The sequence below is a fragment of the Rhinopithecus roxellana genome, chromosome 4, assembly GCF_007565055.1.
Source record: "Rhinopithecus roxellana isolate Shanxi Qingling chromosome 4, ASM756505v1, whole genome shotgun sequence".
Lineage (NCBI taxonomy): Eukaryota > Metazoa > Chordata > Mammalia > Primates > Cercopithecidae > Rhinopithecus > Rhinopithecus roxellana.
The window spans coordinates 29,311,969-29,369,088 of record NC_044552.1 but is presented as its reverse complement, the minus strand read 5'-3'; the positions used below and the strand labels follow the sequence as shown (position 1 = coordinate 29,369,088).

The window sequence follows — 57,120 nt, the reverse complement described above, 5'->3', positions numbered from 1 at the left end:
TCCACAGACTCCTGTTGGGACCTTTTGCAGGGGTTCCCCAGGCAGAAGGCTCACAACTTTTGTGCAGCAAAAATCTACTGTGGCACTACCGGCTGTGACGGGGGACAGACATTGTACAGGGGTGAGGGAATGGCCTGAGCTGGAAACGCCCCAGTTTAGAACGGGGCCTGGGACGGGCCCCTCATGGCTCATTCCCAAAACTGGGTTCCCTTCTTTATCAAAAGTGATGAAAGTTCCCACTTTTATCAAAAGTGACACTGACTAGCTCCGTGTTTTCCTTTTTTATGTTTTGGACATATTTCAGGATCAGCAGTTTTCTTTTTTCCCCTATCTGGCAGCCTGACTTGCTGATTTTTTCTACATTCTTTTTTAGTATGACCATGCGTCCCACAGTTAAAACAAACTCCAGGAAATGGAGTATTTCCTTTATCCACTCTCAGTCCTGCCATTGCCTGTGCCAATAAGGTAGCTTTATGCAGATTACCTCCAATACCATCACAGTCCTTGACATAATCAACTAAATGTGCTTTCCCTCTGATAGGTCACAGAGCAGCCTGGCAATCAGGATTAGCATTGTCGGAAGCTAGTAACTGCAACACTATATCCTGAGCAGCCGAATCTGCAATCATCTTTTTAAGAGACTTCTGTAACCGAGCTATAAAATCAACATATGGTTCTCTTGGTCCCTGTTTTGTAGCACTAAAGGAAGGGTATTGTTCCCCACCTGAAGTGATTTTTTCCCAAGCTCTAATGCCCACTCCTCTAAGCTGCTCTATAGCATCATCCTGCATGACCACTTGTGCATCTAAACCAGCCCAGCCACCAACCCCCCAAAAGTTGGTCTGCAGTTATATTAATTTGAAGTTGGGCCTGGGCATTGAGAGCAGCCTGAATGGAAGCTTCATCTGCCCACCAAGTTTTAAATTGTAAGAACTGAGCAGGAGTTAGACAAGCTCGAGTAAGAGCATCCCAGTCAGTAGGTATCATTTGACCGGAAACAGTAACATTCTTTAACAGTCCTGTGGAGAAAAGAGAGATCAGACTGTTAACTGTGTCTATGTAGAAAGAAGTAGACATAAGAGACTCCATTTTGTTCTGTACTAAGATAAATTATTCTGCCTTGACATACTGTTAATCTGTAACCCTACGCCCAACCCTGTCCTTGCAGAGACATGGGCTGTGTCTACTCGAGGTTTAATGGATTTGGGGTTGTGCAGGATGTGCTTTGTTAAACAAGTGCCTGAAGGCAGCATGTGCTTTGTTAAACAAGTGCCTGAAGGCAGCATGCTTGTTAAAAGTCATCACCATTCTCTAATCTCAAGTACCCAGGGACACAAACACTGCAGAAGGCCGCAGGGACCTCTGCCTAGCAAAGCCAGGTATTGTCCAAGGTTTCTCCCCATGTGATAGTCTGAAATATGGCCTTGTGGGAAGGGAAAGACGGGTGGGTCTGTGCTGAAGAGGATTAGTAAAAGAGGAAGGAAGGCTTCTTTGCAGTTGAGATAGAGGAAGGCATCTGTCTCCTGCCCATCCCTGGGCAATGGAATGTCGCGGTGTAAAACCTGATTGTATGTTCTATTTACTGAGATAGGAGAAAACCGCCTTAGGGCTGGAAGTGGGACATGCTAGCGGCAGTGCTGCTCTTTATGCCCTGAAAATGTTTATGGAGATGTTTGCATGTATGCACATCAAAGCACAGCACTTTTCCTTGAACTTATTCATGACACAGATCTTTATTCATATGTCTTCTTGCTGACCTTCTCCCTACTATGACCCTATTGTCTTGCCACTTCCCCTCTCCAAGATGGTGGAGATAATGGTCAATAAATACTGAGGGAACTCAGAGACCGGTGCCGGGCGCGGGTCCTCTGTACGCTGAGCGCTGGTTCCCTGGGCCCACTTTTCTTTCTCTATACTTTGTCTCTGTGTCTCTTTCTCAAGTCTCTCTTTCCACCTGACGAGAAATGCCTACAGGTGTGGAGGGGCAGGCCATTACAAAAGAAGAACCTGGTCCATACTGACATTGCTTGCTTTAATTCTTTGAGTAATTTAAAAGGAAAAGGTTCAAAGTAGCTGTAACATTTCCCTCTTGATCTGGGGGGTGTATTCTAACAAGGAACTGCCAAGCCTCTAAATCACCCTCTCGCCTAGCTTGCTGAATTCCTGCCTGAAAAGAACTAACAGCAGTCACTCGAGGTGCTGCTCGAACAGTCGCTGGGGCAACTGCTTTTCACCCAGTGTCCTCCGGAAAAGAAAGATCTGGGCGGTCATTTTCTTCAAAATAATAAGGGGGGTGCAGAAGGGTAGGGATGAACCTCTCCTTCCTTTGCCGCTTTACCTTCAGCTGGCAAATAAACATGCTCTGTAACCTCTTCTGTGACTTCAGTATACTCTTGTTCCTCCTCTTCATCAGTGTGAAAAAGTTCCAAGGTGGAAGGAACCAGACCCCAAACTTGCCCCACTGTTACCCTGACGCTGCCGAGCTCCCCTCCTTACCACGAGGATTGCTTTAAGAGTACTCGGGTGTCCCCCAGCTAGTGTTCCGTTCCAACCATCTCTCCGGGGACCCTTCGACCTGAATTCGAGCCCCCACGATGGACACCAATTGCTGAGACCAGCTCGGTAGGGGAGACCCTAACCCAGTGGCGCTACAGGAATTAAAGACACACACACAGAAATATAGAGGTGTGAAGTGGGGAATCAGGGGTCTCACAGCCTTTAGAGCTGAGAGTTTCAAACAGAGATTTACCCACATATTTATTAACAGCAAACCAGTCATTAGCATTGTTTCTATAGATATTAAATTAACTAAAAGTATCCCATAACCTTATGGGAAACGAAGGGATGGGCTGAATTAATTGCAGCAGGAACATGCCCTTAAGACACAGATTGCTCATGCTTTTGTCTGTGGCTTAAGAATGCCTTCAACGGGTTTTCCGCCCTGGGTGGGCCAAATGTTCCTTGCCCTCATTCCCGTAAACCCACAGCCTTCCAGCTTGGGCATTAGGGCCATTATGGACATGTTACAGTGCTGCAGATATTTTGTTTACAGCCAGTTTTGGGGCCGTTTATGGCCAGATTTTGGGGTACTTACTCCAAACACATTAATTAATTTCTAGGTTCTCTATTTGGTTTCATTGGTTTACATGTCTGTTTTTATGCCAGTACTATGCTGTTACTATGGCTTTGTAGTATATTTTGAAGTCTGGTAATGTGATACCTTCAATTTTGTTCCTTTTGCTCAGGATGGCTTTGGTTATTTGGGGTCTTTTGTGATTCTATGCAAATTTTAGTGTTTTTCTATTTCTGTGAAGAGTGTCAGTGGTATTTTGATAATAACTGCATTGAATCTGTAGATTGCTTTGGGTAGTGATATGGTTTAGCTCTGTGTCCTCGCTCAAATCTCATCTCAAATTGTAATCCCCACGTGTCGAAGGAGGGACCTGGTGGGAGGCGATTGGATCATGGGGACAGGTTCCCCCATGCTGTTCTGGTGATACTGAGTGAATTCTCATGAGATCTGATGGTTTAAAAGTGTGGCATATCCCTCCTCGCTCTCTCTCTACTGCCGCCTTGTGAAGAAGGTGCTTGCTTCTCCTTTACCTTCCGTTATGATTGTAAGTTTCCCAAGGCCTCCCTAGCCATGCAGAACTGTGACTCAATTAAACCTCTCTTCTTTATAAATTACTCAGTCTGGGCCGGGCATGGTGGCTCACACCTGTAATCCCAGCACTTTGGGAGGCCGAGAAGGGTGGATCACAAGGTCAGGAGATCAAGACCATCCTGGTCAACGTGGTGAAACCCCATCTCTACTGAAATGCAAAAAAATTAGCCAGGTGTGGTGGTACGCACCTGTGGTCCCAGCTACTCAGGAGGCTGAAGCAGGGGAATTGCTTGTACCCAGGAGGCGGAGGTTGCAGTAAGCCAAGATCGTGCCACTGCACTCCAGCCTGGTGACAGAGCAAGACTCCATCTCAAAAATAAATAAATAAATAAATAAATAATCAGTCTCAGGTAGTTCTTTATAACAGTGTGAAAATGAACTGATACAGGTAGTATGGAGCATGCCTTCTAATTCCACAAGTTACACTCCCACCTATGCCTAAGAGTCCTGTCTCTAAGCTCCTTAACTACAAAATCTCCATTCTATGACCTCTTTGTCTCCTAGACTCGTATTTGACTCCAACATCCCCCAGAATACAATTATCCAGGATGATATGAGAATGGAGAGATTCCATAGTAAGAATTAGATTCCCTTTGTCATCCTGCCTCACCCCCACTGACAGGGCTGTACCAGACACAGTGACCCACATTTCCAGCTCTTACAAACAACAAACGTTGCCAGCCATGTCCTGAGAGGATGTCACTGATGCTCAGCAGTTAGCTTTGATGGTTTCCAGTGTCAGCAGACAGGATGCATTACACAGTGCCTCCTCCCCACTTGCCAGGGATGTGGCCTGGAGTACCTTCAGCCTTGGGGAATCTTCCCCCAGATTCCACCCATGGGTCAAATTTTAGGAATCAGCTCACTCCCTTAGAGGCAGCTGTGATTCTCATGCTTGTCCTGCTGATCTGGACCTTCTGGTGCTCTCTGTAGAAACCAGGAAACATCAGGAGATTTAATCCCACCTCAGGAACTCAGTTTTCTTTCTCTCTGTCTTCATTCCCTCTTCTCACTGTATTGCATGTAACTAGGTCACTGCATCTCAAAAAACACATAAACTTTTTTTTTGTTTATTTTTGGGTTTACTTTTATTTTTATTTTTTGAGGCACAGTTTCACTCTGTCACTCAGGCTGGAGTGCAGTGGAATGATCTCAGCTCACTGCAACCTCTGGGTTCAACTGATTCTCCTGCCTCCGCCCCCCAAGTAGCTGGGACTACAGGTGCGTGCAACCACACCTGACTAATTTTTTTTGTATTATTAGTAGAGACGAGGTTCCACCATGTTGGCCAGGCTCCTGAGGTCGAACTCCCCCAAGTGATCTGCTTGCCTCAGCCTCCCAAAGTGCGGGATTACAGGCGTGAGCCACTGCACATGGCCAATACATAAACTATTTTAAGAAATCACATTTCTGTGTTTTTCTAATACTCTTTGCTCCTTGCTCATTCATTTGGCCGTCTGTTACTCATCAGCAGATAAGCCGTAGCAAGTGGGAAAATGGGAAAAAGTATCTATTCACTTAACTTTTCCTTCCACATGATGAAAAATAGGCATCACTTTTTTTTTTTTCTTTGAGTTGGAGTCTTGCTCTGTCACCCAGGCTAGAGTGTGGTGGTGTGATCTCAGCTCACTGCAACCTCTGCCTCCTGGGTTTAAGCGATTCTTCTGTCTCAGCCTCCCAAGTAGCTGGGTCTACAGGCATGCACCACCACGCCTGGCTAATTTTTGTGTTTTTAGCAGAGATGGGGTTTTGCCACGTTGGCCAGGCTGGTCTCGGACTCCTGACCTCAAGTGATCCGCCCACCTCGGCCTCCCAAAGTGCTGGGATTACAGACGTGAGCCACAACACCTAGCAAAAATAAGCATCACTTTATTTGTTTATTTGTTTGTTTGTGACAGAGTCTCGCTCTGTCTCCCCGACTGGAGTGCAGTGGCACAATGATGGCTCACCATAACCTCGACCTCCTGGCTCAATCCATCCTCCTTAGTAGCTGGGATTACAGGCATGCGCCATCATGCCCAGCTATATTCTTTTCTTTTCTTCTTTTCTTTTCTTTGGTGGAGGTGGGATTTTGCCATGTTTCCCAGGCTATTCTCAAACTCCTGAGCTCAAGCAATCTGCCTTCCTCAGCCTCCCCAACTGCTGGGATTACAGGCATGAGACACTGTCCCTGGCCATCACTTCCTTTGGACTGTAGAACTCCTTGGCCCAGCTCATGGGAAAGAGCATTCTAAGGTGGCAATTACTGAGCAGCTCAGGGGCAATAAGGTCACATGATTGTAAGTTTCCTGATGCCTCAGCCATGCTTCCCGTACAGGCTGTGGAAGTGTGAGTCAACAAACCTCTTTTCTTCATAAATTACCATCTCAGGTAGTTCTTTATAGCAGTGTGAGAACAGACTAATACAGCCACTAAACTTTGGGGGAATTTGTTTATGCAAGAAGGTAATCAATACAACAGGTGATTGTTCCAAGGGTCCAGGCACTGGGTCAGTTCTCTTCTTCCACTCAAGGATGGGAAGAAGAATACTCAATGTGACAAGTGTGAGCCTTTAATGCCTGTGACTCCTCCCCACAAGTAACTATGGCCTTCTGTATGTCCTGGAACATGGCATGGATTCCTTCCCGAGAAGCAGGAAGGGCATGGAGGGAGCTTCCCCTTCTACAACACCTGCTCCCCCTGAGCCCAAGAATAAACCAAAACCCCAGCCTGGGAGGCCCCCTTTCCTCTCCAAGTGATACCCCTGCCTGTCCTCCCAAAGCACTGGGATTACAGGTGCCCGGCCCCTGCTTTAAGTTTTAAGACACACCTGGCTACTCCAGCCCAGTTTTGCTTGAGAACCCTGTGTTGGGGTCCTACTGGAAGCCATGCATTGGGGCTGGAGTTCCCTTTGTCTCTGTCTCTCATACATCTCCTTCAGGTAATCAGTTAGAGAAGTAACTGGCAATCGGCCTGGCCAAAATCATCTACCAGCACCCTACCCCTATCACAATCCCATCAGAGGGAAACTCTGATTGGTTTCCCCTCCTGTAAAGTCCAAGTCTCCCAACCTGGAGAGCTCTTCTCTCTCCTCTCTGGAGATCCAATTCAAGCCACTCCTCTTCTCTGAAACGTTAGAATTAAATGAGAAGATGGGAAGAGATGTTTCTTTGTAAATAGAATTGCCTGAGGGTCAAAGAGGCCTGCAAGTGAGAAAACAAGCTAAACAGCTGGAAAAAAAGACAGAGGGAAAGGATGGAGTGTCAACTACTGGTTATAAAATTTCTCTTCTCCTTAGCAGGGAATGTCTCTGTGGGGATACAGATGTATCTAGCTGCTGAGCACACAGTAGGTGTCTAATTAGTCCTTGTTGACAATGTACCTGTAGTGGTTTTTAAATGTTCACAAATTCCTTGATATTCTTCCCTTTGATAGGTAGAGCCTAATTCCCTTCCTTTGAATGGGGGCTAGACTGACTTCTAAGGAACACAATGTGGCTGAAATGACAGTGCATGACTTCTGAGGTGAGGTCAGAAAAGGCATTGCAGTCTGCTCTGTTCTCTTGTGGATGGTTTACTGTAAGGCAAGCCAGTTGCTATGTCATTAAGGGAGGAGGCCACCCTTCATATTGCCTTATGCCCAGTTTCTGCCTCCAAAGAAAGAAAAAGTAAAAACTAAAAGGCAGAAATGAAATCCACAAGCAGACAGCCCAGCGCCACACCCTGGGCATGGTAGTTAAAGATCAACCCCTGACCTCATCAGTTACGTTATCTATAGATTATAGACATTGTGTAGAAATGCACTGTGAAAATCCCTGTCCTTTTCTGTTCCTATCTAATTACCAGTGCATGCAGCCCCCAGTCACGCAGCCCCTGCTCGCTCAATCGATCACGACCCTCTCACATGCACCCCCTTAGAGTTGTGAGCCCTTAAAAGGGACAGGAATTGCTCACTCGGAGAGCTTGGCTCTTGAGACGGGAGTCTTGCCGATGCCCCTGGCCGAATAAACCCCTTTCTTCTGTAACTCGGTGTCTGAGGAGTTTTGTCTGCCGCTCGTCCTGCTACATTTCTTGGTTCCCTGACTGGGAAGCGAGGTGATTGGCAGATGGTCGAGGCAGCTCCTCAGGCGGCTTAAGCCTGCTCTCTGGAACATCCCTGCGGGGGACTCCGACCAGCCTGAGTGAGGCGGATCCTGAGAGCGCTCCTGGGTAGGCATTTGCCCCAGTGGGACACCTCGCCAGAGCAGTGTGTGGCAGGCCCCCATGGAGGATCAACATGGTGGCTGAACACCAGGAAGGAATGGGCACTTGGAGTCTGGACATCTAAAACTTGGTAAGACTAGTCTTTGAAACTTGCCCACTCTGTTTGAGTGGAAGCGTGGCCTGATCACCCATGGCATGCCATTATCAGCACTTTGGTTTTGGTTTTGACTTGGTTTGGATTGCTTTGACAGGATTGGTCTTGGGAACTTGCCTACTCCATTTGAGTGGAAGCATGGCCTGATCACCCATGGTGTGCCTGTACCAGGACGTTGGTTTTTGGTTTTGACTTGACTTGGATTGCTTGATACTTTGGTTTTGGTTTTGACCTGGCTTGGATTTCTGGATACTCTGGTTTTGGTTTTGATTTTGGTTTGGTGCAAACTGCAAAAGTGTGTGTGTACCCTTTTTACCCATTCTTTGTTTTGTGGTGTGCGTGTGGTGTGAGTGTGGTGTTTTGTCTCAGAGAAGCATAGGTCAGGCACAAATAAGCCCACCCTACTAGGAACTATGTTGAAAAATTTCAAAAAAGAGTTTAAGGGAGACTATGGAGTACTATGACACCAGGAAAACTTAAAACTTTGTGTAAGATAGACTGGCCAGCATTAGAGGTAGGTTGGCCATTAGAAGGAAGCCTGGACAGGTCCCTTGTTTCAAAGGTATGGCACAAGGTAACCTGTAAGCCAGGGAACCCAGACCAGTTCCCGTACATAGACACTTGGTTACAGCTGGCTTTAGACCCCCCCACCCCCAACACACAGTGTGAGAGAACAGCAGCATAAGAGGCTGGCAAAGGCAAGGAAAGACCAGCAGAGAGAGAGAAAGGAAGAGACAGAGAGGCAGAGAGAGAAAGAGAGAGAGATATACAAGTAGTTAAGAAAAAAAAAAGTGTACCCTATTCCTTTAAAAGCCAAAGTAAATTTAAAACCTGTAATTGATAATTGAAGGTATTCTCCCTAACCCTATAACACTCCAATACCACTTTGTTATCAGTGTAAACAAGGGCGTATCCCGAAAGCACTAAGGCCTTCCTATCAAAAATTCTTAACCCAGTAACCCGCAGATGGCCCAAATGCATTCAATCTGTAGTGGCAACTGCTTTGCTAACAAAAAAAAAAAAAGTAAAAACATAACTTTTAGAGGAAACCTCATCGTGAGCACACCTCACCAGTTCAGAAGTATCCTAAGGAAAAAAAAAAAAAGGAAAAGAAAAGGGGGGGTGAAATTTATATATAAAAAGAGTATTATACGGTAGATTCTTGTCCTGAAATAAATTAACTGGTTATTTAAAGAAAGAAATGTTTGTAATAAGTCAGAAAGTTGAGGCATGTTGAAGGATTGTCTGCAAAAGTCATGAAAGAGAAAAATGTTATAAAAAAGAATTTATGCAAAAAATGTTGTGTAATTTAAAAGTAGGCCTCCTGAATGTAAAACTATTGAAAAAAAATTACTGTTTTGAAGGTTTAAGCAAGTTTTAAAATGTTAATTGTAAAGAAAATTCTGTGTGTAAACATATTAGCTAAAGTTAAAGAAGTATCATCCAGTTTTTCTGTGAACTGGACTTTAAAGTAAAAACATAACAGGTTGTTCTTAAAGCACCAACCTGCTCTTTAGCAAAAATTATAAAAGGTTAAAAAGAGTCTGTAAAATCTTACCTTATGGTCAAACATTAAAAATTAGATAAATAGGTCTACAAGGTTTTATTAAAATTAGGTTTAACATTGATAACACACTAATATAAAGATAAAATTTAGCTTATCTGGTATAAAAATCATACGAGAAGCATTGTTAAATGTAAAATCGTATTCAGCTTTCTTTGGTTTGAAAACTAATAAAAATAGGTGCTAAAGGAAATTTCTCAGTAAAAAGGCACTAAGGACTATAAAGTCCACTGCCAAGGTCCCCACATTGAAAACAAAAGGCCAGTTTCTTAAAAATTATTTACTTGGTTTATCTTCCACTTTCCTTTCTCTCAAAAACTAAAAGTCTTTTAGCACATGGACCACCCCTAGAATTTCCGGTAAACCAGCACCAGCCTGAAGATCATGTTCTCATCAAAGGGTAGAAAGAAGAAAAACTCGAGCCAGCCTGGGAAGGACCCTACCTTGTGCTGCTAACCACCAAGACTGCTGTTCGTACAGCCAAAAAGGATGGACTCATCACACCCAAGTCAAGAAAGCGCCACCCCCTCGAGTTGTGGGCCATAGTCCCAGGCGAAAACCCTACCAAACTAAAGCTAAGAAAAATTTAACTCTTTTCATCTGTTCTATTACTCTTTCTTCTTTCCTCATTGTGTTGCTGACCATCTAGTTATTAACATAACCAAGTCAATTTCGCCTCAAACTATTGCATTTAATGCCTGCCTTGTTTTACCCTGTGGGGACTTGCCAAGTCAAAGACAGCTTTCTACTTCAGAAAGTACTTCTGTCCCTCCTGACTCTCCTCAGACGGCATTAGTAAACTAAGACCATTTAACCCAGGGAGATATCGATCAAGATTCCAGTGCCAACCAGAAGTCTTGCCCCCCGATGTAGGGCTTTCATGCCATAGTTGGTCCAACGTTCTGTGAACCACTAAAGAGCAAGAATGGACTTCCCCAACTGGTTTTTGTAATTTCCTAAAATCATACATTCATTTTACTAGAGGATCATAGAAGTTAAAGACTTAAAACAAACTTTAGCAATCAAGACAGGATACCAAGATGCAAATGCCTGGTTAAAATGGATCATATATTCCATCTGCACATTAAACAAAAGCAATTGCTATGCTTGTGCACATGGCAGGCCAGAGGCCCAGATTGTCCCCTTTCCACTAAGGTGGTCCTCCAGTCGACCAGGTGTGGGCTGCATGGTAGCTCTTTTCCAGGATTCTATAGCCTGGAGTAATAAGTCGTGCCAGGCTCTCTCTGTTATATCTCAAAGTCCGGCACCCTGCAGGTCAGCCCCAGAGGGCCATCCAGCCTCCATCTCCCAATACTAAGTTCACTTCTTGTCTCTCATGACAGGGAGGAAACTTAGCGTTCCTTGGAGACCTGAAAGGATGCAGTGAGCTTAAGAATTTTCAAGGGCTTATCAATCAGTCAGCCCTTGTTCATCCCTGTGCGGATGTGGGTGGTATTGTGGTGGACCTTTACTGGGCACTCTGCCGAATAACTGGAGTGGCACTTGTGCTTTAGTCTGATTGGCTATCCCTTTCACCCTGTCATTTCATCAACCAGAAGGAAAAAAATAAGACATCATAAAACGAGAGAAGCCCGTTATGGGTCTTTCGACTCTCATGTCTACTTAGATGCAGTTGGAGTTCCACGAGGAATACCAGATCAATTTAAAGCTTGAAATCAAATAGCTGCAGGATTTGAGTCAATATTTTTGTGGGTGACAGTTAACAAAAATGTAGATTAGATAAACTACATCTATTACAACCAATAGCAATGAGCTTTTCATGAGTTAAAAGAAAAACTCTTGTTGGCTCCAGCCCTGAGGCTACCTGATCTGACAAAACTCTTTACACTCTGTGTCAGAAAGAGAAAAAATGGCAGTTGGAGTTTTAACAAAGACTGTGGGGCCCTGGCCAAGGCCAGTGGCCTATCTCTCAAAACAACTAGATAGGGTTTCCAAAGTCTGGCCCCCAGGTCTAAGGGCCCTAGCAGCAACGGCCCTGTTAGCAAAAGAAGCAGATAAACTAACCCTTAGGCAAAACCTGAATATAAAGGCCCCCCATGCTGTGGTAACTTTAATGACTACCAAAGGACATCATTGGTTGACAAATGCTAGATTAACCAAGTACCAAAGCTTGCTATGTGAAAATCTCCGCATAACCATTGAAGTTTGCAACACCCTAAACCCCACCACCTTGCTCCCGGTATCAGAGAGCCCAGTTGAACATAACTGTGTAGAAGTGTTGGACTCAGTTTATTCTAGCAGGCCCAGCCTCCGAGACCATCCTTGAACATGAGTAGACTGTAAGTGGTACATGGACGGGAGCAGCTTCGCCAACCCCTGCAAAGTGACTCTGAAGAAGATGACAAGCCCTGCTCCAGTCACACCCGGAAGCTGACTGGTCCACGCATGGCTGAAGCATGAGAAAAACTCATTGCAGGATTCATTTTCCTTAAAATTTGGACTTTTACAGTAAGGACTTCAACTGACCTTCCTCAGACTGAGGACTGTTCCCAGTGTTTACATCAAGTCACTGAGGTAGGACCAAAGGTTGCTATGGTCCTATGATTTTATGGTTATTATAAGTGTACTGAACTCTAAAAAGAACTTGTTTGTATAATGTTATTCTATACAATGTATGTAGCCCAGGAAATGACCAACCTGATGTGTGTTATGACCCATCTGAGCCTCCCATGACCACAGTTTTAAAAATAAGATTAAAGACTGAGGGCTGGTGGGGGCTTATAAACGATACGAGTAAAGCGTTAGCCAAAACAGAAGAAAAAGGGGTGCCCAAACAAGTCACCTTAAAATTTGATGCCTGTGCTGTCATTAATAGTAATAAGTTAGGAATAAGGTGTGGTTCTCTTAATTAGAAAAGAGACTATATGGCAGAAAATAAGTACATCTGTCATAAATTAGGACTGTGTGGAAATAAATGTAAATACTGGCCTTACGTCATTTAGGCCACTTGGATAAAAAAAAAAAAAAAAATGAAAAGGATCCAGTCCACCTGCAGAAAGGAAAAAATGGCCCTTCCTGTACTAAGGGACAATGTAACCCCTTAGAGCTGGTAATAACCAATCCCCTTGATCCTCGCCAGAAAAAAAGAGGAGCGTGTGACCTTAGGAATCGATGGGGCCAGACTAGATCCTCGAGTAAATATATTGGTTCAAGGAGAAGTTTACAAACGCTCTCCTGAGCCGGTGTTTCAAACTTTCTATGATGAACTAAATGTGCCAGTACCAGAAATTCCAGGAAAAACAGGAAATTTGTTTTTGCAATTAGTTGAGCGTGTAGCCCAGTGTCTCAGTGTCACTTCATGTTATGTATATGGAGGAACTGTAATAAGAGATCAATAGCCATGGGAAGCCCGAGAATTAGTACCTACAGACCCAATTCCTGATGAATTCCTGGCTCAAAAGAATCACCCCGATAATTTCTGGGTCCTACAAGCCTCAATTATTGGACAACATTCCATAGCTAGAGAAGGAAAAGAATTCACTAACCCTGTGGGATGACTTAGTTGCCTGAGACAGAAACTGTATAATGGTACCACAGAAACAGTCACTTGGTGGAGTTCAAATCACACAGAGAGAAATCCATTTAGTAAATTACCAAAGTTGCAAACCGTGTGGACCCACCTGGAGTCCCACTGGGACTGGACAGCCCCCACTGAATTATACTGGATATGTGGGCATAGAGCTTATGCCAAATTACCTGACCAGTGGGCAGGTAGTTGTGTTATTGGCACTATTAAACCATCTTTCTTCCTACTGCCCATAAAAACAGGTGAACTCCTGGGCTTCCCTGTCTATGCTTCGCACAAAAAGAGAAGCATAGGTATAGGAAATTGAAAAAAATGATAAATGGCCCCCTGAGAGAATCATACAATATTATAGGCCTGCTACTTAGGCACAAGATGGCTCGTGGGGATACTGGACCCCCATTTACATGATCAACCAAATCATACGGTTACAAGCTATCTTAAAAAAAAAAAAAAACACTAATAAAACTGGTAGAGCCTTGACTATTCTGGCCCGGCAAGAAACTCAGATGAGAAATGCTATCTATCAAAGTAGATTAGCTCTTGACTACTTGCTAGCAGCTGAAGGAGAGGTCTGTAGGAAATTTAACCTTACTAATTGCTGCCTATACATAGATAATCAAGGACAAGTAGTTGAAGACATAGTTAAATACATGACAAAACTGGCACTTGTGCCCGTGCAAGTGTGGCATGGATTTGATCCTGGGGCTATGTTTGGAAAATGGTTCCCAGCGCTAGGAGGATTTAAAACTGTTATAATAGGCTGGGCGCGGTGGCTCAAGCCTGTAATCCCAGCACTTTGGGAGGCCGAGACGGGCGGATCACGAGGTCAGGAGATCGAGACCATCCTGGCTAACACGGTGAAACCCCGTCTCTACTAAAAAAAATACAAAAAACTAGCCAGGCGAGGTGGCTGGCGCCTGTAGTCCCAGCTACTCCGGAGGCTGAGGTAGGAGAATGGTGTAAACCCGGGAGGCGGAGCTTGCAGTGAGCTGAGATCCGGCCATTGCACTCCAGCCTGGGCGACAGAGCGAGACTCCGTCTCAAAAAAAAAAAAAAGAGTTATAATAGTAATAGGAACCTGCTTACTGCCCTGTTGTTTGCTACCTGTACTTCTTCAAATGATAAAAAAGCTTGATCGCTACCTTAGTTCACCAAAATGTTTCAGCACAAGTGTACTATATGAATCACTATTGATCTGTCTTGCAAGAAGACATGAGTAGTAAAAATGAAAGTGAGAACTCCCACTATTGAGTGAGAGTCTCAAAGGTGGGGAATAAGGGAGGAGACCACTCCTCACATTGTCTTATGCCCAATGTCTGCCTCCAAAGAAAGAAAAAGTGAAAACTAAAAGGCAGAAATGAAATCACAAGTAGACAGCCCAGTGCCACACCCTGGGCCTGGTAGTTAAAAATCAACCCCTGACCTAATCAGTTACGTTATCTATAGATTACAGACATTGTATAGAAAAGCACTGTGAGGCTGGGCGCGGTGGCTCACACCTGTAATCCTAGCACTTTGGGAAGCCGAGGTGGGCAGATCACAAGGTCAGGAGATTGAGACCATCCTGGCGAACACGGTGAAACCCCATCTCTACTTAAAAAAAATACAAAAAATTAGCTGGGCGTGATGGCAGCGCCTGTAGTCCTAGCTACTCAGGAGGCTGAGGCAGGAGAATGGTGTGAACCCGGGAGGCGGTGGTTGCAGTGAGCTGAGATCGCGCCACTGCACTCCAGCCTGGGTGACAGAGTCAGACTTTGTCTCAAAAAAAAAAAAAAAAAAAAGAAAAGCACTGTGAAAATCCCTATCCTATTTTGTTCCAATCTAATTACCAGTGCAAGCAGCCACCAGTCACGTACCCCCTGCTTGCTCAATTGATCACGACCCTCTCACACAGACCCCCTTAGAGTTGTGAGCCCTTAAAAGGGACAGGAATTGCTCACTCAGGGAGCTTGGCTCTTGAGACAGGAGTCTTGCCAATGCTCCCGGCCGAATAAACCCCTTCCTTCTTTAACTCAGTGTCTAAGGAGTTTTGTCTGTGGCTCGTCCTGCTACATCATGAAGACTCTCAAACACCCCTGTGGAGATGCCCACGTGTAGGAAGACTGAGGCCTCCTGCCAACAGCTGGCACCAACTTGTCAGTCCCATAACTGTGCTATCTTGGAAGGGGATCCTCCAGCCCCAGTCAAGCCTTCAAATAACAACAGTCCTTGGCAAAAGCGTAACTGTAACCACAGCTTGACTGAGCCAGAACCACCCAGTCAAGATGCTCTCAAATTCCTGTGAGAGGTAACATATGTTTATTGATATTTAAATAACTAAGAGGAAGGGAGCTGGAGAGACATTGTGGGAGGAAGAGGTTTTTGCTTCCTGGTTCCAGTGTGCTTGATTGACAAGCTCCTGCTGTGCAAACAGCTTTCAGTGCTGTTTCTGGAGTAGCCAGCAACACCCAGAGGCTAGCAGCTTCTCCTGGCACTGCCCACCTTGGGCTGTAGTGTAAGCAGAATGCCTCCAACTTCTGCCTCACATAGCACCTGTGTGCATGTGGCTTCTCCTGCATCAGGCTCCTGTAGCACCCATAGGTTCTCCAGTGCCGGCTCCCGCAGCACATGAAGACCAACAGGACCCAGTGGGCAGCAGCTTCCCCTGCACCTCACTCAGTTAGTTCTGTAGTGGAAAGTCTCTGGTTCCACACCTCCCTGGGGAAGAGCTTTCCCTGGCATCCTAGAGGGCATATTTCTGGCGAGTTGCACTGGCATGACAGTACAGTGACTTTTCTGCCACCTAGTGAGCTGTGGGCTGTGCTCTACTCAACAAGGTCTGGATCTCAACCCTGGGTGGGGAGAGGATACCTCTTTCTTGGGTGCTGTATCTTAGCCTTGGGAGGTAGGGGCTGCTCCTCATGCCAGCTATTCATTATTCCATAGGGTTCTCATAACTCCTTACTAACCAATTCTTTGTTACTCCAATTCCCTGTTTTAATAATCACATTCAAATTTCCTGTTAAATTACTGTGAGGTTTCTCTCTTGATCAGACCCAGACTGATACACCAAGTTTTCTCATAATTTGTTACATGGCAACAGATAACTAATACACCGCTCCCATCTGATCTGCCCACTGCCAATTCCTTCCATTACCATCAGCCGATTGCTATCGTGTGCCTGCCCTGAGCAGCCTCTTCAAGGCTTTGATAAGCAGTCAGGTATGTCCTACTGCAGGCAGTCCGGGTACAGTGGCTCAAACATATAATCCCAGCACTTTGTGAGGCCGAGGCAGGCAGATCGCTTGAGGTCAGGAGTTCGAGACCAGCCTAGCCAACATGGTGAAACCTAGTCTCTACTAAAAATACAAAATTTACCCAGGCATGATGGTACACATCCATAATCCCAGCTACTTGGGAGGCTGAGGCAGGAGAATTGCTTGAACCTGGGAGGCAGAGTTTGCAGTGGGCCAAGATCGCACCACTGTACTCCAGCCTGGGCAATAGAGCAAGACTCCATCTCAACACCACCAAAAAAATAGCTGGTGGGCACCTGTAATCCTAGTTACTCAGGAGGCTGAGGCAGGAGAATCGCCTGGGGATGCAGAGGTTGCAGTGAACCAAGATCACACCACTGCATTCCAGCCTGGGCGACAGAGTAAGACTCCGTCTCAAAAACAAGCAAACAAACAAACAAAAACATATGTCCTACTCCAAAAAAGAATAAAAGTACAAGGTATATAAGATTCAAGCTTTAATTTGCCAAATGCCAAGTGAGAGGTTCAGATGAGAAGTGCTGCAGTATGCACCAAAGGCTGATATGCTTGAAAAAAGATCTTGGCTGCAGTGGGACGTCAACTTTGATGACACTAGAAGGCACAGTCCAGTGGGAAGAAGAGGGAAGGCCATTCTAGCATTCTAAGCAGCAGGAAAGTTGTATCAAAAGTAGGCCAGGTGCAGTGACTCATGCCTGTTATCCCAGCACTTTGGAGGCCGAGGCGGGCAGATCACCTGAGGTCGGGAGTTTGAGACCAGCCTGACCAACATGAAGAAATGCCGTCTCTACTAAAAATACAAAATTAGCCGGGTGTGGTGGCATATGCATGTAATCCCAGCTACTTGGGAGGCTGAGGCAGGAGAATCGCTTGAACCCGGGAGGCGGAGGTTGCAGTGAGCCGAGATTGCACCATTGCACTCCAACCTGGACAACAAGAGCAAAACTCTGTCTCAAAAAAAGAAAAAAAAAAGTTTGGAGGCATATTCTCTTTATAATAGTAATTTAAAGAAAAAAAAGAGAACAAGTTTGGAGCAAGAGTACACATGTTATGATTAGGGCAGCAATGACTAGTTTGCTCCAGTTTGGCTGGAGCAGAGATTTGGCACAGTAGGCTTGAGGCAGGCAAGAGGATCACATTGTGAAGGGCCTTGAATGCAAAGCTAATTCATTTGGTTTTGTCATGTAAAAAAGGGGTCCAGTGACCACATCTTTGAGGACAAAACTCAACCTTTTGCTGAGAATACATTTATACCTGTCAGATCACGTGACTTTGCTCTGAGGCCGAGAAAGATTTCACCATGGCAATGGGGAGCCCCTGAAGGTTTTTGAGAATCGTGCCATGTGGGATTATAAAATTAGCCTGGAGTGTGTAGGGCTGGAGAGGATGGAAACCAGGAGGAGGAAAAGTCAGGCCCAGTGTGGTGGCTCACACCTGTAATCCCAACACTTTGGGAGGCTGAGGAGGGTGGATCGCTTGAGCCCAGGAGTTTGAGACCAGCCTGGGAAACGTGCAAAACCTCATCTTTACGAAAAATACAAACGATTAGCTGGGCACGGTGGCACATTCCTGTAGTCCCAGCTACCCAAGGAGGCTGAGGTGGGAGGATCACGTGAGCCTGGGAGGTCGAGGCTGCAGTGAGCCGTGTTTGTACCTTAGCCTGGGAGACAGAGTGAGACCCTGTCTCAAGAAAAAAGAAAAAAAAAAAGAAGTAGGCAAGTCCTGATGTGGAGGACAGGGCAGTAGCAACGGAAATGGGAGAACTAGGTGGATATGGTGGGGAGAATTTGAAAGTGATGCCCAACACCTTGTTGGTGACACGGGCACACACGGAGCTGGTCGAAAGGCAATGCTGGCATTTGACAAGTTCCACTGGGGTGGCTGCAGTGTATCCAGCAGCAAGAAGGAGCAGCCTCAGGCCTGAACTCAGGAGGGAGACAAGGGGTGCTGATTCAGATCTGGTAGTGACTGCCCACTCATTCTGGGAGACAGTGACAGGGCTGGCCTCTCTATAGGCTCTGGCTCTTTCCTATCAGCCCATCCTCATCAAGAAACACCCTCCCTATTCCACCTGAGTGATATGACCTTGGGGCCAGGGATTAAGTGGAGACAGATTTCCTTAAGTACTTCAGTCCTAAACTGGCCAGAAGCATCAAGATCCTCCTCAATTTCCATAGGTTTTGGCTTAGAATCCATGATCCACTCTTACGGGGCTTGGACCAAAGCATGTGAGGGGAAAAGAAAAGCTCAGTAGTAGGAGGTTCTAATCCTATTTCTGCCCTAGACCAGTCATGTGACCTTGAGCAAGTCACTTTTCCTTTTTGGGTTTGTTTTCCATGCCAGGGTTGGTCCTGGACGAGACTGGTTTTCAAATCCTACTTCTGAAGAACACCAGGAGCCCGTGGCTGGACCAGGTTCTTTGTCCTAGATCGAGCAGACTCAGGCTAGGAATACCTCCAACATTAGGTTTCTTTCCCATAGCATTTTCTTAAACCATTAGCAATCCCTACTGTTTCCCAGCAAGGACTCACAGATAAAACAATGAATGAGGGCCGGGCACCCATCACTTTGGGAGGCCAAGGCGGGTGGATCGCAAGGTCAGGACATTGAGACCATCCTGGCCAACATGGTGAAACCCTGTCTCTACTAAAAAATACAGAAAATTAGCTGGGTGTGGTGGCATGCTCCTGTAGTCCTAGCTACTCAGGAGGCTGAGGCAGGGGAATCACTTGAACCCAGGAGGCAGAGGTTACAGTGAGCCGAGATCACACCACTGCACTCCAGCCTGGTGACAAAGCGACATTCTGTCTCAAAAAAAAAAAAAATAGGCCGGGCGCGGTGGCTCAAGCCTGTAATCCCAGCACTTTGGGAGGCCGAGATGGGCAGATCACGAGGTCAGGAGATCAAGACCATCCTGGCTAGCACGGTGAAACCCCGTCTCTACTAAAAAATACAAAAATCTAGCTGGGCAAGGTGGCGGACGCCTGTAGTCCCAGCTACTCGGGAGGCTGAGGCAGGAGAATGGCGTAAACCCGGGAGGCAGAGCTTGCAGTGAGCTGAGATCCTGCCACTGCACTCCAGCCCGGGCGACAGAGAGAGACTCCATCTCAAAAAAAAAAAAAAAAAAAACAACACAACGAATGAACAACTGGGAAATGCAAATGAATGGGAAATCAGAAAATGGGTGACCATATTTGGTTTGACAGTCTTCTTGTTTCAGGAAACTTCGTGGTTATGGTGTTATATTACTTACACTATTGTTCTGGTTTCCAAAGCTTAAGTTTCAATGACTTTTCAGGGTGCTTCATGGAGGACTCCAGGACTCCCCAGTGCCTATAACCTGAAGAGACTGGAGAAATGCTGGAGGTAACACTCTCCAAGGACCTCCCCAGGGATGATTTCTTTTTTTTTTTTTTTTTCTGGGATGGAGTTTCACTGTTGTTGCCCATGCTGGAGAGCAATGGTGCAATCTCGGCTCACTGCAACCTCTGCCTCCTGGGTTCAAGCAATTCTCCTGCCGCAGCTTCCCAAGTAGCTGGGATTACAGGCGTGTGCCACCACACCTGGCTAATTTTGTATTTTTAGTAGAGATGGGGTTTCTCCATGTTGGTCAGGCTGGTCTCGAACTCCCAACCTCAGGTGATCTGCCTGCCTCGACCTCCCAAAGTGCTGGGATTACAGGCGTGAGCCACCGTGCCCGGCTTTCTCAGTGATGATTTCATAGCTCCTCAGAGCCCATCTTTGAGGAATGCATGCAGAACACTGACTTACATTCTTTAACTTATATAATCTCCCTTTCTTTTTCCCAACAGCCTCATGAAATCAGTACTATTATTATATGCATTTGACAGATGAGGGGCCTGAAGCTCGAATAGGGTTAATGGCTTCCCTGAGGTCACACAGTTAGTAAGTGACAGAGCTGGGATTGCAAGCTAGCACTCTGATTCCAGAGCTCCCTTTCTGACCCAGTATGCCCCAGATCTCTGTCATTAATGCTGTCAGCAAGTATCATCAGTTCTTGCTTGGACACGTGGAAAGAATGATCTTCCTTACTCCCTTTGGCTAATGAGATGTGAGCAGAAGTGATGACATTTATCACTGCCATGTTCCCTGCCCTTCTGTAATAGCTGTAGAACACAATGAAGAAACCTCCCTCAGCCTGGGTCTCTGTGTGAGGATGTTGTGAAGCAGAGGCCTGCCCTTCCATCCCCACCGCTGATCTGCAATGGGCATGCAGTGTAAACAAGAATTAACTTTTGCCATGTTGAAGCCACTGAGGTGCGAGTGTTGTTACTGTGGCATAGCCTCGCCCATCCTAATTAACCCATTGCTATACTGTGTCCTGTTGATTATCTTTGGCTTCAAACCCCAAGCCTGCCTTCTTCCAACTCCCTGAAAGCAATGGCTCCACATTGATTTGAAAAGCAGCAAGAGCTAGCCTAGCCAACATGCTGAAACCCCATCTCTACTAAAAATACAAAAATTAACTGGGCGTGGTGGCGGGCGCCTGTAGTCCCAGCTACTCGGGAGGCTGAGGCAGGAGAATGGGGTGAACCCAGGAGGCGGAGGTTGCAGTGAGCCAAGATTGTGCCATTGCACTCCAGCCTGGGCAACACAGCAAGACTCCATCAAAAGAAAAAGAAAGAAGAAAGAAAGAGAGAGAGAGGGAGGGAGGGAGGAGAGGGGAGCCAGTCCCCCAAACATAGAAGTGGGGATGTGCTTTGGGAGATAAGCCTATGCTGTGCCACACTCTGAAGCAGAAGTTATGCTGAATGAAATCTCCATCCAGCCCTGGAAGGCCACCGACAGACAATCAAGCTTCAGGAAACTTCAAGTTTCTATCCCATACTCATTTATTGGCTCTCCTTAATTTTATTCCGTGTTTTTAAAGTATGAACGACTGGGCTGGCAGGAGGAGGGCCGGGATCTCAAGTCCTGGGGATACTGCAGGCTGACAATGACCTTGCATGCCTGGATCTGAACATCCTCCTCAGGGTGAATGACCAGGGCAAGCAGTCGGTCTGCCAGTCGCGACTCTTCCCCAAAGAGGGATTCATGCAGGGACTGTTCGTTGTAATGCCATTTCACTGCGCGGTAGTGGGGTGCGTTCCGGCCCTCACTCAGCCGCTCAGCAAACACCAGTACCTCATACAGGAGACTCCCTGGCTGTGTGGGCTGGAACAGGTTTAGGAAGTTGGAGTGAACCTGTGATGGGAATAGAGAAAAAATGGGAATAAACTCCTAGGCAAGTTATAAAATTCTTGTTCTTGTATACTCCTATTGCCTAAACTCCCAAACATGCCTAAATTTCAGACTCAAGTATGTAGTAATTTTTTAGTTTTTCTTTTATTACTATCCTCTAACTTAATTGCCTTGTGATAAAAAAAAATGAGTGATATGGTAATATTCATTCTGGAAAATTTGTCGAGACAAACTTTAAGGCTTAGTGTGTAACTTCTTAAATATTGTGTGTGCGCTTGAGAGGACTGTGCATTTAATCCTTGTAGACTGTTCTGGGTATGTCTGATGGCTCAAGTTTATTTGTGTTATTCACTAAGAGTATATCCTCACTAGTTTTGGTTTTTTAATCTATCAGTTGCTGCCAGAGCGGTAACAATATTCCAAATCTCCCACTGTAGAGGTATATTTGTCAATTTCTCCTTTCAATTTTTGTCATATATATTTTGAGACTATGTTATTAGGTGCATACAAGTTTAGAGTTGCCCTACTGTTCTGGTGAACTGAACCACTGATTATCACAGAGTAACTTTTTCTATCCCTAATAAGGCTCTTTACCATAGTAATTTCCCCCCAATATTAAAATACCTACATTAACTTTTGTTTTGTCTCCTGTGTCCCTAACTCTCAGAGTTCAGGAAACTCCTCAAAGGGGAATCCCGGCCAGGCACGGTGGTCCACACCTGTAATCCCAGCACTTTGGGAGGCCGAGGTGGGTGGATCATGAGGTCAGGAGATCAAGACCATCTTGGCTAACACGGTGAAACCCCTTCTCTACTAAAAATACAAAAAATTAGCCAGGCATGGTGGCGGGCGCCTGTAGTCCCAGCTACTTGGGAGGCTGAGGCAGGAGAATGGCACTGAACCAGGGAGGCAGAGCTTGCAGTGAGCTGAGATCGTGCCACTGCACTCCAGCCTGGGCAACAGAGTGAGACTCGGTCTCAAAAAAAAAAAGGGGGGGAATCCCCCTCCCAACAAAATGGTGTCTCCTACTGCAGGGAACAGAAGAAGGATGATTTTCAATGCATTTAGTGCAGAGGCAGGAAGATAACTAAAACAACTCATCAGGGTAAATCTGTCTGGAGATGCTATGATTCTTCCCTCCTCCTATATCTGAGTTGGCATTCATCAGCCCCTCTTCAATTTCTTTCTCACCTTGCAGTTGAGAATGTCGTAGAGAAGGTCATTCTTCTGTGCCAGGTAGCTCAGCAGTCGTACGGCTTGCACCTGAATAAAGGAAAGAGTAAAGCATGAGAAGGCAGGTGAGTCTGAGCCTGAGCAAGGAAGACATGAACCTCTGCTCCTCCCTCTAAGTGCTGTGCTAGGGCTGGTCGGCAAGGCAGGGCCTTGGCCATGGTCCTCAGGCACCTGTGCCAGGATGTAGTCTGACTGCAGGATCTCCATCAAGGCAGGCATCACCCGTCGCAGCTGTGGATGCACATAGTCGGGCAGCGGAAGGTTGTTGAGGAGTCTGAGGCCCGCAATGTGCAGTTCTGTGTCCCAGATGGTGGAGATCAGTTCGAGTACTTTGATGGAGTGTTCCTGGAGTGGGGGAGAACAAAAGGGCTTACTTTTACAGGTGATCACCACTATCCCAGTATCTGACTTTACTCTTCACTCTCCCCATGGATGTCCCCTGGGCCAAACCCAACAGACAATTCTCCCTAACTCTCAACATCATTTGACCCAATGACCCACTCCCACGCCTTAAAATTCTTTATTTGGCTTTTTTTTTCTTTTTTTTTTTCAGACTTCTTTCCTAGCGCTTCTGCCCAACCTCCTCTTTTCTACCTTCCTCACTCCCGTACCAGTATCATCCAGACTCACAGTGTTAAATACAGTCCACGTGCTGGTGATTCTCCCCTTTATGTCTCTAGCTCCAGCTATGTTGCCCCTCCCCTGAACTCCAGACTCATATATGCAGCTGCCAATTCCACTTTTCTCCCTGAATGTCTAACAGAGCTCTCAGAGTTAACAGGCTCCCCCATCCCCAGACCTGCTCCTTCTATAGCTTTCCCTGTCTCAGCTATGAGTTACACTTTCCTTCCAGTGGCTCAGGCCAAAAACTGTTGGCATCAACTCCTTTCTTTCTCTCACACTCCTTTTCCAATCCTTCAGAAAGTCTGGTAGGCACTACCTTCAAAATCTATCAAAATTCAAGCCACTTCTTCTCACCCCAACTTCTACCGCCCTCTTTCAAGCCACTGGCATCTCACTGGGATTTCTGCAATAGCCTCCTGTCTCCCTGCTTCCATTCTGCATCTACTTTCAGAGCAGCTGACATGTTAGACATGTCACTCCTCTGCTCAAGAGCCCCCATTTCATTCAGTGTAAAAGCTGAAGTCCTTACAGTGGCATACGGTCCGATGTGATCTGCCCTGCTCTCCCTACTATTTCCTGGACTCCATCATCTCTTCTCTCCCTCATGACCAAGGTTCCCATCACAATGGCCTCTTACACATTCTGTGAACATGCCAGGTACACACCTGTCTTAGGGTGTTTGCGTAGGCTGTGCTCTCTGCTTAGCACACGCTATCCCCAGAGACTCACAACTCACTCTCACACCTTCTTTAAGATTTCATTAAAATGTTACCTTCTCAGTAAGGCCTTCTCTAACCACCCCCATCCCAGCCTTCCTTACCACCCCCCACTGTTATTTTATTTTTCTCTATAGCATTGTCATGTGTAACACACATTTTTGTTTTTTAAATTTTGTTTATTATTATTTATTTATTTTGAGACAGTCTCACTCTGTTGCCCAGGCTGGAGTGCAGTGGTGCCATCTCGGGTCACTGCAACCTCCGCCTCCCGGGTACAAGCGATTCTCCTGCTTCAGCCTCCTGAGTTGCTGGGATTACAGGTGTACACCACCGTGCTCAACTAACTTTTGTATTTTTAGTAGAAATGGGGGTTCACCATGTTGGCCAGGCTAGTCTTGGACTCCTGACCTCAGGTAATACGCCCACCTCGGTCTCCCAAAGTGCTGGGATTACAGGCATGAGCCACTGTGCCCGGCCTTTATTTTGAAATGATTATAAATGTACAGGAAGTTGCAAAAATAGTACAGCGAGGTCCCATGTGCTCTTCCCCCAGTTCCCCTCTATGGTCATATCTTGCATTATAGTACAATTTCAAAACTAAGAAATTGGTGTTGGTGCAATATGTGTGCATAGTTCTATGTCATTTCAGCACATGCACATATTTGTGTAACCACAACTGCAGCCAACAGATTATCCCACCAGAACTGTCCCATTGCCACAAAGATCTATCTCAAGAGACCCCTTTAGAGTCACTCCCACCTGCTCCCCCAGCCCAAAGCCCAGGCAACCACTTGTGTTTTCTATCTCTATATATGACCTTTTAAGTTTGAGGATGTTATATAAATGAAATCACACTTTATGTGATCATTTGAGATCGGCTTTTTTCACTCAGCATAATGGCCTTGAGAGCCATCCAAGTTGTTGTGCATATCAATATTACGTTTTTATTTTTATTACTAAGTAGCATTCCATGGTAATGGCTATACCAGTTTGTTTAACTATTCACCTATTGACAGACATTTTTGCTTGTTTCCAGTTTGGGTCTATTCCACATAAAACTGCTATCAACAATCGTGTACTGGTTTTTGTGCAGATGTAAGTTTTCATTTCTCTAGGATAAATGCCCAAGAGTTCAACTGCTGGTTGGTAAATGTATGTTTAGTTCTGAAAGAAACTGCCAAACTATTTTCCAGAATGGCTGCTGTACCATTTTATATTCCCACCAGCAATATAGGAAAGATCCAGTTTTTCTGTATCTTTGCCAGCATTTGGTATTGTCACTAATTTTGATTTTAGATCTTCTAATAGGTGCACAGTAATATCTCAGCATGGTCTTCATTGCATTTCCCTAATGGCTGGTGATATTACACATGGTTTCATGTGCTTATTTGCCATCCATATATTCTCTTCAGTGAAATATCTGTTCATGTCGTTTGCCCATTTCCTAATTGGACTGCTTGTTTTAACATTCAGGGTTGTTTTTGTTTTCAGATGTAGTCTCATTCTGTCACCAAGGCTCGAGTGCAGTGGCATGATCTCAGTTCATTGCAACCTCCACCTCCCAGGTTCAAGTGATTCTTCTGTCTCAGTCCCCTGAGTAGCTGGGATTACAGGTGCCCACCATCACGCCTGGCTAGTTTTTGTATTTTTAGTAGAGACGGGGTTTCACCATGCTGGCCAGGCTGGTCTCAAACCCCTGACCTCATGATACACTATGCCCAGCCTAATATTCAGTTTTGAAAGCACTTGATATAATTTACCTGAGTCCTTTATCAGATATGTGATTTTCAAATATACTCCCCCAGCCAGTCACGGTGGCTCACACCTCTAATCCCAGCACTTTGGGAGGTCCAGGCGGGTGGATCATGAGGTCAAGAGACCGAGACCATCCTGGCCAACATGGTGAAACCCCGTCTCTACTAAAAATACAAAAATTAGCCAGGCATGGTGGTGCATGGCTGTAGTCCCAGCTACTCAAGAGGCTGAGGCAGGAGAATGGCAGGAACCCGGGAGGCGGAGGTTGCAGTGAGCCGAAATCACGCCACTGCACTCCAGCCTGGGTGACAGAGAAAGACTCCATCTTAAACAAACAAACAAACAAACAACAAAAAAACAAATATACTCTCCCAGTCTGCAGCTTTTTTCATCCTCTTAACAGTATCTTTCATGGAGCAAATGTTTTTAATTTTAATAAAGTCCAATGTATTGATTTTCCTTTTATGGATCATGCTTTTGGTGTCACGAACTCTTCACCAAGCCCAATATCCCAAAAGATTTTCTTTTCCTTTTTTTGTTTTTTTGAGATGGAGTCTTACTCCCATCACACACGCTGGAGTGCAGTGTCGTGATCTCAGTTCACTGCAACCTCTACCTCCTGGGTTCAAGTGATTCTCCTTCCTCAGCCTCCTGGGTAGCTGGGATTACAGGCCTCCTGGATTCAAGATTTTCTTCTTGAAAACTACATCACCCCTACCCAGCCTCCTTTATCCACCCCCCAACTTTTATTTTACTCCATGTCACTTACCACATGAAACACACTATATATTTTACTTATTTGTGTATCGCTTGCCTTGCCATGTTGGAATATAAATTCCACAAGCACAGGGATCTTCCCTGTTTTGTTTACTGCTTTCTCTCCTGTACTTAGAGAGCGTGTTGGCACAAAGTGTTCAATGTTACATTTATTGAGTGAATAAAGGGATCTTGGGTTCTAGGATGCAAGATGCGTGCAGGACGCGGTGGCTCACGCCTTTAATCCCAGCACTTTTCGAGGCTGAGGCGGGCAGATCACCTGAGCTTGGGAGTTCGGGATCAGCCTGACCAACGTGGAGAAACCCTATCTCTACTACAAATACAAAAAATTAGCCGGGTGTGGTGGCACATGCCTGTAATCCCAGCTACTTGGGAGGCTGAGGCAGGAGAATCGCTTGAATCCAGGAGGCGGAGGTTGCGGTGAGCCGAGATCGCGCCATTGCACTCCAGCCTGGGCTACAAGAGCGAAACTCCGTCTTAAAAAAAAGTAAGATGCTTGGACCTAGAGGTATTACCAAAGACAGGTAACCTCATGAGCTACACCTTTATGAGCCAAGTAAGAAGTAAGCAAGAGTCCTGGAGTGGAAGTGAGCACTCCCATCAGCATCCTGCTCTTCCCTTCCCCTACCCCTCAAAAACCGTGGAGACTTGCAGGACAGGAGGGAGTCAGCAAGTCTGGGACAGGGTTTTAGAATGAGGGAACAGCAGCAGGGGAGCATGTGAGAGCACAAAGCATGCATTGTACATTGCTGGGGTTAGGGCAAGGAGGTGCAGCCCGTCGCCAATCATGCACTTTATGCTGAGAGCCTTGAGGCAGACCCAAAGGGCGTGATGATCCAAGAGCCCCCTAGAGAGAGTAGGGCTGATTTAGGAAATGGGGTGAGCTCCATTTTGGATATGTTGGGTTAGAGAACTTGGAGGGCATCTAAGTGGATATGCCTAGTAGCAGCTGGCCATGGGGAAGGCAGGGGAGCCCACAGACTGCAGAGATCCAGAAGGGCACAGCTAGATGGAAATTTAGACCAAGGAGTAACTACTTTCACCTGAAGAGAAACCAGGGGTCAGGCCCTCAGGAAAAAGACACTGGGGCAAAGGAAGAATGGGGCTCAGGCTGCCTGCATCAGAATTTCCTGGGGGATTTGTGAAAAAGTTCTCCTGTTGAACTGAACTCTCTGGGCATCAGTCCCAAAATCTTTGAGTTTTTTTTTTGTTTTGTTTTGTTTTTTTTAAGATGGAGTCTCGTTCTGTGGCCCAGGCTAGAGTGCAATGGCGCTATCTTGGCTCACTGCAAGCCTCCGCCTCCCGGGTTCAAGTGATTCTCCTGCCTCAGTCTCCCTGGGTAGCTGGGATTACAGGCGCCCGCCATCACGCCTGGCTAATTTTTGTATTTTTAGTAGAGATAGAGTTTCACCACGTTGGCCAGGCTGGTCTCGAACTGCTGACCTCAGGTGATCTGCCCACCTCAGCCTCCCAAAGTGTGGGGATTACAGGCTTGAACCACCATGCCCAGCCAAAATCTTTGCTTTTAACAAGCTCTCCAGGTGATTATAATATGCTTGAGAATCACAACCTGACCAGGCATGGTGGCTCACACCTGCAATCCCAGCACTTTGCGAGGCTGAGGCGGGTGGATCACTTGAGCTCAGGAGTTTGAGACCAGTCTGAACAACATGGCAAAACCCCACCTCTACAAAAAGTACAAAAATTAGCCAGGTGTATTGATGCATGCCTGTAATCCCAGCTACTAGGGAGGTTGAGGTGGGAGGATCACTTGAGTCCTGGAGGTGGAGGCTGCAGTAAGCCAAGATCGTACCACTGCACTTGAGAAGGCTGAGGGATGAGGCAGCAAGCAGAGATCTCTCTAGGTATATTTTTCTGTTTGTTTCTCAATCTGTTTTTATTCTTTTGTGTGTTTGCTTTTATTGATATATCATAGTTGTGCATATTTTGAGGATACATGTAAAGAGAATTTTTTCCCCAAAAAAGTTTGATACCAAAAAGTAAAATGTGGATCACACACGGTGGCTCATGTCTATAATCCCAGCAGTTTGGGAGGCCGAGACAGGCAGATCACTTGAGGCCAGGAGTTTGAGACCAGCCCAGTCAACATGGTGAAACCCTGTCTTTACTAAAATACAAAAAATTTAGCCAGGCGTGGTAGTGTATGCCAGCTACTCTGGAAGCTGAGGCACAAGAATTGCTTGAACCTGGGAGGCAGAGGTTGTAGTGAGCCGAGATCATGCCACTGCACTCCAGCCTGGGCAACAGAGCCAGACTCTGTCTAAAAAAAAAAAGTGAAATTATCAAATGTTAGTGAGGTTATGACACAAGAGAATACTCGTGCAGGGCTGGTGGGGTGAAAATGGATACCACCCTCCTGGAAAAGTTGGGCATACCCTTTGACCAAACCATTCCACCCCTGCGGACACACCCTATAATCCTCTCTCAGGCACACAAGGGAAATGAACACAAGAATGTTCACAGCACAATGTGAGTGTGACGAGCACCTGGAAACAATGCAAATGTCTACCAACGGGCAAGTGGCAGAGTATCACGGAAGAGACCACCACAGCGTGGTGAAAGAGACCCAGGCGGGAGGATCGCTTGAGCCCAGGAGTTCAGGGCCAGCCTGAGAAACATAGTGAGACCCCGTCTCTACAAAAAACACAAAAATTAGCCAGGCATGGTGGTGCACACCTGTAATCGTAGCTACTAGTGGGGCTGAGGTGGAGGATTGCTTGAGCCCGGGAAGTCAAGGCTGCAGTGAGCCAACATCGCGCCACTGCACTCCAGCCTGGGCGACAGAATGAGACCTGCCTCAAAAAAAAAAAAAAAAAAAAAAAAAAAAAAAACAAGAAGAAGAAGGAAGCAGAGCTGCCCAACCACAGAATAGAAACCATCTACTTCCATGTACATGAAGCTTAAAAACATACCAGACTACATTTTACCTCTTTATTATCTGCTGTGCCCTGCTAGAATGTGCAAGGATACATACATATATGGTAAAACTACAAAGAAAATTCGAAACTGCTAAACAAAATGCAGGGCAATGACTGCCTCTGGTGGGGGAGGCAGCTGAGATGTGGGAGGGGGCTGTGCTCTATTGCTTGGCCTGGGCATGTCCTATTTTGTTGTTATTCCTTCGACCTTACACATATACACATTATTTGCAAGTTTTACATATTTTATTTGTTTTTAATTTGGGAGAGATAGACTATTTGCCAGGAAGAGATGTGGAGGTCAAGGAAGAGGCTTTTTTGGTTTTGCTTTGTAAGATGGGAGGGGTTGGAGCCTACTGCGTGCTGACGGGGAGCATAAGCAATCAGAGAGGCCCTTAAGGAAGGGGTGGGAGGCAGGATTGAGACTATCACTGGCCACAGACCAGGAGAAAGCCATTTTTTTCATGGCAGCAGCAGGAAAGCAGGGAGGATGGGTGTGGATACTATAAGTTTGGGGGTATAATAGCAGGGAAAGGGGGAAGTGACATGTGGTATTTTACATTTTCTCTATGGAGAAATGGAGAAGGTATCCATGGCCCTGACACCAACCTCCGATTAACACAGCCACAGGGGATGGAGTATAAAAAATACATCTGATCTTTGTCCCTAGTTCCAGGAACAGAGCTCCTGAAACCTTTGGAATTTCCTGAGTGACAGCAGTGTCCTTTGTTACTGCAAACCAACCCTTTTTGGTCACAACAGAGCTTATGCTAATGAAGTGACTCCAGGCAGGGCCCTTGGATAGCTTCTGGTTACCAGAAAGACCAAGGCATGATTAGAAGGTTGGGATTTTCAGCGTCGTTCCCAACTTCTGGGGAGGGGTGAGCAGCTGGACATGATTTAATTCATCAAGACTACATAATAAAAACCTCTAATCAATGGAGTTCAAAGAGCTTCCTGGTTTTTGAACACGTGGAGGTACTGGGAACAGCAGGGCGCTCCTGAAGTGGGCCTGTGGCAGTCCTCCATAACAACTGTTTCAGTGCTGACTGCATGGTTAAGTTAAATGTTAAAAGCCAGTGCCCTTACACAAAGGCTGGGATGTAACAAAAGCCCACCAAGAGTTTTGCTTAGGCCTTTCCTGGGCCTTAAAGCATGACAAAATAAAGAAGGAATTCTTCATGGGACCCATTCAGGATTAAACAAGTTTTACTGGGGTTCTGAGGAAGCTCCCCAGGTCTCCACAAACAAGTTTATTGGGGGTCTGAAGGAATTCCTCAAAACTCCTTGATTTAGCAGGAAACAAAATAAGGGTAATCACCTCAGCACCTGGACCCATTTAGATTCAGTAAATTTACTGAGGCTTCAGAGGAAGGTCTTCAGGACTCAGACCTTAGTTATAGATTAAAATAAGTTAATCACTTATGTCTTTAGGTGAATGCACACTTACACATAGACATATAGCTTAGAAGGTATATAAGCTCTGAAAAACTGTAATTTTGAGTTGGTCCGGCGATAATTTCCAGGCCTTCTCCCTGTAACCGGTTACAGAAATAAAAACTCTTCCTCCCCAGTTCATCTGCATCTCGTTATTGGGCCACGAGCAATAGCAGTCCGACCTTCAGTTTGGTCTGGTAATAGGCCTGGAAGCTCCGTGCCCTGATACCCTGCCCTATGTGTCTCCTCCATTTGGCTGTTCCTGAGTTGTGTCCTTTACTGAAAAACAGTAACAGTAAGTAAAGTATTTTCCTGAGTTCTGGGAGTCATTTTAGCAAATTACTAAATCTAAAAAGGGAGTTGTGGGAACCCCCGAATTCATAGCGGGCCAGTCAGAAGTCAGACCTATGACTGGTACCTGAAGTAGGGGGAAGTCTTGGAGGACTCAGCACTTAACCTGTGAGGTCTGCCCTAACTATGGATAGTGTCTGAACTGAATTGAATTGTTGAACACCCAGCCAGTGTTGGAAATTGGTTGGTGTCAGAAAAACGTGGCAGTGGCAGTAGCAGGGAGCTTGTGGGGTAGCGGGGGTCCTTCTGTTTGGGGTTGAGAGATACCACCAGTGCCTCAATTCAGTTTCATCCTGAAATTCAAAGGCCTTCATGACCCTGCTGGGAATCTGACCACCGTTTTCCCACTTATTTCTAGGTTACAAATTCACACCCAAACAAACTTCTGGAACATGCCCATTTATCCTATGGCAATTAAAGGACTTAAGGACTATAGGCATCCTGCATGCCCCATCACTCATCCCTAGGCTCACCTGGATTTTGAGCCTGAATTTTCTGATGCCAGAGAAAGCTTTAAGTGTATTCAGAGCTTGGGTTTTGACACTGTTGTCCTTGTCATCTAGCATGTAGCCCAGCAACACGATATCATCCGTAGTACAAGCAGAGGCCTGGAGTATGTGGGGAGAGATGGAAGAGGCAGGAGAAGCGGGTGTTCTGGGCCCACTGACCCCCACATCACCAAGATCCCTCAGCATACCCCTCCCACTATCAGCCAGAGAGAAGTCCCAGGATACAGTCTGGTCATTCCAGGGGCAGGGATCAGCTGTAACCCCCAGGGGGCGGGCCGGCTAGGGGGGACCTCCTGCTTCCCTTCCCTCACCTCAGCCTCCAGCAAGTACACACAGCGAGTGATACTGTGCAGGATCATGCTCTTGGCGTACTCATCCTGTTTGCACTCCAAAGAGTTGAGGAGCCTCCGGAGCTCACCTGAGTCCCGACCGTGCCGCTCTCGTTCGACTGCCAGGCCTAGACAGCCACCCCAGCCCAGTTCAGGCTGTGGACTCAGAAGTGATGAAAGAATGGGGTTGGGAAGTGGGGGGCAGGGACCTGGGGACAAGGCTGTCTTGCCTTTTCTTTTTTTTTTTTTTGGAGACGGAGTCTCACTCCATCACCCAGGCTGGAGTACAGTGGCGCAATGTCGACTCACTGCAAGCTCTGCCTCCTGGGTTCATGCCATTCTCCTGCCTCAGCCTCCTGAGTAGCTGGGACTTCAAGTGCCTGCCACCACGCCCAGCTAATTTTTTTGTATTTTTTAGTAGAGACGGGGTTTCACCATGTTAGCCAGGATGGTCTCGAGCTCCTGGTCTCAAGCTCCTGACCTCATGATTTGCCCACCTCGGCCTCCCAAAGTGCTGGGACTACAGGCGTGAGCCACCGCGCCCGGCCTTGCCTTGCCTTGCCTTGCCCTGCCTTTTTGGAGAAGCCTTCTCGCCATATGCAGGACCACCACGTACAGTTGAATGAATGTTTACTGCACAAGGGCACCCTATCTAATGTGGTATTGTCCATAACGTACCATCATAGATTTGTCCATTTACTCTAACAACTGTCTGGCATATGGCGGTAACAAGTAGTGTTTTATCATAACCAGTATATGGCAATGATACTCCAGCAGATGGCAATAAAGTCTTGCAGAAGGGGCTCATTTTCCTACTCCGCACAAAACAACATGCGGACTAGTGGAAGCTCTGGGCATATAGTAAGTCCTCCAATTTTCCCTTTCCTTAAAGCCTCAAGTTCCTGGGGCAGAAAATGCGGGGAGCTGCTGACACCAAGTTTCTGAGAAGTGGAATCCTGCGAGCCAGAGGAAATGTAGCATTTGGAGGCCTGCCAGATGATTCTGAGGATCCACTTGAGTGAGATCCAGGGACCCTGAGCTAGCATCTCTAGCAGGTCCTTGCCTAGGGCGCTGCAGGGTGGGCTTGAGGAAGGTGGAGAAGAGAAAGACAAAGGAAAGAGGAACTTGGAGGCGTCACCTTTGGGCCCTCCCACAGCAGAGGCCTCGGGAGCAGGTGCCTCCTGGGGCAGAGCCCTCTCCCCAGGGCCCGGGAACTCACGGGCGATGCAGATGGGTGAGTTGGTACAGAGGGGCGGTTTGCATTTTATGCCGGCCTTGATGGCCTTGTAGAGCAGGTAGATCGCCCCAGCGCCTGTGGCCAGGCTCACTACACTTTTGCGGATGTCCAGTTGCCCCAGGTATTGGGGGATGCTCTTGCCCATGACTTCAGTGTTGCCCTGGGCCCGGGTGAGAGCTAGGCCCAAGGCACCTATGGGGGGCCTTCCGGAACCAGAACTTTGGCTGGGTCAGGAACCAGGGTACCAGAATTGGAACCCAGGCAACAAAGGAAACTGGGGAGATGATGGGATGGAGGGTAGTGGTCAGGAAATGGGGCAGCCAGGGGTGCTTGAGAACAGATGGGGCCACAGTGGCCCACACCTATAATCCCAGCACTTTGGGAGGCCGAGGTGGGCGGATCACTTGAGGTCAGGAGTTCGAGACCAGCCTGGCCAATATGGTGAAACCTTGTCTCTACTAAAAATACAAAAAAATTAGCCAGGCGTCGTGGCATACACATGTAATCCCAGCTACTCAGGGGACTGAGGCAGGAGAATCACTTGAGCCTGGGAGGTTAAGATTGCAGTGAGCCGACACGCCACTGTACTCCAGCCTAAGCAACAGAGCAAGACTCCATTTCAAAAAAAAAAGAAAAGATTCTGCTTTAGAGACCACAAGAGATGAAACATAAGACGGAAGGGGAATAAAAGCGGGGAGGGCAGAAGGGTCCTTCACTTCCCCTCTTCTTTAAGGTGGTGCCCCAGTAGGTAGTGCCAGAGGCTGCCCTTCTGCCATTAGAGGGCAGCAGGGGTCCATTTCTGGGCTGAGACCTTAGGGCATTTCTGGGAGGGGTGTTTGGGGTATGCCTATTGACAACCCTGTTCCTTTTCTTTCTGGGCCTTCCCATCTGTGATCACTCCACCCTAGATCTACCCCTGGGCCTTAGGGTGTTTCTTCAGGTAGGGTTCCCTCCCTGCATCAGAGGATGAAAAGGAGGGGAGCATCTTAGAAAGCAGGCACAGACTCTGAGGCAAATCCACCCTTTTCCAGCATCTGCGCGTTGTCCTAAAGTTTACCTGTTTGATAAAAAGCTCTTGAGGACAGCAACCTTTGCATCTCCAGCATAGAATCTTGTACTTAGCAGGTGGTTTAAGTCATGTTCTACCATTCTTTAAGGACTTGGGGGCAGAACAATGACAGCGTCTAGTAACTGGGGCTCCAGACCCATCTAACCAGAGTGACCTTGGAGGAGAAAGGATTGCCTTTGCCTTAGTCTGTTTCTGCATTTGTAACCTAAAGGGATTCAGATTTACCATTGTAAAACTCAAAGATTAAAATGTGAGTAAGTCTGTGCCTTTCAGCTAAATCTGGAAGTACCAACTCTCAGCCTCCCCAGAGGTACAATGAGGCTGGAGTCAGAAGATGCCACCACCCCAGAGGATGTGAGGCTACCTGTGGAGGCCTTGATCCCCACCACTAGGATGGGGCAGGTGAGACTAGACCCTTCCCTTTTCCCCACCATGGTCTCCCTACACCCTCTGACCCCACTCTCTGTCACATAACAGGCAAGTGGCCAGCTCCAAACTAGGGTGATGCCCACAGCCAGTGCTGAGCATGCTGCACCAGAACAAGTGTTCACCCACCTGGGCCCTGAGCCCTTTTTTGTGAGAACTGGGACAGAAGGCTCTGAGTCCTGGGCTGCACCCAGGATGGAAGGAGGTAGGGAAACAGGCAAACAGTATCTCCAATGATGCTGTGGCCAGCCAGGCCTGCCCACTCAGAGCCTTGGCCCAGTACACCCTAGGCGGCAGGCGGGGAACAAGCAACACTCCTGGGTGGCCATTCTCTTCCCGTCCTCATGCCTCTTCAAGGGTCATTCCTGGCACTCTCCTCAGCCCCAAGGTGGATGACTGCATGAACTCCCTGCGGTGGGGGGTGAGTAGAAGCCCACGAAGCCTCCCTACTGCCATGCAACCCCATCGCATCTCCACTGAACTCTGGGCAGAAAACGGCTGCCTGATGGGAGCTGTCATTTAGGTTCCAAGACTACTTTGGTGGATCTGAGAATAAATTCCTCAAGGCAATGTCCTTGCTCTGCCCTTCTCCAGGGTGGGACCCAGAGTTACTGGCCCCTCCATCCCACGGAGCTGATTCTGCAACCCTCACTTCCTAAGCACATGTAAGGCTCACCTGTTCTTTAAAGACCTGCAAAAAGTGTTCTTTCTTGGCTGCACCTGACTCCCTCCTGCCACACCTAAGGCCCATTTCTTCTGGTTCTGCCCTCAAATGATTCAGAGAGATTAGAGGCAGAGTCATTCCTAGAGTGACATTTTTACTAGTCCACAGTACAACAAAAAATTAAAGACAATGGAATATCTATTTGTTGGCATAAAGTCCATTGACCATCTTTTCTTGGGAATAATTGTTTTCCTTCTCTTTTTTTTTTTTTTTTTTCTTTTTTGAGACGGGGTCTCACTCTCTTACCCAGGTTGGAGCTTGGTGGTGTGATATTGGTTCACTGCAACCTCTGCCTCCCAGACTCAAGCAATCCTCTCGCCTCAGCCTCCCAAGTAGCTGGGACTACAGGCATGCGCCACCACACTGGGCTAATTTTTTGTATTTTTGGTAGAGACAGGGTTTTGCCATGTTGCCCAGTCTGGTCTCGAACACCTGAGCTCAGGCAATCCATCCGTCTTGGCCTCCCAAAGTGCTGGAATTACAAGCATGAGCCACCGTGCCTGGCTGGGACTAACAGATTCAGATGATGTCATTCCTATTTTGAGAATTAAAATGTATTTATTAGGTCAGGCGTGGTGGCTCACACTTGTAGTCTCAGCACTTTGGGAGGCGGAGGTGAGTGGATCTCTTGAGCCCAGGAGTTCGAGCCTGGCCTGGGCTCAAGCAAACCCCCCCCCTCTACAAAAAATACAAAAATTAGTTCAGCATGGTGGTGCATGCCTGTAGTCCCAGCTACTCTGGAGGCTGAGGTGGTAGGACTGCCTGAACCTGGGAGGCAGAGGTTGCAGTGAGCTGAGATCATGCCACTGCACTCCAGCCTGGGTGACAGAGCCAGACCCTGTCTCAAAAAAACAGAAGTATTTTCTTTAACGATGCTGATAATAGATGGTAGGTACGTTCTGCGTGCTCTTAGGGAGCATAAATTAAAAGCTGCAGCTCTTTATGGGAACCTGGCTTTCACTTGTTTTCTTGCTTTTTCTGTCAAATCCAGAAATCTGGAACCACTGGTTAAAGAGAAGTCTGAGAGCCAAAATACACAGAGCCAGCTGTGAGTTACTTCCCTGCCTTACCCAGGAAAAGGACATGGGCTGCTCAAGCACACACCTCTTTGCCATCTATGCCAGCATTTTTACCTTCAAGGCCGATGTTCTCATCATGTTAAGTATATTTGAGTTTAGTAAATAAGTATGGGTTCTAGCCAGGGTTCAAAACCAGTTCAGGGCAGGGCGCAGTGGCTCACACCTGTAATCCCAGCACTTTGGGAGGCGGAGACAGGCAGATTACAAGGTCAGAGTGGCCAGCCTGGCCAATATGGGGAAACCCCGTCTGTACTAAAAAATACAAAAATTAGCTGGTGGTGTGCACCTGTAATCCCAGCTACTCAGGAGGCTGAGGCAGAACTGCTTGAACCCAGGAGGCGGAGGCTGCAGTGAATCCAGTTCACACCACTGCACTCCATCCTGGCAACAGAGGGAGACTCCCTCTCAAAACAAACCAGTTTAGTCGCGGATTTAGTTTTGTGGTCTCCTTGTGCCTCATTTTCCCCACCTGTAAAATAGAAACAGTAAGACTTACTTCATGGGATTGTGAGGATTAAGTAAAGCACTTGGAACAGTGCCCAGTACAAAGAGCTCAACAAATGTTGACTATAATCCTAATTATCTCCGAAGGTTTCACCTGGACAACATGTGGAGTGTGGACAGGCAGTGAGAACACAGATGGTAGCCCTCAATGCATCCCAGCCTGAAAAGCACATGAGTCAGCCCTTCCTTCCACTTACCCACTACCTCTCACGCTAGTCGTTGTCTTTTTTTTTTTTGTTTTTGAGAAGAGTCTGGCTCTGTCTCCCAGGTTGCAGTGCAGTGGCGCCATCTCGGCTCACTGCAAACTCCGCCTCCCAGGTTCGAACAATTCTTGTGCCTCAGCTTGCCGAGTAGCTGGAACTACAGGCGCGCACCACCGCCCCCGGTTAATTTTTGTATTTTTAGTGGACTGGATTTCACCATTTCGGCCAGGCTGGTCTTGAACTCCTGCCCTCAGGTGATCCGCCTGCCTCGGCCTCTCAAAGTGCTGGGATTACAGGCGTAAACCACCACACCAGACCTCCCTGGTCTTCTTAAAGTGAATCAATCCGAATTCCTGTAATCCATGTAACTGCTTTGAGTGACTCTGGAACCCTCTTTGAAGCCCCCACAAATACCTAAAAGAGGAGCAGGAGCCCTACAACACATTCCCCTAAACTGTGTTCCTAAGAACCATCCAACTACCTGTGGAACCCTAAGGCCCCTTCCTCATTCTCTTTACCAATATCCTGGCAATGGTTGTTTGAGCCTAGTTAATGACAGAAGCTCCAGCCAGATGCTGATGGGGGTCCTCTACGAAAAGACACCGCCATTCCCGAGGGAGATACTGCAGCGACCCAGTACTTGTGCGCATAGAAGCTAAGGGGAAATTGCCCTACCCTAAACTCCAGTGAAAAGCCCTTTGCAGTCCGACAGGCTTGCATTCACATCCCAGCAGTGTGGGGTTTGGACAAATTCCATAATCTGAGTCTGTTTCCTCCTCTAGAACGCGAGTCTATGAATTCCTGTCTACTGCCTGGAAGTGCCGCTGTCAGGACTAAGATAACGTGTGTACTTTCGGTGCACAGGGGACGCTCAACACGTGCGAGCTTCCCTTGCAGAAAACCAAGAGATGAAAGGCTGGGGGCCGCCCCTGCCTTGACGTGCATCCCATACTCTCCGAGATCATCTCCCCCCAGCTAGCGCTTACTCCTGCCCAGGAACCAGATCCTGGGGCCTCCGGGTAGCTCTAGTTAAGGCGCGGGAAGCAGAGGGGGCAAGCGCCCCCAGAGGAGGAGGTTGGGGGGGAAGGAGGCCGCGCCTTTCCCCGCCCCGGGCCTCCCCCCGTCTTGCTCTCCCTCCCCGGACTACCTCCTCCCCCCGCGCGCATCCGGCGACGGGCACAGGATGTTCTTTCGCTCCCGTCCCCGCTCCGCCCCCGCTCTCACTTTCTCTTCGCTCCCCTCCCCCACTCGCGCCGCGCCCGGCGCCGGCACCTAATTTAACTCTTTCTCTCCCGCGCTCGGCGGCGCCTGTGCGCCTCCTGGGCGGGGGTCCCATCCTTCCCGCCCGCCCCCCAGGACGTGGAGCGAGGGAGCTGCCCGGGAAGGGGCGGGCCTGGGCTGATCGCTGGGCCCAGGTTCTCAGGATCCTGTGGCCCGCAGCTGGTGGAGAGGGCTCACCGGGATCCGGCACTCTAGAACCCCCGCTAGTTCACCCGGGTGAGGGTGGGGGTGGAGATGGGTACCCACACTCGAGACAGCTGCGCGCCCGAGAAAGGCGGCCAGGCGGGCTTAGATGCTTGCCCGGCGGGGGGCGAGTAGGGTCAAGGGCCACCAACCTCATCCCCCACCCAGGTTCGGATGCTGAGGGGCCCAGGGCACCAGCAGAGGATGGAGAGAGGCCACGCCCCTCGGCGACGTCAGTGATGTCAAGGCAACCGGGGGCGGGACGGTGGGCTACTGAAGGGCAGACCTCAGGGAATAGAGGCTGCCGGTGGCTCTGGGACGGGGTGGGGGTGGGGGCGCAGCGGGGGCGGGCTTTTCAATTTGCTTCAGTCAATGATGTCCAAAAAACGGAGTGAGGGTCAGCTTCTGTTCGCTCTTTGATTCAACAGGCATTTATTGAGCGTTATGCTTGGGGCTGTGCTTAGGCACTGGGATGTTGCGTGCCATCCGAACCCAGCCAGTTGTGAACTACGGTAGGGTGGCTCTGCGTCCCTGGAACGGACGTAATTATTAACAGTGCCCCTTTTCAAGTTTAAAGTGTCCCAGTATGGGCACTAGTTAAGGAACACCTTTCTCCCAATTCAGAAAAAGCTCCAACCATACGGGGAAGGAATATAAACTATTGGGTACAACAGGCACTTTCCTGGTGCTTTGTATTCTCTGTAATTTTTGCCCCTCATTCTGCAAAACGAGTGTCACTAACGACTTTTACAGACGAAGATACTGGCTCAGAGAGGTTAAGAGACTTACCCAGGGCCAAACAGCTAAGTGTTGGAACCAGGATCCAGACCCAAGTTTTATGTGCCCTCCAAAGTATTTCATGCCCGTTTCTCAAAATAAGTAGATGATGTCAAATAAATAAAAGACACTGTCCCTGCCATTAAAAAGCCTACAGCCTATGGGAGAAGAGGTTTAAAATACTACAGGACATAACTAAGCAATAAAACATAAAAAAAGATTAGGCGGGGCGCGGTAGCTCACTCCTGTAATCCCAGCACTTTGGGAGGCTGAGGCAGGTGGATCACCTGAGGTCAGGAGTTCAAGACCAGCCCTACCAATATGGTGAAACCCCATCTGTACTAAAAATGCAAATATTAGCTGGGCGTGGTGGCGTTCAACTGAAGTCCCAGCTACTCGGGAGGGTCAGATAGGAGAATTGTTTGAACTGGGGAGGCAGAGGTTGCAATGAGCCACTGCACTCCACCCTGGGCGACACAGCAAGATTCCATCTCAAAAAAAAAAAAAAAAAGGAAAAGATTAAAGGCAGCTCACAGGCTCAGAGGGAAGCCACTAGTTATGCCACTCTCCTTTCCACCTTCTGCCCTCCTCTGTGGTTTTGTCTCTTACTGAACAGGGACTCCTAGCAGGCATCTGCCCTCATTCTACTCTGCACCCAAGGTTTTGCAGTTGGTATTTGCCACAACCTTCCTGATATTAACTTGGATGTCAGCCTCTCCCTTCCCCACCAGCTCCCCCCCTCCAGCCACCGAAGATTTTGGGGAAATGAAAAACAGTGGCCCTTCAAAGCAAAAGGGCCCCAGTGAGCATTGGGAAGCCAATAGGCTTGATGGGACTGGGGAGACCAAGGCAGGAGAGAGAATCGGAACGGTGGAAAGGGAACACTACCAAATGGATGGGTCACTTGAGGAACATTTGCTACCCTCCTGCTGTGCAGGAGGCACTGCACTCAACCCTGTGGCCTGGACATGCCATGAGTGAATTCAGGTCCCATCTCACAGAGAATACACAGGTTAGCTAGTGTACTCACTGTGCTTGGTTGAGGAGTCTGAAGTTGATAACATACACAACAAATGATGTTTGAGAAAGATTATTCCAGCAGGGTGTGTAGGAGGAAGGAAAAAGAAAGGACAGTGTGGCAGCTGCTGTGAGAATTTGGGCCAAAGGTGGAATCTATGGGGCTGGAGGGGAAAGGGTGAAGGAGAAAAGTAATGAACAAACAATATATTTTGAAATAAAAGCAACAAAGGGAAGAATTTGATAAGATATCAGACATAAGGATGGTAAAGGAGAGAAAGTAGTTAAACATTAATCTACCTTTGCAGTGAGTTTCAGGACTGGGAGGGTCATGGTGGGCAATGGGGAGGAGCTGGTGTGAGGGACATGAATATGAGTCCAGTCACTGCTAGGCCATGTAAGGGCAGGTGTCCTGTAGGTGACTGGACTTGGAGATAGGGAAGTCCGGAAGAGCAGTGGGCTGCTGTCTGAGAGTGTCCCTGTCATAGCCTCGAGCAATCACTGACCTGGGATCACGAACAGATTTCAAGCATCAGGAAGAAGGTGGGAGTAGATGGCAGTGAAGGTGCCTCCCAACTGGGAGATGCAGTGTGCACTGGCTGGGTGACAGCCTGTGTAGGAAGTGTGATGTATGTATGTATGGGAAGGGGGTCCACGGCTCAGGCCTGTGTTGGCATCTTTAGCCACAGAGGGTGCCAGAGATGCCATCAGATGGCAGGAGGCCCAGGTAAGGCACTTCAGCAGCCTGAGGTCCCTCCCCTAGGCCCACCCTCAAAGGCCCTGGAGCCCAGGCCTCTGCTGCCTGCCAGGGCCTTTCCCGGAACCACTCCTCCCCGCCTGCCCTGGCACTCTCCAGGCACAAAGCATCCCTCAGGGCACTGCGCAGGCACCCCAGGAAGCTGGGACGTGGGACAGGTCCCCATCCCCAGGAAGAGCCCTGCTCTGGGCTGCTGTCATCATCACAATGGCCCCACAAGATGCCAGGAGACAGCATAGGGACAGCATAAGTCCCCAGTGGGGACCCCAAATGGGACCCCATTTCCCCTGCATAGAGTTGGAAGGAGGAGCTTTGTGGCTAGGTGGCAGGATTCCTGGGTCTTTATTGTGGTTTGGGGGTGGGGGCAGAAAAGCAGGGTCTCAGGCTTCAAAACACCACACCACCTGCCTCTCCCTCCCTCCGAGAAGGAAATCTTCAGGGGCCTTGTGGTTTTTAGGGGAGGGGGCAGGAAGAGACTCTGAACTCTGGGTCAGCTGAGGACAGAGATAGGGGAGATCCTCTTGCCCTATGTCCCACTTTTCTCCTAGGATCCTCTTCCTTGGCTCCCTACTCCGCCACTACCTCAGAACAAACTCCTACCTCTGTTTGCAACTAAGAGTTACATCCCCCATGCCAAGACCTTCCGAGGCGTCCCAGAGGGGTGAGGTTTGGGGAAAACAGAACATGTACACAGCAGCTGTGTGCCTGGCCACACCTGTCGGGTGGGGTGAGGAGAGTGCTCCTCCCAGGTGGGCAGAGCCTGCTGCGCTCAGGCTGGGGGCTGGGAGACGCTTTAATAGAGGGGCGAGATGGCAGAGAGATGCGCAAACCGGCCACGTGGAGGTCCAGCGCGGTAGGCTCGGGCGCAAGCAGAGGAGCGGGCCGTACGCTCGCCCCTCCCGTTCCAGGGAGCCGCCGAGTGCCGGGTCGTCGCTGACCGCAGGCTGCAAGAGCGGTTGATCTGGTGAGCGAGCACACCCACTTACCCAGCTGCTGAGTCAGGCTGTTCTCGCTCGCGCTCGCCCGCCCGCCCGCCCGCTCGGGACATTGTGTTCCAGCCCCGGCGCGCTGGCAGCGGGCCCAGGCGCTCACACCAGCCTCCTCGCCCTGTTTGTGCTCGCGGCTTGCGCTCGGCGCGCAGCCTCCCGGCCGCCGCAACCATGCGATTGCACGCTGGGGCAGGGGCTGGCGAGCAACCTCCGGGTGCGCGTGGGCCCCGCAGCCCTGCCCACTCACCGGCCTTGGAGCACCCAGGCCTAGCCATCCCCCATTTGCCCCTGCTTGGGTACCCCAGGCTTGGGTGGCGCCTGGATTAGCACAGCTGGGGGAGGGAGCAGGTGTGGGGAGCTCTACGAGCAGAAGGAGCCACCCAGGCTGCCGCCAGCGCTCTCCAGCGCTCAGTCCGTGCCTCTCCAGCGCTCAGTCCAGGAGGCAAGAGGAGGATAGCTGGAGCTCGCCAGCCCCAGACTTGCGAGACCTGGGACGCAGTCATGTGACAACGGAAGCCCGTGTTGAGGGGGCCAATTCAAGCAATCCCCAGGAGGAGCCTCCCCTTTCCTAGCCTCCCTTGCCTGATCCTTCACAGCAGCCTGGAACACGGAGACTCCAGGGATTCCCGGGGCTGGCAAACCAAGCCCAGCCCTTTTGGACGGTTTGGGAAATCCCTGGCAGAACGCCGGGAGTAGGGAGAGCCCAGACACTGGCGGGTGGGTGTGGACGACAGGGTGGAAGAAGGGCAAGGCCAAGGAAGACGACCCCAAGCTGACCCTGGAATCTGACCCTTCCCTGTGTTTTGCTCCAAACCCCCGGTTTATTCAGAGCCACGTTTTCTCCTTACCCATCCTTCTGTGGAAAGACATCACTAAGTGCTGGTCCTAAAGATCCCACTCTCTCCAAACCAAAGAGGGGACAAAGCATTTATATAGCACGTCTGCCATGAGGAAGGCTCTGGGTTGGGTCCTGCTAGAGAATGTCACTATGAGGTTAAGACACAGTCCTGAAGTCCTTTGTTCTCCCTCCTTTCCACCTCCACAGTTTGCTGTGCCATTTCTCATGCCAGGAGTGCCCGTCCTCCCTGTCTACCCATCTCTGCTGCTCCAGTTCATAAAGCTTCCTTGAAACAGTGCCAGCCAAATCTGATTCTCGTCTCCTCTGAACGCCCAGCACACTCAGTTTGTACCTTTCTCACGGCACAGCATGTGGCCTGTCTCATATTCTAGCGATCTGTTTACTAATCCTGTTCTTCTAACCAGATTAGAAAGTCCTTGAGGCAGAAACAAAGTCTGCTTCTTCTTTGAGCCCTCTCCTCTACTGCCCCCGCCTCCCGCCACCATTCCAACTCATCCCCCACAGGCCAGGCTCGGCACCGGAGTTCATGTTCAATAAATATTGGGTGTATTGAAATGATATCCTCCCCTTGGGCAATTGAAGAGACAAACACACTGCATATTAGGTTAAATAATAACCCAAGCCAGCAGGTGGTGAGTACCAAATGTGTGTAATAGCTATAGGGACTCAGAAGAAAGAAGGTGGTGATATGGGAGAAAGATCCCAGGAGGTTCTAGGCCTTGAGCTATGTGTGTGTGTGTGGAGGAGGAGGAGAGGGGAGGGGTGGATGTGACTCATTCTGGTTGACATCACCACAAAACAACCTCCACGCTAGGCACTTCACATGCATTATCTCTAATATTTAAGGTTGGGGGCATAGGATTGGGAGGCTTGGAGGGGACGGTGCCCAAGCCAGGCCTGCCTTCCCAAAGCCAACCAGAGCATAGAGGCAGCCTTGGATCTGGGCTCCCCACCCTCAGTCCCTGGGCCCTGTCTGTTCTCTGGCCTGCCACTCCTACATACTACACCCAAGAGAGCTGCCCAGCGCTGCCTAGTTCTGGATACACTCTGGTCCCACCCTGGTGAACAACTGCCTGTGTGACCTTGGACAAGGCACTTCCTCACCGTCATCTGTGCCTCTCTTGCAGCCCTTACAGGCTGTGACTTCCAGTCGGTATCCAAGTGATGTTTGCCGCCTTTCCGGGTGTCACCTAGGCTGCTGTGGCTGTCTGCACCCCACATTCCCCCAAACACCCCATGCATACACACTTATTGCTCCCTCCCAGTCTGGAGCTGCTGAGAGGAACAGGGTACAGAGTGTGAGCAGGGATGGTAGGTTTCCTGTGGTTGCAAAAGGAACATCAGGACTTTCCCTGCGGTGCCCCGAGCTGTGGGAGAAGTGGGGGAGGAGGAGGCAGGGCCAACCTCGAAGGAACCTCTGCTCTCTTCCCTCCCCTTTTCAGTGCTCACAGCTCTCAAAAAGGCTGGTACAGTTTGTTACGCTGGGGCCGGAATGTACCGTGTGTTTCATATGGCCTCTGTCCAGTCCTACACTGGCCGCTTTATATTTATACTTCCTTCTTTAGCTGTGGCATCCTGCTGTCAGTTACCTCTGCTCTCATCTCCCCATCTTCCACTTGGGCTTCCCAACCCCCCATGGATCAAGAAATGAGTCTCCTGCTTCCCACTCCCAGTCTTTAGGTTCTAAACTCTTGCTGGGGGTGGGAGGGTGAGGTGCAGAGAGACCCTGTAGAAGTTAGACTCCAGAAGGGTGAAGTCCCCAGTCTTTTCTCCCATAACCCAGCCTTGAAACTGCCTCTAAAGCTGTGGAATCTCCACACCAGGTCTGGAGTTTCTCTGGACCCTTGAGGCCGATCCCTCTCCCCTTGCTAGCCTTGTTTCCCAAGCATTTTAGCAATATTCCTGAGCCCAGCTAGACAAGCACTATGACAAGCACTTGTCTAGCCCAGCTAGGCAAGCCCAGTGACAGCATTGTGTAAGTTGCCTCCAAAAGCTTGGCAGACCTGGTCATCATGGATCCTTCCTTGTCAGTCACAGAGAACAGAGGCAGAGGTGGGGACCTGGCGGCAGGGAGGGGAATCTACCTATGTTGTCACCCGCAGGAGTCACACATTCCTGATGGAATTTGACGCTTGATGATTTCTCAGTGATTTTCTGAGTTGTGACCAGTTTAATCTCCTCAAAGTGGCTTAGATATTGAGAGACCAATATGTTTATGATCTGGCCTTCCTCCTGCAGGAGCATGGGATATTATTATTCACATGGATGGCTAATCTTGATTGCTTATATGGAGAATTATCGCTGCACAGCAACCCCCACCAGTGTTTGGAACCCAAAGACTGTGGCGCAGGAGACTCACTACTAGACCCAAGGTTGAGGTTCAGGTCTTTCTTTACAGGATCTCATTTACTCCTCAGAACAATTCTGGGGTGTGGACGCTATTGTTAGCCCTCTTTGACAGTTAAGGAAACTGAGGCTCAGAAAAACAACAGAGCTCAGCTGAGATTCACACTCAGGTCTCTCTGACACCAAAGCCAGCACTTTTTTTTTTTTTTGAGACAAGGTCTCACCCTGTGGCCCAACCTGGAGTACAGTGGGGAGATCATGGCTCACTGCAGCCTCAACCTCTGGGGCTCAAGCAATCCTCCCACCTCAGCCTCCTGAGTAAACATTCCAAGTAGCTGGGATTACAGGTGTGCACCATCACACCTGGCCAAAGCCAGCACTTCAAAATAGTCTTTGAGTTTGCTCAGATTATGTACCTAAAATGCAAATCCTCCATTTCTCAAGCCTCCAGTCTTACTCCCTCCTCCCCTCAAATGAAGGAGAACTCTGCCTCCTTGGAGCTCCTACATGCCTTGAGGTGTGATCTGACAGCTAGAAAATTGTTTTTAGCCCATTTGACAGGCAGCAATCTGGATGCTAGCAAGGCCTCAGAGGACAGTCTCAGCAGTGGAGTTGGACAGACAGGCCTGCTGGCTGTGGGCTCCGTATGTCTCTTGGCTGCCTGGCATGCCTGCTGCCCCTCACCCTTCACCCAGGAATAAACTGCCTGGTTGTATTGATTTGGCTCTGGGATCCAGAAACCAAGGGCTGAGCCTGGGTTCCGGGACTCTGAAGTCAGGTCTGTCTGCAGCACCCAGTGACAGTGACACAGCCTCTCTTAGGACCTGTTCACAGCAGGCCTTTGGGAGAAAGCACCACCATTATGTCAATCCCTGGCATTTGTATCAGGCTGTGTACATTTAATGTACCTGCCTTAACTCAGTATGATCTTAATATGCCTCTAAAGTAAGAATCAGACCCACTTTCCTGCTGGGAAAACTGAGGCAAGAGCAGCTAAGTTGCATGCTTAAGGGCAAGAAACTAGGTTTGTAGTTGCTGTCTGGGGTGCTTTGTTTCCTATCACAGGGCCTCTCCTGAGCTAAGAGAGGAAAAGTTTTCCAAGATGTCCTGATGATGTGTGGGCTTTCACTCAGCCCTATCACCCAAGGAAGGGGCCACAGCACCACACTGCCCATGCCAACCTTATCTGCCTACCCCCAGGGGATGGAGCAGGAACACCAGACATAATGTATTTAGTTGGTCTGTCCTGGTCTCTGGCAATCTGTCCTCTATGGCTTTCATGGGCACATTTTGTCTTTCTGACCTTCTTCTTTCTCTCAGTTCATTCTTCTTTGTTTATCTTTCCTTCTGAATTTCTCTCTCCTTGTTCACTGAGAGTCCTGTTTGCCTCCATCTATCTGTGTTTACTTTTTATTTTTGCTTTTTGTATTTCCAGTCTTCTGGGAATTTTCCCAAAATCCCTTCTGCCTTCTTCCCTCTGACACCATCTTGTTTCCCAGGAAGCATCTTCCATTTGTTCCTACCCCCATGCCCTGTGCCTCACCTTGTCCCAAGCTTCTTCCAGTGTCAGATTGCTCAGCCTTGTTAATCCAGTGGGTACTTATGGAGCACCTACTGTGTGTCCCAGGAATTGAGTTAATGCCCTAGGAACCAAAGTCTAACACCCGTGCCTGAGCATTTCTTTATTTATTTTTATTTTTATTTATTTATTTTTTGAGACAGAGTCTCTCTCTGTTGCCCAGGCTGGAGTGCAGTGGTGTGATCTCAGCTCACTGCAACCTCCGCCTCCTGGGTTCAAGCGATTCTCGTGCCTCAGCCTCCCAAGTAGCTGGGATTACAGGCGCCTGCCACCATGCCCGACTAATTTTTTGTATTTTTGGTAGAGACGACATTTCACTGTGTTGGCCAGGATGATCTCAATCTCCTGATCTCATGATTCACCCACCTTGGCCTCCCAAAGTGCTGGGATTACAAGCGTGAGCCACCACGCCTGGCCATGCCTGAGCATTTATTAAGCACCTACTGTGTGTGTGCCAAGTATTGTGCTATAAACTGGGGATACAAAACCTGGTCGCTGCCCTCCTATGGGCTACTTGGGAAGTCTGAGTCCCTGGTTTACTTAAAAACAGATCATTATAATGTCTTGGGAAGTTGGGGACTGGGTGTGACCAGAGCAGAAGGTTCAGGGAGAGAGGAACTGGCCAGGCAGAGCAAGGGTGCAGGACGTTCCAGGTAGAAGGAACAGTGTGTTTAAAAGCATACAGGCGTGAAGCAGCCCGGTGTTCTCCGGTGGGCACTGGGAGTTGTTTGGTCTGGCTGGACATGGAGTGCAGGTTGGAGAGCCCGGGGAGATGAGGCCAGAGGCAGGCAAGCCCAGATGGTGCAGAACCTCGTGTTCCAACAAGAGTTGACCTTTATCCTGGAGCAGCCGGAAGCCCAGGCAGCCTCATGGTTCCCTGCAGCCCGGGAGGTTCAGAGCTGAGCCTGGGTCAGAGCCAGGCCCAAAGCACTCTCCTCTGATCCCCCATTAGCCCACATTCACAGCCCTCAGCAAGGCCTGTGAGAGTTAGTCACTTAAATATAATGCTATTTCCAAAGCTCATTCATTCATTCATAAATGTTTAGCAAGCTCTGATGTTTGCCAGGTGCTGCTCTGAGCACCATGAATGGGTCATTAAACCCCACAGAGGTTCCAGCTTTCAAGAAACGTATATCCTTGGCAGTTGGGAAGGGGACAGGCCATAAAAAACCAAACAGAACAAATAAGAAAGAAAATTTCAGATCACGATATGTGCAAATAAGAAAATGAAACAGGGATGCAATGGAGTGTGATGGGCTTCTGCTGAGTAGTCAGGGAAGGCTGCTCTGAGGAAGGTTATGTTTGAGCTGAGACCTGGTTGACAAGAACAAACCAGTCATGTGAACATCTGCAGGCTGAGGGTTTCAGGCACAGGAAACAGTACAGCACATGCAAAGTCCTCAAGGCATGAAAGAGCTTTGTGTTTTCCAGGTTTAGAAAAAACGCTGGGTTCAAATCCACCACTCTTCAGTAATCCTCTGCAAGGGTTATTATACCCATTTTGTAGAGATGGAAACTGAGGCTTGGTCAGGAAGGTTAGTTTGTTGGTCAGAATCACAACTGGGAGTACACATTTTGGCTGTAAAGCCACTGTTGTCGGCTGGGCACGGTGGCTCACGTCTGTAATCCCAGCACTTTGGGAGGCCGAGGCGGGCAAATCATCTGAGGTCAGGAGTTCGAGACCAGCCTGACCAACATGGAGAAACCCCGTCTCTACTAAAAATACAAAACTAGCCGGGCGTGGTAGCACATGGCTGTGGTCCCAGCTACTCAGGAGGCTGAGGCAGGAGAATCATTTGAACCCAGGAGGCGGAGATTGTGGTGAGCCGAGAGCATGCCATTGCACTCCAGCCTGGGCAACAAGAGCGAAACTCCATCAAAAAAAAAAAAAAAAGCCACTATTTTTGAGGTATTTTGGGGTGTGTGCGCGTATGTGTGTTTTTTTTTTAAATAAAAGCATCAAGTTCAGCAACCATGTGTCCTAAATTATCTAGAATGGTCAAATTTCTAAAAATTTTTTTTTTTTTTTTTGGAGACAGAGTCTCACTCTGTTTCCCATGTTTCCTAGGCTGGAGTGCAGTGGCATGATCTCAGCTCGCTGCAACCTCCACCTCTCGGGTTCAAGTAATTTTCCTGCCTCAGCCTCCCAAGCAGCTGAGATTACAGGTGCCTGCCACCACGCCTGGCTAATTTTTGTATTTTTAATAGAGACAGTTTCACCATGTTGGCCAGCCTGGTCTCAAACTCCTGACTTCAGGTGATCCACCCACCTCAACCTCCCAAAGTGCTGGGATGACAGGCGTGAGCCACCGTGCCCGGCCCTAAAATTCTTACTGTCTCCTGGACAGTCATCTTGGACATGCTCTGTGTTCCATAACATGACTTCAAGCCTTGTCTTTGTCATGTACTACCAGTGGGATCCTAGACCAGCATTTCACCACTTTAAGCCTCAGTTTCCTAATTTGTAAATAGGGAGGAATTGTAATCATTCCAATATCACAGGCTTGCTGGGAGGATTAAATGAGATCATCCACATCAGGGTCAGCACAGTGCCCAGAATGGGGTACCTGTGAAATTAATGGTGATTCTTCTTTATTGTTACCTTGGGAAATGGAGGCCAACTGCAGGATGATGGTGGCTCCAAGCAGCTGGGGACCCAAAACATGCACAAAGAGAGGCCAACAATGTGAGGCCCCTGATGCATGAGACAGGCAGGGGAGTGGTGGGAGGAGAGAGCAAGAGTGAGCAGCCAGGAGGGCCTCTTCCCTTCCCTTTACCCAGCCTCTCACTCCTCTGCTAGGATCCTACATTGACACATCTTGTACTTCCTGTTTCCAGGGAAATTCCTCACTGCCGGACTGCACCCACCCTTGAGGACCTCACAATCTCTTTGGGCAGAGCAGAAGCCAGACAGAGACAGGGACTACGAAGCGACAATCCCCAACCCTGTGTGTTCAAGGAGCCCCCGAGGGGCAGGCAGCCACGCTGCAGAAGGCTAGCCTCTCCGACCCCCAGGGAGCCTGGCATGGGCTGCAGGGACAGAACGCTTCTCAGAGGAGGTAGGGACCCCATGGAATACGTGACGCTGGGCCCTCCAGCTGCATGCTCCAGTTAGCAGGACAGAGACCCCTCCCCACCCATTCCCAGCCTTCCCTGGCTTCCTGCTCTGGTGCTGGGAGGCCCTGTCACCACACATGCGCGTGCACGCGCTAACACACACACCCCTCCCAGGCACCCCCGGAAGACCAGCTGCAGCTGGGGGTGGGGGTGCACAGAGCACAGCCAGGGTTCTCAGATCCCTAGCCTGTTCTCCCACCCCGCCCTAGCCCCCAACTGCCGAGCTGCTTCTAGGTTTAAAGCAAAACATGACTCTGTCCTTCCTGCTGCTCAGTGGCAGCAACACTGCCTCGGGTTATTTTTAGCAGGGATGCAGGGAAGGCACAGTTCTCCTTGACTTTAACTAGGGACAACCCCCAACCCCCAGCCAAGACTCACTGGAGGAGGCCGGGTACGGAAACCCCCCCCCAGAAAGGGGAAATGGTGTGTTTTCTGTTCCTTCAATTCACTAGAATGGGAGTTGCAGTCAAGCTTGGGGTTGAACTGATGGGAAATTGTAGGTTCCAAAGCCTGTGTATAGGCTCTGCCCCATTCCTGGTCTCTGTGTTTCCATGAATCCGGGAAGCAAGAGGCACACAGTGTCTGGAGTCGAGGTGCTCCATCTGTGGGTGTTGGGGTCCCTGGGAAACTGGTTATAGCCAGGCTCTGTGGACTACACAGGGGCACCAGGCATTGTGGGTGGTGTTTCAAAGGCGCTGGCTAAATAATTCATTCAACTGAGCATGTCCATTCCGTGTATTTTTCCGTATGTGTATCTTTTAGATGCTAGCAGTACTTGATGAGGTATAATGTACATACATTCCACATACAGTAAAATGCACAAATCTTAAGTGTACAACTTGATAAATTTTGACAAATATATCTGCGCATGTAACCATCACCTAGATCAAGATTTCAGACATTTTCACCACCTCCAAATTCCTTTGTGCCCTCTTCCAGTCAGTCTCCACCACAGAGGCAACTGATTCTGATTTCTATCTATCACCATAGATCATGTGTGTGTTTTACAAAGTTAAAAGAAATACAGCTGCTGTCATAGAAGAGGGAAATGAGCAATAAAGTTCTTAACATGAAAGGGAGGCCTCAAAAAAGGGGGTTACTGGAACTGGAAAAAAATGAAGGTATCATTGGCCTGGGAAACAGGAGGTTTCAGACTCAGCCCAACCCCTCAGGGTTGGGACCAGAGGGCTTGGGACACTTCTTGGAGCAGAGAGGCTGTGAGTTGGGAGGGGGCAAGGGTAGGGCCAGCCGTGGCTCAGGCCCAGCTAGCTGCCTCCTGTTCTGCTAGAGGTCCCTGCCCCTCCTCCCGGCCCTCCCCACTGCACAGTTTCAGCAAGGCCAAGGCTGCAAGGAAAGGTTCTCTCAGGGGCATCCCCCCAGAGGGAGAGTTTAGGGCCCCTGTGTAGTTAGGTTATTTGTTTTTCTTGCCTTCCTCTTCAAGGTCTGGGACTCCTACATCCTTTGTCCTGCCTGGGGAGGGGAGAGGCTGAGGCTGTCAAAGTAGAGTGCTAGGGAAGAGTCACGATGCTTAACTTTTTTTTTTTTTTTTTGAGACGGAGTCTTGCTCAGACCCCCAGGCTGGAGTGCGGTGGGGTGATCTCAGCTCACTGCAAGCTCCCCCTCCCGGGTTCACGCCATTCTCCTGCCTCAGCCTCCCGAGTAGCTGGGACTACAGGCGCCCACCACCTCGCCCGGCTAATTTTTTTTGTATTTTTAGTAGAGACGGGGTTTCACCGTGTTAGCCAGGATGGTCTCGATCTCCTGACCTCGTGATCCACCCGTCTCGGCCTCCCAAAGTGCTGGGATTACAGGCGTGAGCCACTGTGCCCGGCCTACGATGCTTTTCATTCTTTCCTTCCTTTCTTCATTCAGAAACAGTTATTTGAGCATCTATGTCGTGCTGTAGATTCTGCCAGGTGCTGGGGATAGGAGGATGACTAAGCCACATTTTAGCTTGCTATGGAGTCCAAGTTGGCATTCCCAGGTGAGGCCAGGCCTTATACCTCCTTCATATTGGAGATGAGGGGCCCCGAGAGGGGAAGTGACTTATTCAGAATCACACAGCTAGCTGCTGACAGAGGAAGGCAAAGAACAGGGATCCCTGATTTAGCCCTAGATGGGGATAAGAAAGCAAAGGAAACCAAACCAACAGCTGACTCCCCAGTGTTCCCTCCTGCAAGCTTTTTAGGGTAACAAAAAGCACTGACCTGGAGTAAGAGGACCACATTTCTACTGCTAGGTCTTAGAAACACCTCCTCTCTCTGGGTCTCAGCTTTCTCCCATGAACACGCGGGAGGCAGCTTGCAGAGGACCTCTGGCTCTCACAAGCACACCCTGCATTTTCCTGCCTCTGTGCCTTTGCTCGCGTTGTTTCTGCCGCCTGGAATGCCCCCTTTCCCCTCCCACTTCCTTCCTGTGACATTCTCCTAATCATTTCTGGCCTAATTCAAATGCCACCCCCAGAGGCCCCCCAGTCCTTGGGCATCTGGGGAGTGGTGTCACCCAGGTCTCCACTACCAGAACAGAGCCTCCTCCATTTTGCAACCCTCCCATCCTAGGGCACAGCCTTCCAGGGAGATGGGGTCAGTCACTTTTGGAGGAATTGAAGGGATTTATTCCTCCCGCCCTACACTTTCACATGCCCCTTTTCAACATTCAGAGACTGATGTCATCCTTCTGCTGGGCCTCCAAGACATTGTGCTTTCTGCTGGCCATGCCAGCCCAGGCTGGAGCATCAAACTTGGGCACTTCTGGCAAAGGTGGCTGCCCTGGGAGGTGACCCCAGGAAGGACGGCGGGGCCTCAGCCAGAAGCACAGCTGCCCCACCTCAGTCGTCCAGTCCTCATTCACAAACACCCGAGCAGAAATCCTCCTTCCACTACAAATACATGACTCCTGTTCCCACAACCATATCCAGACCCACTCCTAGCTGCCTGCCCACAACAGCAAGTTTGCGAAAATGTCCCCCACTGCTCCCACAGCTCCCCTGCCCCTCCCGTGGGTGGGCATTGCCACGGGTGCACATTCATTGCACATACACACAGGGCGCACACAGACATGCACATGGGCGCATAATGGGCAACACAGATGTGGACACATGCATGCATACACACAGATGCATACATGGGCACATAGCCCCACAAACACACGTGCACATGGAGCACACACTCACACATACGTGAACACACGGGCACACAGGCACATGTGTGCACACACGGGCGCACAGGCACACACACTCACGCTGTCTCGTGATAGGGGGCTCCTCTCCACCCTCAGCTCTCAGGCAAGCCTAGCTCACACGCCTTGAGCTGAGGACGCTGTAGGGGAAATGTGGGCTCAGTTGCTGGTTCCCAGCTGCCTCTGGCTTTATATCCAACTGGAGTCTTTTCTATTAATTTTTCCTACTGATGGCCCTATGGGAATGAGAGAGTGCACAAGAGCTGTGGGTTTACTCTGGGATAGCACCTTGTTTGGGTGCCTGGCAGGAATGGGGATGGGGGAGCGGGGTAAGGATTCCATCACTTCTAGGAACAAAGGTCTCCAAGGAGCTGAGGTTTGGTGAGACCAGTAAACACAAGGCTGGTCTTTCCTCTCACTGCCACACTCCTCCCTGCAGCCCATCCATTCTTCCCATTGCTGCAGATGCCCCAGGCCCATGCTCTCCCCTATGGGGAGGTGGGAAGGCTTGGAAGAGGGCTCAGTCCCAAGGTTGATGTGTCAGCTTTGGGACTGGCAGCAGGGTTCCAAGCTGTCTAGACCCCTTCAGCAGAAGGGTGGCTTCTCTCAGACTCCTTCAGGGCAGCACAGCAGAAATCCAGAGACCAGCCAGGTAGGGGAAAATGTTTGCGACCCAGTTATCAGATCTTGAGAGTTGGGCAGGGAGGAAGCTTGGATTCAATTAAACCCTATTCAGCTGCAGTCACCGAGTACAGAGCATGTGCCTGGGATGGGTTGGGGCAGGTAGGAAGGGTGAGGGGTGGCACAGAAATCACAAGACACAGTAACTGTCTTCTAAGGGTGTGTGTGTCTTGGTGTGAGAGACTGGGGAACATCACATAGGGAGAAGAACTCCTGAGAGTGGAACTCAAACACAATGTGCTGCACACTGAGGCCATCACCTCTGCCCACCCCTCCCAGAGCATACAGACACTGCCACTTGCCTGATCTTCCTGTCGTCTTCCCTATTTTGTTTTTATTTTAGAATCAGGGTTTCTGTTGCCCAGACTGGAGTGCAGTGGCACAATCATAGCTCACTGCAACCTTGGACTCTTGGGCTCAAGTGATTCTCCCACCTTGGACTCTCGAGTACCTAGGTCTATAGGTGTGTGCTACCACACCCAGCTAATTTTTTTTTTTTTTTTTTGAGACCGAGTCTCGCTCCGTTGCCAGACTGGAGTGCAGTGGCACAGTCTTTGCTCACTGCAACCTCCGCCTCCTGGGTTCAAGCGATTCTCCTGCCTCAGCCTCCCAAGTAGCTGGGATTACAGGCGTGCGCCACCACGCCAGCTAATTTTTGTATTTTTTTTTTTTTTTTTTTTTGAGACGGAGTCTTGCTCTGCCGCCCAGGCTGGAGTGCAGTGGCCGGCTCTCAGCTCACTGCAAGCTCCGCCTCCCGGGTTCACGCCATTCTCCTGTCTCAGCCTCCCGAGTAGCTGGGACTACAGGCGCCCGCCTCGTCGCCCGGCTAGTTTTTTGTATTTTTTAGTAGAGACGGGGTTTCACCGTATTAGCCAGGATGGTCTCGATCTCCTGACCTCGTGATCCACCCGTCTCGGCCTCCCAAAGTGCTGGGATTACAGGCTTGAGCCACCGCGCCCGGCCTAATTTTTGTATTTTTAGTAGAGATGGGGTTTCTCCATGTTGGTCAGGCTGGTCTTGAACTCCCGACCTCAGATGATCCACCCGCCTTGGCCTCCCAAAGTACTGGGATTACAGGCTTGAGCCACTGCGCCCGGCCCTCACCCAGCTTATTTTTAAAAATGTTTTTAGAGATGAGGTCTCCCTACCTTGTGCCCAGGCTGGGCTCGAACTCCTGGCCTCCAGCAATCTTCCTACCTCGGCCTCTTGAGTTGCTGGGATTACAGATTCTAGCCATTGCCCCCAGCTGTCTCCCCTATCTTGGTAACTAATGTCACATGGCAGCCCAGGACAGAAACTTTTGGGCCACCCTAGATTCTACCCTCCCCTACCCCATCCAATCAGTCCTCACATCCCATGGGTTATTCTTGTCCCATCGTTTCCATCCAACCCCTCCTTCAGGCCTCACCACCACTGCCTTGGCGTTTCTCACCACTTCCCTCCCAGGGCTTCTAATGGCACAGGGGCTGGAAGGATCTCACCTTCAGGTTTATACCATCCTCTTCTCTCCATTCTCCACACAGATGCCAGAGTGATCTCAAACTCCTGACCTCAGGTGATCTGCCCACCTCGGCCTCCCAAAGTGTTGTGATTGCAGGCATGAGCCACCACGCCCAGCAGATCACAGAGTATTTTTGAAGAAAATACATTTTGAGAGTAAAATCCTATACATCTTTTTTTTTTTTTTTTTTTTTTGAGACAGAGTTTTGCTCTTGTCACCCAGGCTGGAGTGCAATGTCTCCATCTCAGCTCACTGCAACCTCTGCCTCCCGGGTTCAAGCAATTCTCCTGCCTCCCGGGTTTAAGCAAGCACCTGCCACCCCACCCTGCTAATTTTTGTATTTTTAGTAGAGGCAGGGTTTCACCATGTTGGCCAGGCTAGTCTCAATCCCCTGACCTCAGGTGATCTGCTCACCTCAATCTCCCAAAGTGCTGGGATTAGAAGCATGAGGCACCGTGTCTGGCCTTATTTTTTGTTTTTTTGTTTTGTTTTGTTTTTTTCTGAGTCTCACTCTGTTGCCCAGGTCGGAGCGTGGTGGCATGATCACAGTTCACTGCAGCCTGGACCTTTTGGGCTCAAGCAATCCTCCCGCCTCAGCCTCCCAAATCATTGGAATTACAGGCGTGAGCCACCTTGCCCAGCCCATCTTGCCTTTTTTTTTTTTTTTTTTTTTTGAGGCAGAGTCTCGCTCTGTCGCCCAAGCTGAAGTGCAGTGGCCTGATCTCAGCTCACTGCAAGCTCCGCCTCCCAGGTTTACGCCATTCTCCTGCCTCAGCATCCAGAGTAGCTGGGACTACAGGCGCCCGCCACCTCGCCTGGCTAGTTTTGTGTGTGTGTGTGTGTTTTTTTTTTTTTTTAGTAGAGACGGGATTTCACTGTGTTAGCCAGGATGGTCTCGATCTCCTGACCTTGTGATCCGCCCGTCTCGGCCTCCCAAAGTGCTGGGATTACAGGCTTGAGCCACCGCGCCCGGCCCGTCTTGCTTTTTAAATAGAATTTATGTGAATCTCCAAGCCTAAGATTTTTCTTTTCTTTTCTTTGACACTGAGTCTTGCTCTGTCACCCAGGCGGGAGTGCAGTGGCACGACCTCTGCCCTGTGTTCAAGTGATTCTACCTTAGCCTCCTGAGTAGCTGGGATTCAGGATTACCCTGAAACCTTGTCTCTATTAAAAATACAAAAATTAGCAGGGTGTGGTGGCAGGTGCCTGTAATCCCAGCTACTCAGGAGGTTGAGGCAGGAGAATTGCTTGAACCCGGGAGGCAGGCACCATCATGCCCAGCTAATTTTTGCATTTTTAGTAGAGATGGGGTTTCACCATGTTGGCCAGGCTGGTCTTGAACTCCTGACCTGAGGTGATCCACCCACCTCAGCCT

At 48.9% G+C, this 57,120-nt stretch overlaps 1 protein-coding gene and 1 pseudogene across 3 annotated transcripts; both read right to left on the bottom strand.

The window, feature by feature from the left end:
* The window catches only part of LOC104682937, a 21,661-nt pseudogene extending 2,818 nt beyond the window's left edge, over positions 1 to 18,843 (bottom strand).
* Positions 18,844 to 21,193: 2,350 nt separating this feature from the next.
* ARMC12 (armadillo repeat containing 12) lies at positions 21,194 to 33,690 on the bottom strand. Of its 3 annotated transcripts, none has more exons than XM_010389660.2 (6): positions 33,378 to 33,642; positions 32,222 to 32,367; positions 31,875 to 32,009; positions 22,971 to 23,144; positions 22,758 to 22,829; positions 21,194 to 21,569 (listed from the first exon to the last, which is right to left on the bottom strand). In XM_010389660.2, exons 1-6 carry the CDS (start codon positions 33,619 to 33,621, stop codon positions 21,237 to 21,239), a joined length of 1,104 nt encoding a protein of 367 aa, XP_010387962.1. In that variant the 5' UTR covers positions 33,622 to 33,642; the 3' UTR covers positions 21,194 to 21,236. The 3 variants fall into 3 exon arrangements, with proteins under 3 accessions (XP_010387962.1, XP_010387964.1, XP_010387965.1); XM_010389662.2 differs by having other exon boundaries at positions 33,459 to 33,621; XM_010389663.1 differs by having other exon boundaries at positions 21,207 to 21,539; positions 33,459 to 33,690.
* Between the last annotated feature and the right edge of the window lie 23,430 nt (positions 33,691 to 57,120).

Bases quoted from the DNA above. Each gene is read 5' to 3' on its own strand.
- ARMC12 (XM_010389660.2), bottom strand. From the start codon at position 33,621: ATGGGCAAGAGCATCCCCCAATACCTGGGGCAACTGGACATCCGCAAA. The intron at 32,368-33,377 runs GTGACGCCTCCA...GTGGCTGTCTAG, and splicing joins TGCTGTGGGAGGGCCCAAAG to GCCTGGCAGTCGAACGAGAG. The intron at 22,830-22,970 runs GTGCCTGAGGAC...TCCTTTATTCAG, and splicing joins CAGACTACATCCTGGCACAG to GTGCAAGCCGTACGACTGCT.